The following is a 72,089-nucleotide window of genomic DNA, read 5'->3' on the forward strand; positions in this document are numbered from 1 at the left end:
GTGCAAACGGTGTACCCTAGCCAAGGATGTGTTTCCTCCCAACCGTGCCCCTTTGACCTGTACTAACGTAACTGCCCCAATGGAGGTCCTAGCGATGGACTACACACGGTTAGAAAGATCTTCAGAGGGGTACGAGAATGTACTGGTTCTCACGGACATGTTCACCCGATTCACTGTCGCAGTTCCAACTAGAAACCAGACAATGGCTGAAGCCCTCAAAAAACACTGGTTTGTGTACTATGGTTGTCCAGCACAGTTACACTCAGATCAGAGGAGGAATTTCGAATCGGAGGTGATATCTGAATTGTGTGAGCTGTATGGCATAGCCAAAAGCCGAACACCACCCTATCACCTGCAGGGAAACGCTCAGTGCGAGAAGTTTAACCAGACAATGCATGACATGCTAAGAACACTCCCACCTGAAAAGAAGCGAGCCTGGCAGGAACATCTCCCTGAGCTGGTGTTGGCTTGTAACAGCCATGTCCATTCGTCAACAGGTTATGCTCCTTTTTATCTCATGTTTGGGAGGGATCCCAGGTTGCTGTTGTATATTCTGTACAGCGAGGGCCCTGAGGAGGATGAGGTGACCAATATGGATGACTGGGTCAAAGGTCACCATGACAGGCTGCAAATAGCCTGTGAAGTTGCTCTCAATACAACTAAAGACACAGCCCAAAGTAGGAAAAGGACTTATGATCGCAAGTCCAGTGGGGCTCTCATCAGGCCTGGTGACCGTGTGCTAGTTTGTAACCATAGACACCGGGGGCGTAATAAAATACAGGACAAGTGGGAGTCAAATCCCCACATTGTAGTCGCTCACAACAATCCCGAGCTACCAGTTTACACCATCCGGCCTGAACGAGGAGGTCCTGAGAGAGTAGTACATAGGGAGCAGCTAAAACAATGCACTCTTAGTCCAGTCAGGGACCACAGGAGGCATAGAGCAGCATACCCTGAGGAGACAGAAACCAACTGGGGGATGGTTTTAGTCCCACAAACCAAATACAGAGAGGAACAGAGTGTGATAAACCCAAACCCTAATGGGAACAGCCAGATCCCTCAAACTCACCCAGTTTTACCTGCGAACAGGGAAGTAGAAAATAAGAGTAACGAACCACCAGTTTTAAGAAGGTCCCAACGGGCTAATAAGTCCTGTTAGACTTAGAGATAATTATGTTATTGGTTCTTTGTAGTGTTTTAATTAATATTGTTATGTATAGTATAAAGAAGTAGATGTGGAATGTTAAATATGTTAAATGTTCTTTTAATAATTGTTAATGGGTTTTTGATATGATACGATGTGGGTATACGTTGTTACTATGGGGCCCGGATGTACTGGTGTGAATATTGTGGCTGTGGCAGAATTTTAGCAAGGGGGAATGTAAGGGGACTGTTGCCCCGTTACTAACATTCAGTGGGGGTGTTTTAGTTGCTAGCTCCCAGTACTAAAAAGGGGGAAGGGTCGATGGGGAATCAGGACAATAGCACCCGCTATTGGATAAAAGGACAATTGACACCGAGCAGTAATTTTTTCTTTCTGCTTTCTTTTTTCCTTCTTTCCTCTCTTTTCTACCCCTTTCTTTTATGACAATACTCGCACTTATTTTTGTCTTTTCCTTTACATATACCAGCATGCACATCGGACTGACGTGTGCAGGTCCGATGCGAGTAAGACCTGTCAATTAGATAGTAGATAATGTGTTAAGCTTGAGACCAAGGGATGCAGCAACTGTTTATGTGCTTCAGTAATAGATTTTGAATAATCAGCAAGAGTAAAGACAACAAGTTTAGTACATTCCCATTAACAAAAGGTATAGGGATATGGTTTAAAGTTAGAACTATAGTATAAATAGGTATAAAATGAATAGTAATTAAGGTAGCAATATTGCTGCTCTTCAAGAAATGAGAAAATCTAAAGCAAATGGGAGGAGCTATTTCAGGAAGTTGAAACCACTGCCAAGGAACTTGCAATTGCTATTCCGGGTCAAGCAGTCACAACTGCTGAGGACAACGATACAAAAATGACAAAAAGACCGAACAAAAAATATCATCCAAGCTCACCTTGGTTTTTTGTGCCTAGTATGCTGGGTCAGTCAGCTACACATGATGTTCCAAAGAGCACTCAAGAATCTATAAAAATCTGATTTTTACTATCCTATTCTGGACAGAATTCTTGCTGCACGTGACAGATGATTCACCTTCAACTCCAGTTTGTTTTCTGCACTAACTGCTTGTGATCCAAAGAGTGAAAAATGTTTTGATTATGAGAAACTGAAAATAATTGCCAATTGTTTTGGATCAACATTCACCAATTTTGGCGATCTGGATGCAGATGTCGAAAATGCAAAGAAGTATATTGCACCAAAACAATTGACTTCAATTTCTGAATTAAAAATCAATTCAGGTGTACAAAATTTCTCCTGGAGACCGCCAGATTCAAAGGCGGCGGCCTGATAACATTGTGATGTGGAGCTCAATGCCAGCTATGTGTTATAATTTGATATTTCAGCAAAACATTTATAAAAAGGTATTTCAGTGGTTTTTTGGTTTGATTACCTTGGAGGAGGGGACAGCTGAAGCCATTTTCTCAAACCTTGCTCAAGTTTTGCTCAAAACAAAGAGGACAAGAATACTCTACTGTTCTGGATATAGGTGCACAAACACACTAATACAAGTGGTTAGAAGTGCTTTATGGCAGTTTTTCTCAACCTGTGGACTATGTCTAAGGGGTCAACAAAAGACTAAGATTGAATGGTTGAACAGAATTCAACTATATATATACACACAGATTTCCAAAGGGGTCTGCACCTCCATTCGAAAATTTCCAAAGGTATCTGCACCTCCATTCGAAATTTTTTAGGGGTCCATAAATTAAAAAAAAATGGTTGAGAACCACTGCTTTATGGCACTTGCACAGTTCACTCTTGGTTGTCAATGCCACTAAGCAATGCAAATATGGAGAGGATATTCTCTCAAATGAACATTAATATTTAAGCTTAGAAATCAACTTGGACAAAACACAGTGACTAGCATGTTGCACATCTACTATGGATAAAAAAGACTAGAAATCTGCTGCAAGGATTTCCAGGAGATGCTGGAGAACAGGAGATGCTATCGTGATTCAATGCATCAGTGTACAGTGACTCAGTGGAAGCAGCAGCAGGAGGACCAAGTTCAAGCACAGAAGACCAGGACGACAGGGAGTACAACTTTTTCTTAGAACAGGATTAATGCCTACAGATGATACTTGGTGAGGTGAATACATTTTTCTTTCTTTCTTGTTTAAAAATGTAAGCTTTACCTTTTGTCATAGGCAACTAAAGTAAAATTCAGGAGCAGCAGCACCAAAATTAACACATTTCTAAGTATTGTTCGTTTTCTGTATTTAACAGAGTTTAGTTCACAACAGACAAGAAGAATATAGGAGAACCAAAGACAACAAGGCTTGAAGATGGCAGATGGTGCAGACCTGAGGGCCACAGCACTGAACCCACAGAAAAGGCAACACTGACAGATTGCTGATGCTAGCCACTACCCTTGGACTTCTGAAGGCACGTAGCCAAACAACTGGAGGACTAAGCCGCTTACAACTAACATGCTTAAGGCACCCTGCCATCCAGGAGTCTGTCTGGGAGTTTTACTTCATTGATTTTGTTCCAAGGGGTTGCAGTAGAATGGGATACGTCGTGCTTACGTTTGTGTGCAGGGAGGTGGAATATGAATGTCTTTTTTGGTGCTTACAGTGGACTAAAATGAGGCATGTAACTGGCACGTGCTTGGTTTTCAGAGCTCTATGGAATGAGAAGATTAGATGTGCTCCAAGGATTTCCTACCAATGGTAGAGATTCTACACAGATTCAACACACTGCATACCAGCAGCAGAACTGGATAAAGTTCAAGCACAGAAGACTAGGAGAATGAGTTGGAGGATCTTTTCTTGGAGCACTCTATGAATAGTGCCTACAGGGACCTTATTGGTGAGTGAGCACATTTTTCTCTTTCTTTTTCTGATTTAAAACGTGAGCCTGTATCTATCAGCAATGCCACCAAAATGCCCACATTTGTAACTATTGCTTTGGTATTTTACAGAGTTTGGTACACGTGTATACAGCAGGAAACAGACAAGGCTTCAAGGTAGCAGATGGTGCAAGCTGAGCTGAGGGACTTGGGCTGAAACCACAGGAAGGACAACACTGACAGCCTGCCTAAGGGACTACACTGGTGGTGGTAGTAGTCTGCTGCTGGGCAGCATTCTTGAACTTCTGGAGGGAAGTAGCCTCAACTGTAAAGACTCAGATGCTGCATAGCTAGAGTACTCATCTCCATTCGTGCTTTCATTTCCACAGAAAATTAGTTCCTGCATGTACTAACCTCCAGAGGTGTTGCCAGACCGTGGGTCTGACATACTGACCTTTTTTCTCTGCTGACGACAAAAATGTGGGTGGCCAATATCCAAGCCGATGAATAAACTAGGTAACCTTGTATTTGCTTTCATCTCACATGTTCACAAGAGTGCTGAGGGTTCTGTTCTGTGTGTGTATACTGCATGCAGATGAAGACCATGTGCTCATATGCAAGACCCAGTCCTAATTGCTCTCTCAGCATGTTTTTCTTCATAATATCCTGGATCACTTGCCATGTTGGTGCAATTCCAGCAGACAGACATAGTTCCAGAGCAATCTCAATCAACCAGCCTTTCCCCCCAGTTATAACTAGATCTACTATCACCAGAGATGCATTCAGGGATCCATGAATCTACAGGGAGAAATGGAAAATATGTATAGGGCCCTCAACACTTTAGTTTAGTGAGACTACCTAATCTCTAGACAAAGAATATGCATGTGATGAGAGTCTTGGTCAAGTGTCTGTAACAACACAGGAACCCAGGGAGAGACAAGCACCACACTGTTTAAAGCTTGTAGGCATTGCATACAAGAATGGGTGCAGCATATAGCAAGGGTGTTGTGACACGAGGCATGACCTTGACCTGAGTCTAAAACAATACTGATTCTCTGCCAACATCTATGCCCTCAAGAGACAAGATGTGGCGCCACAAGTTGTTTATTGTGATTTATCAGAAGTTTAATAGCAATTGTTTTCCCCATGATTGCTGTATTCATAAGCTGATTTGTGTAATTATTTGTACATTACTAGTAACTATTGGTAATGCAGACCCAACATATATTAAACTAGGATATTTCACTTGTGCAAATGTTTTTTTTTTTGGTGAGGAGAGGGGGGTGCATCACGCATGATTTTGACTCTAAAGATGACTAACAAAAGGACTGGAAAAGTTTTCTATTGACCACATAATGTGTCATCTCTCAAACATGTTGGGCTATCAAAGGTGAAATTTATAGGGAATAGAATATGATACGGTTGATGTGAGAACATGTTCTGTTAAAAAGGTAGCCTTAGTTTTGGATAGCATACAAGAATAACCATCATCTGGATTCTTCTGCAGTGTTGGGTACACCAGTTTAGAAATGGCTCCTGTTTCAGAACTTATCCCAGTTCTGAACCCAGGAACTCCTTTCATCACCGACACATACTAATACACTACTTTGATATCTGGGAACAATAAGCCTCTGTGGGCAACACCAGCTACTTACAAACACTTCAAGCTAAATGTGATCAGGTATATAATCAGATTACAGGGCTGTGACAAAGTAACAGCATTTTATCTAACAGCGTTTAGAAGTATGTCTGTTGCCTCTAGTCACCAGTGATTGACTAGTGGCATTATCCTGTTACCAAAAAAATTGGCAGCACAGCACATATTGACCTCTTAAATGTAAAGGGCCTTCATATATTTCAAATGGTTTCCCCATTCAGAACACTTTGTATCCAATCCTGCTCCAAGTACAGTCAATGTGTTATTGAAAAAAATTACCTCAATGAGACAGACTGCTAACTAATCAACAGAACAAGGTCCCAGCCCAGTAACCAAAAAGAGAGAAGGCACAGGACAGGATAGTGGTTTGCCCTCATTAGAGAGCTTCGCATCTCTCATCAGGATCACATTTTACGAGAGAGAGAGAGAGAGAGAGAGAGAGGTTGGCTAAGGTGAAAAGTGACAAAAGCATCATGAACACAGCAGACCAACAGTCACACATTAACATTTTAAAAGGGACTGAATGAATTCTGCAGGCAGGATTAATATTTGCACTTTCAGCAACTAAGTTAAAAAGTTATAAGACCAAGAAAAAGAGTTGTGATGCAAGCTCTGCCCTATCAGCCACCCTTTCTTTAAGGCGTATTGCTTGGCAGATGAAATAGGGAAGGAATTTCTCCCTTACGCTATGGTCTAGAACCGCAAAACTGCTCAGAGGTTTGTGTGGTTTTTTTTTTTTCCCCCAAGACCATAAGATACAGGCCACTGATATAAACACAGAATGCCAGACTAGATGGATCAATGGTCTTTCAATATAACATCTAGTTCCTGAAGCCATGCTAATTTTTTTTCAATACTAAAATATTTCTTAATACTTGGAAGTTCTTGCTAATCACTGCATGATATTAAAATTTTTGGTATCATGACATTTTTTTTTATAACAGGGTGCAAGTATTGTAAACTGAATGAAATAAAGAGGCTCTTATGCAGCCTTTTTGTCCAGGGATCACAGACTAAATACTTAACCTCATGAGGTAGCTATTGTCCTCATTTTACAGATTGGGAAACTGAGGCACAGTTTGTGTGATCTGTCCAAAACAACAAGAGCAAGTCAGTGGCCCAGCTGGTAACAGAACCCAGGAGTCCTGACTGCTAGGTATCTCCCTTCCTGTACTTGATGTTCATAATCCCAATTTGACAGTTGTTACTGTAAGTTAGTGTTTTTTAATTGTAGAGGGGGAAAAATAGATACACAGCTTGTGTTGTATTCTTGGTCACAACTTTATAGCATGCTATGCATTCAGGTGGGTTCTTTGTTTGGGGGTAGTGTACTTAAACTATGGACTAAAATTATACTATGTTTTCACGGAATGTTGCCATATTTCTCAGGGGCAAGGTTACAAAAATTGCATGCCCACAACCGCTATAGATAGAGCTAGATACATGCTTCTGTTTTGAATAGAATTCCAGAGCAGTGCTGCCATATAAAAGGAAAAAGAGAAAATTAAATTTATCATCCTACATCAACCATGTTAGTCCTACATAAATCAGTGGATTGTGTGCGCACATACTAAGGCTGAATGGTAAAAACCCTAATACAACTTGTGGAAAAAATAGTGAACATGTGCAAAAGACTGCACAGCTAAGTGAAATATTTACCATTTATAACTGGTCAAATTTAGAGAACCCTACACTGATCCACTCTCTATTTTAAAACAGGATAAACAAAACATTGTAGCAGCTGAGGAGATATATAACTTAAGTGGAAGATTAGTGGCAAATTTTAAACAGGTCCATGTATTTCATCTATAAGAACGCCTGCAAAATACCTAATACAATCTCTTCCCTTTTATTTTGTAAATTGTTCTTAAAATCCAGTTTTTTTAAAATGTGAATTCTAATATTGTCCAAGTTCACAGTCCTAAATGTTTAAATGTGAAAATTTATCTGATGAAAGTTGTAACCATTGCTTTAGGTCAAGAAAACTTCCATTTAATACACTCAAATGGAAAAAACAAGGCCTCTTATAGTTCATTTTGAACCCACTCTAACAACACGGCTTTCAAAAGGTAAGTTCAGCTGTTTTAAGAAAAGAAGAACTTCCATCAAGGACAGAATGGGAGCAAGATATCTTGATCCTTAAGGGGAATATCAGAAAAGGACATGGAAGAGAGAAATTGCAGTAGCATTATTCTAATCCACCACTTTAATAAAACATTTATATCAAAGCCGAAAAACAGTTATAGTCCAACCCTCACCCAATGTAAGATTTCTCACCATTGTATATTTCTAACCATTTTATCTCATGTTTAATCTCTTAGGAAATAAGGCTTCCAACCTATTACAGTGGGAAAAAATTCCCCAGCACAAGTAAACCTCTCAGAAAATTCTCTGATATTAGATTTCAAAATTCCCTTTCTTCATTGCATCCAGCTACTCCTAATTACAAGCTTGTACAATCCTAAATAATTCTTTTTGTTTTATACCCTTCAGGTACTCTACCCCTAAAAGTATAACTTGCCAAAAGTTTTTTTACTTAGCCATTAGTCAGTCCCTAAATCCTCCATTAACTTTTGTTGCTTTTCTCTGAATTCATTCAAATTTGTCTACACCTTTCTGGAAAGGAGGTACCCTAACTGAATGCAGTATTCTATAGATCTGCTCTCAATAGAGAAGCTAGTATAGTGCCTCCCTGTCCAATTAAGTATGTTGCAAACTCACATGTAATTTGCTGTCCACACATAATCCTCCAGTCATGCATCCTCACTCAAATTGTTCAGAGCAGCAACAAAGGAGATTGTAGACACACTAATGCTATTAAATATTTGAAATAAATGTGAGTTGTGTTTGGACCATTACCCTTGTTAACATCTTGGAATCAGATTACAAGACACTTGGTGAGGGAATATCAGCTTTCTAGCCCTTTGTAGAATACCTTGTGAATGTGGTGCGCTCTATAATTCTGAAAAGTTTGGTAAGGGGGAAGTTAAAACAATCTGCAGATAGAGAGGATGAGGCCTAAGAGCTCTAAGCTCCCACAGCTGTTTTAGGTCACACTGAAGTTTGGGTTGAACAGCCGCAGATGAGTCATGTGCAGGTGGAGAAGCATAAACCCAGAACCCTCCTTTGTAGCATATGCCCCCTTCTCAGCTACTTATTTTCTGAAGTAAATGAAGTCACACCAGCTACGTATTTTACTTTGTACAGAAAGGTGTGCTCAGACTGGCGCCCGCATGAGTGCAAAGATAACAGAGGATATCCCCTCAACGAAAAAGGTTGCCATCTTAATGCTCTAACCTTTACTCCCTCCCCCACAGCCTTTGGGGCAGGGGGAGAGACTGAAAGCAGACACTTGACAATAGCAAGATTAAGCTGCAGACCAGAGCCGAAAATCAGAGCTAATCGGTGCAGACTGAGCCTCCCCCCCGCCCCACTCCCCCGGCTTTAGCTTCAGGCACCAGGGAAGCGCCCTGGTTTTTCCAGCGGCTTGTGGTTCCTCCCTCCCCTACGCGTGAGGAGCAAAGAGCGTGTTGGGTGCGTTTCAGAGTCACATGTATAGTAGCCCAGCTCCCTGCAAGCCTGGGCCTGCCCCCAGCGGCTCGAGCCTGAGGACGCAGCGTCCCGCCCGCTCCCGCAAGCCCCACGTGGCGCGCCCGCACGGGCCGCTCGCCCCCAGCTAGCGCCCGCCCTGCCCCCTTTATCGCCTCCCGCTCTGACCTACCCGCCAATCCCAACGCGAGACGTGGCCGCTCTGCGCAGACAGGCCACGCCCCTTTCCTCCTCCCCCCCCCACCTCTCCTTTGTCCTCACCCCTCGCCAGGCCCACCCCAGGACTGTTGCAGCTGAAACTAGTGGCAGCTGGTGATTGGTGATCCCCGAGGCAGCCAATCGGAGAGAGGCACCTCAGGCCAGGCGTGGAGGCTGGGCCCAGCCCCCTAAGAGGAAGAGAAAGAAGGGGAGGAAAGGAAAAGGAGAGGTGCAAAGCAAGTCAGGTGGGGGAAGGTGTAATTTTTAGGGTATTGCAAGTACATGCAAGGATGAATGTCAGTAAAGTCTGCCTGTTAGTGCTTCTCCTGGGGCTGGCTCAGCTTGCTATATTAGCAAGATGCCAAGAAGAAGAAGAAGAAGGTGGAGGTGAGTGTGTGATTAGTTCTGCTGTAGTCGATGAGTTTGACTCCGGTCTGAAACTGAAATGGGCTTGTGCTAGAAGGTTGTGGACTGTAAAATTTGAGGGAGGAGGAATTTGTAAAGGGATAACTACTAAATCTGCTGTACCCTGGGAGGGTACTGTTCCACAGATGCTTGAGGTCTCTTGTTGAATTAGGAGGAATAGATTAAAACTCGGGGAGGGGGAGGGAAGCAAGGGCTGGTTGGTAAGCAATTAAAAGAATTTGAGGATGTGTGAAAAGTAAAATGTTAAATAATGATTGAAAATGCAGGAAAAGATATGAGAAAATAAGGGCAGTTAGTGGATCACAGGGGTTAAAGTGTAAAAAAGCCAAAATCTCTGGAAGTTGTAATCCTAAATCCCTGAAGTTAAATAAGGAAAATGCTTGCTAGAGTATCTAAAGACTATTGATTTGCTAATTAGATAAAATTGCCACATCCCTTACAATATTTATGAAACTCATTGATTGCTTTTGACAGACTAGCTTGTGTCCTGTTCTTATTTGCATTGTAGAAACCCAAAGACTGACTGTTCTCTTTTTGTGCAAATATTTTATGCTTTGTTTTGCTTTCTTTATAGATAGGTATTCTGGAACTCATTGCCTTGGGTCTCACATTGACAGTGAAAATTCTATTATAAGGTTAGAAATTCCAAGGGAGAAATTAATCTCAATGCAGAGGGTCAGCATGAGGCCTATGCATTTACTAAAGAGCCAATCCCACAATTGAATGCACTGCACATTGATTTTAATAGCAGTACAAGGGGTGTGTCTGTGCACAGTCAGTTGTAGGCTCAGGGCCTGAGAGCTTTGAGGGATAACAGCTTAGGTGAATACTCTGTGACAGGGTGAATTTCATTTCTAAGACGTGTTCCAGCAAACATGTTTGTGAGTAAAACCTGTTTGCAGGATTGGGCCCTTTTGAGGGAGCGATGCAAAGTAAACATGGTTTTAAAATAAGCCTGAAGGTATAAAATAACTTCTATTTCTTTAGTCTTATTTTGCCAGAGGAAAAAATATATTTTTTAGTCTTTTTATGTTGCTGTAACTAGAACTAACTATTGCACTTGACCTTATGAAGCAAATAAATGGCCTGGAAAACAGCTCCAAATTGAAACGTTAACCTAACATTAACTGGATAATGCCGCGAAATAACTGTTTTTAAATGTGAAGAATTTCTTGCTTCTTAATACGTAACCACTACTTAAATTACTGTTGGTGGTGATTAAATTGTACTCTCCTAAACACACACATTTATTTTCCACTGGTGAACTTGAAATGAATCTAAACCTCTAATCAATAAGTAGTGATGGTGATTAGCCTAATGCAACTTATCTAAAAATTATTACCTTCCAAGTTAAGGAACTACCATCTTAAAAAGAGAGAGCTTTTATAGGAGGTAGAAAAGAATTAACTTCATGAAGTTGTGTGGAACAATCTCTAGGGGTCTTTTTCTCCCTAAACCTTCTCTTGGGCTATATAATGACAGACCTCAAAGCCTAGTTTGATTTAATAAAAATCCATCATAATTTGCTAACTCTGGTGGTTGCTTTCTTCAGTGTTTTACTATTCGTATGGGACTTCTACTTGTCCTAGGCTATGAAAATTATTACTTTGACTTGCAGCTCATTCTTCCTGTCTCCTCCTGCAACGTATAAAATGAAGAGCTAGCATCCTTTAGTATTCACTGTCTCCTTTCACATTAAACATAGCACTCCTTTCAGAATTAAAAGGAACACGGAATACTGAGGATATTTACAAGCTCTATATTCTGAGGTGGCTCTTATTTCAAAAAATAGTCTGTTGCATTTTTGTTTTGCTGAATCTTAAGTGTCTCTATCATCCATGCATGTTTCCTCACTTCCAAAATTAGATGAGACAAAGCTGCTTTGCATTAGAAATAATTTATAGTCTAGATTGGACTGAGGACATGATATAAAATGGTGGGGGTTCTGTTTTTTAGAAACCTTATTCAGACACAAATTAAAACAATAATCTTCTTGATTGTCTTCCAAAATGCTAGGCACTGTATGTAGTTTTGTTGGAGCAGAGATTCTGAGGTAATCATTTGGATCCCAATCTTGCAAATACTTGCTCAGGTGAATAGTCCCATTGAACTTAATGAAAGTACTTGTGTGAAAAATTACTCACCTGCAAAAACATCTACAGGATCAGGGCCTTGGGGGCAACACAATTATTAAGGTTCTCAAGCTTTGCTATATGAGGATCAGGAGAACTTTAATGTGGGAGGGTATATTCTACTCTCTCTGTTTTACTACTACTTTTGAATCAGCAATCAGGAGATACCTTTACTCTTCCTTAGGAAGCTTCTTTAGTATGACATTGTCCATGCTGCTTGGCTGCTCACCTGAACACTTGCTTTGGTCAGCTTTCAGAATACAGCTGTCTTAGAGTTTATTTCCCTGTTACCTGCAGAGGATTTGCTCACAAACATCTCAGGATGATATCCTGGTCCCACTGAAGTTAGTGGGAGCTTTGCCATTATCTTCAATGGGGCCAGAATTTTGCCCTCCATTCGCAGATGACTGGTGCACAGAGTACAGTACCACACTGCCAATATCAAAGACTTTTATATGTAAACTGGAGGTTTATTTTCCTCTGATATGCATTAGTTTAATAGTAATCCATTGCACACCCATAATACCCTTCATCTGTGGACCACAAAGTATTTTACAGTTCTTAATTCTCTCAAAACCCCTGTGAGATAAGTAAGGGATATATTTTCAAACCCTACTTTCACCACTGAAATGCAGACACCTGTCTAGGGATACAGCAGTTAAGTAATGTTACTCTGTATTAACTAAGTTTGTATAGGCAGTGAAGAAGAAGAATACTAAATATAGTTTAAGTTGCAAGGGACCAGAGGGGTGGTTTGGCTATGACCTTTCCTGACGTGAGCTTCTGCTTGGACACATGGGTTAATATTCTTACAGGTGGATTTATCAAGCTCGGTGTTGTGACCGAGTATCTGGGAGTCATAACCACCCTATCCTTCCTAAGCTGTTAAATGGGAGGGTGGTAGCAGGTGGATCCCAGTATGGAAGAGGGAGCACAGGTACAGAAAAGGTTGTGAATGACTTACTGGTTTTATTAAAAGTGCCATAGGCTCTGTAATGATTATAAGTTAGCAGGTCCTTGATTTTTGCATCACATTAGAAGAACATCTAGCACAGGGGTAGGCAAACTACGGGCCAGATCCAGCCCCTCAGGGCTTTGCATCCGGCTTGCGGGATTGCCACCCCCATGGCGCTGCGGGCCCCGCACCGCTCCTGGAAGCTCCCGGCACCATGTCCCTGCAGCCCCTGGAGGGGTGGGGGGGCAGAGAGCTCTGTGCACTGCCCTCGCCTGTGGGTTCCACACCAGAAGCTCCCATTGGTCGCAGATCCCCATTCCTGGCCAATGGGCGTTTCGGGTGTGGAACCCACAGGCAAGGGTAGTGCGCGAAGCCCTCTGCCCCTTCCCCCAGGGGCTGCAGCCACCTGGTACCGGCCGCTTCTGGGTGTGGTGCGGGGCCAGGGCAGGCAGGGAGCCTGCCTTTGGCATGGCGCCACTGCCATCCCAGAGCCGCTCCAGGTAAGCGGCACCAGGCCAGAGCCCACACCCTGAACCCCCCCCCCCTGCCCTGAGCCCCCTGCTGCACCCTGCACCCCTGCCCTGAGCACCCTCCTGCCCGCTGCGCCCCAGCCCCCTGCCCTGAGCCCCGTCGTGCGCCCCCGCACTCCTCCTCCGCCCCAACTCCAAGCTCCTTCCTGCACACCGCAACCCCTCCCACACCCTGCACTCCCCCGCCCCCCCCTCCACACACCAACCCCTGCCCCAGCCCTACAGTCATGGCCCTGCATGCAATTTCCCCACCCAGATGTGGCCCTCATGCCAAAGAGTTTGCTCACCCCTGTTCTAGCATGAGCATCTAAACTGGAAGAACTAGAACATACTACATTATAACTAAGGCTAAATTTTTATCACGGATATTTTTAGTAAAAGTCAGGGACAGGTCACAGGAAATAAACAAAAAAATCACAACAGCCTGTGACCTGTCCCTGACTTTCACTAAAAATATCCCTGACAAAAGGGTTGGTGGGCTCAGTACACAGTGCTGCTGGGGCTTCTGGGTCCCCCACCGATGTGGTGCATAGGAGCTCTGGGGTTGCACTGCCCCTGGGGCTGGGCTGCTGCGGGGTCCCCTCGCCCCAGGCAGCTGGTAGCTGCAGAGTCCCCCAGTGGCTGGGCAGAGGTGGGGGTCTGCTGGCCTCACGCCGCGGCTGGGCAGCTGCACAGGGTCCGCCTGCTGCAGTGGCAGAAAATGTCACAGAGGTCAGCTTCTGAGATCTTAGTTTTAATTAAGGCTGTGATTATGTCACAAAGAATCCTGCACAGGTGAATAAGTTTGTGAGAGATATTTTGTCTTTGATCTAACATTGAGTGTCCTTCCTTCATTTCCTATGCATATTTATTTTGAGGCTGGGCCCAAGCTCCAAAGTTCAGATTTGAATCCAAGACTGAACTGCCTCAGAGTTCAATGAAGTCTGGGTCAGATTCAGGATCTTAGCGATGGAGCCAGCTGTGAAATTTGCATCTAGATCCAAAAATCTTTAGTATTTGGATCCAGGGTTTTGTTGTGGGACCATATGTAACTTTTTAAAAAAACAAAACACTAAATCCTAAATAGGCCCTTCTTCTGATAACTGCCTAATAATGATAAATATGCAAACATTATCTATGTGATCCACCACAGTTATGCAAACTTCCAGCCAGAAATATGCATGAAGATCATCCAAGATGCACCCAGAGCTTGGGATGAATGTTCTGGTATGTTTCTTAAGACCTGTGGCAGGGTTGAAGCAACAAGTTTATTTGCTTGAAATTCCGTCCTCTGTGTGCTCGGTTCCCACTTAAGTGATCAGAAGTTACTCCTATTTATCAGAAGGTAGAGAGAGTTTAATCCTCAGTAATGACTTGTTGAATTTGCTGGTCACTTGGTGTGACTGTTTATGTGAGGTTTTATTTTGAAACAAAATTTGTTGTTTAACTGCCTCATCAATTTCTTTTTCAGGAAGCTTAAAGACAAACATAGACTTAAATTTGATTATAGCTATATCTCTTTTTCCTTCCGCACAGACCTCTGTCTTTATATGCAAATATTTATTTGCTACTTCTGCAATTTGAGCTGTAGTCTCTCAACAGGCTAGCCTCATTCTGTAACTGTCAGGGCACCTGACTCTTAAAAAATTTAAATCTCTAACTTAAAAGTTTCATTTGCTGGGTTGTGTGTGCAGGGGTTGTTTTTGCATCACATCTTTAGCAGGTCATATCCTTCTGAAACTGACAGCAGACTTGAAGGTGGACAGTCTAAGGAGCAATGACACTAGTGAAACTAGAGGCAAAAGTGGATAAACTCTACCACCAGCAAATTATAAGTCTGCGCTTGAAAGTGCAAGAGGTGGATTAATTTAAATCAGTGACTTCTTTTTAATCAGCTTTTCCTTTTGTACTTCAGTTATTTTATAAAGAAAGGTGCATTCTTATTGGTTGATATAACCATTAAAAATGTTGGTTACAACTAAATAGAGCCTTTACATTAGATTTAGTACATCTTTTTGCTACCTAGGAGGGTACACTGACTTAAGCAACTATATAGCTTAATATTTTCAGATTCTTAATTGTACATTTTAGTATGTTAGAAGAGGGTGAATGATGTATTGCTTATTTACTGGATAATTAACTTTATCTTGATTTATGTCCAGCTGCAGTAAGATGGTAACTAGAATTTAATTAAACACAAAAAACAGCATATACAATTTATTTTTATTAAAACATTAAACATTTTGAATACATAAACTTCTCTTATCAAAACATGTTTCACTTTTACAACTAAATGATTTATTAAACTGAGAAATTAACTGTAGTCAGTGAATTAAACTGACTATTTCAGGTCAGTCTGGGAAAAATTTCAAATATGCCCTTGCCTAAGTGAAAGTAACTGGAATATAAGTTCCTACTTGCCTAAGTCTCTTAAAAATGAGTCTCGTAAGTTTCATAGGCTGGCCTATTGTGCCATATTTATAAAGCCTGACCTCAAAAGTTAGATGTTTGTCCTTTTAGTCTTTCTTTATATAGAAAAGCAGCCTTGAACTCAACGTTTTTTATAGAAGCTCATGGGTTCAGCATATTTATTTTTATTTAAATATTTTAAGAGAGATAATAAGTTTAGACCTTAACATATTTTGTATTAAATTCAGATTTCATTTTAAACAGGTTTGTTTTCAAAAAGAAACTTATTATAATTTAAATAGCAAAATCAAAAGAAAATCTGTTGGGGGGAGGGTCATTTTTTATCCACCCTGGATATGATGCTTTTTTTGTTTCTGACAGTGAAGTAAAAGGGGCAAGGGAATGAAGTAGTGTAATATTACTGTCAGCAGTGTAGAATGATCTATGTGGCCTATCAAGGAGTTCTTCTGTAGAAAGCTATGAAGCGTTTTAAGGATACTGAGGTAATTACAGAAGCTGCAGTAAAATTAGACCTCCATTTAATAAACTAGTAGAACTAAGCCTGGACTCCTTATGTGCTTACTTATGCAAAACTTCCATGGTCTTGTGAGTTCATTTTGTGGAGGCTATATTAATTCTGACATTTAACTCTGAATGCTTGACTTTGCAACCTAAAGGGTGATGGGTGGTTGTAAGTAATGGTACACAGCGGGGTCCAGTGACTAGTGACAAGGCTAGGAGTCCTGAACTGACTTCCCATTTCTGCCGCAGAATTTCATTGTGACCTGAAAATCAAGTCTTGAGTGACTTGCTTCAGAAATGATGAGCACCCTCAATACCTGTGGAGACCTGATTTCATAAACTTGTTGCTCACTTGCAGCTCTGTTTACATGTTTACTGGAAACTCAGGGTGCTAAGCCGTTCTAAAAATCCAGTCCTTTGCGCCTCTCTCTCTGTTTCCCTATCTATAAAATGGATATAGTAATACTTTCGAACTCCCAGGAATGCTTTGAGATTTTTTTCATGTTTAAGTGCTTTGGGATCCGTGTGGGGAAATGCTTTGGAAATACGAAGCAATAACATACATTTTTCAAGTGCATTGACTAATTTTTAAATCCGTGTTTGCAGTTGCCGCTTGAGAGCAGGTAAAACAGGAGCAGTGTTGGTTAAAGAAACTTAATCTGCATCCAGATGTCTGCTACTCTATGATAGATAACCTCAGCAAGCCTTCTGGCTCCTTCAAGCACTCATTTCATCAGAAGCTGTGGTATCAGATACCCTTTAAAGCTGAATGTTAATTAAAAGTAACACACACCTACCTGAAATACAAATGGCTTTGGGGCTGAAGGGGAGTTAAAAACAGGAGAAACTTACTGAGCGATGCCACTCTCCCTGCAGTAAAACTTACCTCCTGTGGCCCTAGAAGCTACTGCTCTCTGGTCCAGTCATGCTTTCAGTTACACTGTTGAAAATCCAAGTAACTCCAGAGTACTTCAATGGACATCAGTGGACTTACACCAGCATAACTGAGAAAAGAATGTTGTCCATTATTATTCCCACTCCCTTGCCCGTTAGCCCTCATGTGTTCCTTTAATCCTGGATGCACAAACTCTAGATACAGCCAGAACATTTTCCCAGCTGGGAATCCTGCCCGGAACAGATAAGTTTGGCTAGGCACTTACATGGTTTCTTGTCTTACTACGTGCCAATCTGTTTGTTCACAAGATGACTGGACGTTCACCACGACATGGGTCAGGAAATTAATAATCGTTTTAATAGTGGGGCTCTGCAGTGGCAATACTTTCTCCTGCAGCTAATAAGAGCTTTGGCTTTGTTAGTGCTTGTTCTATTAAATGAACTCACCGAAAGTTCTTTAATAAGGCTTACTTTTTTTTGAATGATATCAGTGTTATCTGTTGCTGGTGTGGTTTGATCCCTCAAGTGGCTTCTTAACAAGAGAGGGAGCATCCTAATTCCAAACCAAGAATGAACATGGCAGTGGAAATAACATGCACAAACGAAAGCTAGGACAACCTTCACCCAGGATTGACTGGCTGCTTTCTTCTCTCTCTCCCTCTCCTCAATATCTGTAGATTTGAGGACTATTTAGTAAGTTCTACTGCCTCACGGTTGCCTCCTAAAACAAAACATTTAAACAAGGGGGAAATGCTTCAGATACATTCACTCTTAAAATAGCACTCTGAATAAACACTGAGTAGTAAAATGATGAAAGCTATAATGTTGTAGCTGGTATATTGCCCATTTATCCTAAAGCTGGCAACAGCATAATCAGCGGGTCAAATTCTACCTCGGTATAAATCCAAGCAAACACTTTAATTTCAATATATATCCAGAGTGGTGATCTGAGTTAGTCTCTTGCTGTCTTCCATCATTAAACGCTGTCAGGTAATTCAAGCTCTTTGTTTGTTCAGATTTGTCTACATTATCACACGGAATTTTACTGCATCTAGGACGTCTAAGGGGATTCCACATGGATGCAGGGGTTTGCACTAGAGCAGAGGTCGGCAACCTGTCAGAAGTGGTGTGCCGAGTCTTCATTTATTCACTCTAATTTAAGGGTTTCGCGTGCCAGTAATACATTTTAACGTTTTTAGAAGGTCTCTTTCTCTAAGTCTATAATAGATAACTCAACTATTGTTGTATGTAAAGTAAATAAGGTTTTTAAAATGTTTAAGAAACTTCATTTAAAATTAAATTAAAATGCAGCGCCTCCCCCCCCCGACCGGTGGCCAGAACCCAGGCAGTGTGAGGGCCACTGAAAATCCGCTCATGTGCCGCCTTTGGCACACATGCCATAGGTTGCCTACCCCTGCGCTAGAGGATCTCAATGCAGGTGCAAGGCCATAATGGGTGCAACACATAGAAAGTCTTTGAAACCATTGTATCTAGATAAAATTTGCAAGGTGGTGGGTTTGGGGTTGTTGGTTTGGTTTTTTTTTTTTTTTAATGTAATGAAAATCTTGTTGTGGATTGAACAATCTCCTGAACTGAGAACCAGAAAGTGAAACTGATTAGTATAATTTCAGTGAGCAAATGCAAGAATAAAATCAGTTTCCCATACTTTGGGAAAAAAATTAAATGAAAACAATTGCATACTCACCCACCACAACCTCGCCATGTGGTATTAAAGACTTAGATCCTAATTTATACATCTTCCATGCCTCACCCTACCTGGCTAGTTCTTTGTGTCCTCTCCCTCTCCGCCCTCCTGCCCCTCCCCAAGGAGGCATACCCCACAGTTTGGGAAATACTGATGTAAATATTCATAATGTCCTTTCTTTTCTCATGTTATATGCTTTGAACAGAAGATCAGTTGTGTTGATATTTAAAGTGTCATCTTCATTGGCATCTGAATTAGCATCTATTAAAATGCCTAGGACACCACACTTCAGAGCTATTTTTCAGGCTCTCTGCAAACGCTGGCAGTCATAGCTGCATCGGTTACATTCTGATCATAGTCTGCAAAGTGTTTCATTTTGTTTTTTACTTTTAAAAAAATATAATTTTTAAACTGACAGTGTTGCTTTATCACTAAACTTGAAACAACCTAACATGAACTGCCCCCCCTCACACTTTTCTAGAATCTGTTACAAAAGAGGAGGAGGAGGATGAAGATGATGACGATGAGGATGATGATGATTCTGAAGTTAAAGAAGAAAATGGTGTTTTAGTTCTGAACGATGCAAACTTCGATACCTTTATTGCAGACAAAGACACCGTGCTGTTGGAGTTCTATGCACCATGGTAGGTTCGAAACTTGCAGCATTTTTATATCCCAAATGGATATGTCCATGGGGTTCAAACCCTCCATTAAATACTTTCTTCAGGAGTCAGTCACATTTATTTTAGTATACAGATTTCAGCTGGGTTTGTGTGATCCACGTATGGCTTTCAGTGGACAGATTTGTCACTTGCAGCTTAATAGCATGCAGATCTACATAGCTAAAATCACAGTGGTCTGGATTGTGCCAGTTAGGCAGAACCTAGAATGAGGTGTGACGTAGAGCAGCATGATTGCAGGGGGAGCACTGGGAGGCATTCTACCCCTGGGAGGTAGAACTCTTCCCCAGCATACTCTAGGAATATGCCTGCAACTGCACCTATGTATGAACTGCAGCCTGTTTCTTCTGACTGCTGGTCACACTGTAAGTAGTCATGGCTCTAGCCGCTTGGGGGACTGTGTAGCCCTGGGGGAGTAGAGACAGAGCTGCTCTGACCACAGCCGTTGCAATTGTGCCTGCCTCTTATGCACATCATGTGGGAGAATAAGGAAGGAGAAGGCCCCTTGCATCCTCCCCACTGCACACACAGGTAAGGTCTGGGCAGAATTCAGCGCAGCGTCAGAAAATAGATAGGAATTCTCAGTTACCCCCTTAATGCATCTGAAGTTGGGACTGAATTGGGAGGCAAAGGGCGCTTCAGATTACCTTAGTATATAGTTGCCTATATTCCAAAGACATGCAGGGGTTCCCCACTGTGAGTAGGTGCAGCCTGGCTTTGCTTCCCTTGGTACTCCATGGCCCTGAGAAGCAGAAAGAAGCCTTAATACAGTGCACTCTGGCCAGCCTTTAATCATCTCCCTCCATTGGGGACTGGGAGCAGGGCTAAGACACTAGTGATTCTCTGGTTGGGGAGCTCCCTGTTCAAGGGTATTATCATGAGGCTATTTCTGCCCACTTTAAGGCGACTTGACATTGGTGGAACAATGTAATAGGGATATGGTATAACTAAAAATTGGCCCCCTTAAGGTTGGCATTTTTAACAGTGTTTTGCTGTACATCTCAGTAGTCTAATTCTGCAGATACTCAATTTACATTGGTGTAACTCCTCTGAGTTACCTTGGATTTATATTGATACAACTGAAAACAGAATTTAGGCCCGTATATTTAATCTAGTGCATTTTACACCACAGACAGAAATAGGCTAAAGGAAAACATGGAGGCAGAAACTGTTTGTTAGCACGATGCTGAGTTAGCACTGCTGCAGGAACCTTTTGCATTGCCTGACTGTTTTTATTTTTTAAACTGTAATTTAACAATGTATTAACATAAAAGCAGCCAAGAAAATTAAATGCAAAACCCTTTTTTTGAGTGAGAAAGATGATCTCTTCTTAGGGTTAAAGTTGAAAATTTGGTCCCAGTTATCATTTAGATGAACCTATCTAGCTTTTTATATTGGCTTCCATCATGTAATATCTGAATAGAATCAGGAAGAGATGAATTCCCACCTTTGTAGCTGGAATCTGCCTGCATTTTTTTTTTTTTTTTTTTTTGTAGGGCATAGTTATGTATGTTTTGATGGCCATATCTTTGTAATGGACAAAGATGGAAACGCTTTTTTCTTTTAACTTTTTTCACCTGGCCTTGATGCTAAACAAAACTGATTTAAGATTTTCCTATGGAAATAAGACTAGCTCTCTCTCTGTCATGCAGGCTGTCCCAGCAGCCCCAGCCCCTATATGGATTTCTAGGATGTCCAGACAGAGAGGGTGTGCAATGTTGTCATAGGTGGATGGCACTCTGTTAGGCACCTTTTATTTCTTCTTAGCTGCTGACTGAACATGCTCCATAGTGGTCCCCCACACACGCGTGCTCACACAGTTGTGTTTATTCCCCCCCCCCCCCATCATTACCAATGACTTTAGCAAAAGACTTCAGTGGGGTCAGGATTTCAACCAAAGTCTTTAATGATGGTTACATCTATGCCAGGATTCACAGTTCTGTTGTTTCTGCTGTAGCCTTATTCAAATAGTGGTTACAGTCTTTATAATGGAGTGGTTTGGAGGTCGATAGGGGGAGTTGGTTGCCCTTTAACTCAAAAATAGCTGAATGGATCTTGCTTAAACTTTCTGAAACTCCTCTTCAGGCATGGACAACTTCAAATCAAAGCATGAGTGTTTCTTGATATTAAAAACAGAGGGCATAATGAAGACTATGGCTGAAAGTCAGAGTCTCAAGAACTTCCATGTAGCCAGCACTTCTTAATAATCTTACCATTCAAAAGTGCTTAACAATATCAGTTAAATAATATTAATGTAGTTACTGGGTGGGCAAGTACAGCAATAATTTTGGACTCCAAGATAGGAGTATGAGACCTGTCATACTGGATCAGACCATTGATTCAACTAGTGCTCACCACCCTTTGTGCTCTTGCTTCATACAAGAGCCATCCACGGACAACCTGATCACCGAACTTGACTGTTGCAGTCTCTCTACTGGTGGGCCCACACATGCACAGCAGTTTAAGAACTATTTGCTGTTTTGACTGTGGTTTTTCTGTTTGTTTGTGTGTTGTGTGGGTTTTTTCCCTGTCTTTGCTGCAACATTCTAAAACCACTTTGTGTGCAATATAGTTCATTTTTTGTCTCCTTATCCTGCTTCACCTGAAAAAATGTCACCTTTTCTGCACAAGCAACGGCTTGGATTAGCAACTCATGGAGTGGCCTGATCCCTTCCCATCTTATCAAGAGGCAATTCTCACTTCTCTTCCTTACCTCATCTCAACCCATTCATAAGTGACCTTGCAGATCATAAGGATAAGCCTGCTCAAGATTCCTAGATTGTGACCAGGATAAAGAACTTGACATGAGTAAAATGCTGATGGGAAATTTTAGGGGTTTAGTCCTCTGGCTGGTATTAATGGAAATCCTGCCTCTATACTGTGCACTATTATAAATATATATGTAGAGCTTTCCTTTTTCCATAGTGAGGAGGGGCAGTGTTCTAAGTTTAACTATCTTATGGTAACCATTGTGACTGTAAGAACTGGAGAGATTATGTATAGAAGGGGCAAACGTTCCTAAAACAATACAGTTGGACACTCCTATCCTAGATTTGAAATCATAGCAGGAAAAATAACACACTAATTCTGAGGTCCTCTTGTGGAACGCTCTGTGGAAATGCAGAGTAGCAAAATATACCTTCAAGTTCACGTCTCTGATTTTACAGGTGTGGGCACTGCAAGCAGTTTGCTCCAGAATATGAAAAGATAGCCAAAACGCTGAAGGAAAATGACCCTCCCATTCCAGTTGCCAAAATAGATGCTACTGCAGCCACTGCTGTGGCAGGTCGTTTTGAAGTTAGCGGCTATCCAACCATCAAAATTCTGAAGAAGGGGCAGACAGTTGATTATGATGGATCCCGAACAGAAGATGGTAAGCCGTGTTCTCTCTGAGTTCAGTGTAATGAAGCAAATGGAAGGGGGAAGTAGCACCTTACTGCTTATAAGTGGAGCTTTTTAAACACGCTGATCCATTTGTACGATCTGTTCCTGAGTGCACAGAACCTTCCTTTCAGCTGAATTTTAAATGGAGGAATGTTAAGGCCAAGATAAGGGGGTGGGGGTGTGTGTGTGTGGTGTTTGTTTTTTTTTAAGGGTATTTTGAACAGCTTCATGTTACAGTATGACTTCACCAGGTATTGGGTGTCACTGATACCCAAAGGATTCTCTCTCCCCTCTCCTCCCCTCCCCCCGCTTTACTAATGTACAGCAGTTTGGCTGTTAAAGTGATACTCTTTCATGCTCTGAGAGAGGCCAGCTAACAGTAGTATCAGTATTGATATATTGGCAATGGCTGTGAAGCCGCTACTTATTTGACGCTTAAGGAGATTATACTGTACTTCTCTCCAGGCTGAGATAAAAGCTGGCTCTTCCAGAGCTGCCGTTCCAAAATGTTCAGTAAGAAAAGGAGACACTGAAATAACTTGTTACAATGTACTGTATTTGCGCTCTGTAAACCTGGAGGAGCATGAATTAAAATACTGACATTTTGTTTATTGTTTGAATTTCTGTGGGGTCCATTAACAAAGAAGTAGGGGACAAAAGGAGCTCAAACAAGTAAGGGTATACCTAGGATTAGAATTCAGGAGTTCCTTGGTCCTAGCCATCTGCTCAATCCAAGATAATACTCGGTCACTAATGTCTCAAATTCTTGGTGATCTCAAATCTTCCTCTTAGACTGACGCTATAGCACTAGGAAAGATACGGATGGCATGGATATGCAAAATTACAAACTTTTGTATTCAATTGTCTTTCAGCAATTGTGACTAAAGTTAGAGAGGTTTCGGATCCAAATTGGACCCCTCCACCAGAAGCTACACTGGTGTTGACCAAAGATAACTTTGATGAAGAAGTGAATGATGCTGACATAATGCTGGTGGAGTTCTATGCCCCATGGTAAGACAGAATGCGAATTTCTCTTCTTTCACAGATGTGGCATGGCTGTAAAACTGGAAGGGAGGGGCAGCTGGGGGCTCCCACCTGTCGAATTTCATTTTCCTATAAACCTATCCCTTCTTAAAATGGCTTGCTTGCTTACTTGACTGCATTCTTAGAATGGTATTCTGTTTTGAATGAGTTGTGTATTTAAATGGGAATACTCATAGATACTAAGGTCAGAAGGGACCATTATGATCATCTAGTCCAACCTCCTGCACAACGCAGGCCACAGAATCTCACCCACCCACTCCTGCGAAAAACCTCTCACCTATGTCTGAGCTATTGAAGTCCTCAAATCGTGGTTTAAAGACTTCAAGGAGCAGAGAATCCTCCAGCAAGTGACCTGTGCCCCATGCTACAGAGGAAGGCGAAAAACCTCCAGGGCCTCTTCCAATCTGCCCTGGAGGAAAATTCCTTCCCCACCCCAAATATGGCGATCGGCTAAACCCTGAGCATATGGGCAAGATTCACCAGCCAGATACCCAGGAAAGAATTTTCTGTAGTAACTCAGATCTCACCCCATCTAGCATCCCATCACAGGCCATTGGGCCTATTTACTATGAATATTTAAAGATCAATTAATTACCAAAATCATGTTATCCCATCATACCATCTCCTCCATAAACTTATCAAATTTAATCTTAAAGCCAGATAGGTCTTTTGCCCCCACTGCTTCCCTTGGAAGGCTATTCCAAAACTTCACTGCTCTGATGGTTAAAACCTTATACTGAACTCGATATTTTAAAGAGCTCTTCCTCATGAAAGTTGGGGGGAGCATAGTCACATAGACCTGGGTATATTGCATAGTGTTTGACTCCACTATAGCATGATTCATTTCTGACCTTTATCACCCCGTTATTCCAGTCCTGAGCTTCTGTTGAGGATAAAGTTAGCTGCTATTTGTTGGGGTTTGTGGCTTGTTTTGGGGGTTTTTTTCCCTCCCCACAAGCTCTGACAAAATCATCGGTCACTTTAAACTCAAAACTTAGTCCATTGCTGAGATTTAGTTCTCAGCAGGTGAAAAGCTAGAGGAGTAACTCTCTGTGCAACTTATCCTCCCTGAGATATACCATGTTTAATAGGCTGAGGGCATGTTGTGATATGGTTAAAGCCAGGTCAGTTACAGCCTTAATTAAGAAAGCACCTCTCTGAAGGAGAATTTTTTCACCAGGGGAAAAAATTAAGAATGTCTACATCCCTACTTATTTTCCATTCTGGAAATGTGAATTTACCCACTTCATATGCTTGGAAAGTAAGAAGCCACATACTAGATATTATTACCTATAAAATACACACACACACCCCCCGCTTGTTTTTTCTTTAGGTGTGGACATTGCAAAAGGCTCGCTCCAGAGTATGAGAAAGCTGCCCAGGAGCTCAGCAAACGCACACCCCCAATTCCTCTAGCTAAAGTGGATGCCATTGCTGAAACAGATCTCGCAAAGAAGTTTGACGTCTCTGGCTATCCAACTCTGAAAATCTTCCGCAAGGGCAAGCCTTTTGACTACAATGGCCCACGAGAAAAATATGGTAACAGGTCTTACTATTTTGAGTTAGAATTGGGGGGGTGGGGCGGAAGGATGAACCACAAACACTTCGAAAAAGTCTTGTGTACATTCAGCTGTTGGCGTAGCTGGAGAGAGAGAGGCATGGAAAACTGCATTCTCTCCTTTGCCTAGGCTAACAGGATTGACTGAATCTCTTAGAGCCCTAGGTCTTCTCTCTAGGGCCCTACCAAATTCACGGCCATGAAGAACGCGTCACGGACCATGAAATCTGGTCTCCCCCCATGACATCTGTTCTTTTCTGTGCTTTTACCCCATGCTGTACAGATGTCATGGTGGAGACCAGCGTTTCTCAAATTGGGGAGTCCTGACCCAAAAGGGAGTTGCGGGGGTGGGTGTCTCAAGGTTATTTTAAGAGGGTCGCAGTATTGCCACCCTGGCTTCTGGGCGGCCTGAGAGCGGCGGCTGTTGGCCGGGCACCTAGCTCTGAAGGCAGCACCCCACCACCAGCAGCGCAGAAGTAAAAGTAGCAGTACCACACACACACACACACACACCTACGATAACTTTGCGACCTCCCCACCACAACTCTTTTTTGGGTCAGGACCCCTCCAATTACAACACCCTGAAATTTCAGATTGAAATAGCTGAAATCATGAAATTTACGATTTTTTAAAATCCTCTGACTATGAAATTGACCAAAATGGAGCATGAATTTGGTAGGGCCCTGCTTATAGCCCCTTTTCACGTGGGAGACCAGTCAAACCAGTTTACAAAAACAAGAAGTTCTATATAGGTGACACAGCAGTGCCAGTACGGGCAACCATTCCACTGCACTGATATGTGTGTCACTTAAGTGCTGACAGGGTTAAGTGCTGTTCTTAACCAGATTAAAACCCAGGAGGAATTCAAGTCAGCATTTTCAGCATTGTGTTTTGGATGCTCAGTTTCAAATAAACGGGGCTTGGATTTTCAGAAGAGCCAAATAATCGCAACACCAATTGAATTTGGTGGAAGTAGCAGTTGCTCAGCTCTTCTGAGAAGCAGTCCTAAATTGAACACCTGAAACGAGAGAGCCTAAATCTTGATCAGTTAGCGTTTTTGTTGCTGTAGTGCATCTGTTCAGAAAGCTTGATCTCCAACTGAAATGCGGTTTTTACAAGATTGAAATTGCCACAGACGCACAATACCTGAATCTTGCTTTCAAGTAAATCTTCTGAATAACCCTTTTTTGTGTTTGTCCCAGGTATTGTTGATTACATGATTGATCAGGCTGGTCCTCCATCCAAACAGATTCAGGCTACCAAACAGGTACAAGAATTTCTGAAGGATGGTGATGATGTCATAATCATTGGCATCTTTAATGGAGAGATGGACAAAGCCTACCAGCTGTATCAAGATGCTGGTAAACTGTATTTTTCAAATACTAAGCTAAAAGCATTTCTGTGTTCTCCCATGGACTGCCTAGCCAGGAGTGTTCACCTATTTCTGCTGAGTTTAATTTTTATTTTAGCTTTTCAGTTTACCTTTAATCCTTAGGAAACTAGCTAACATCTCAGGTAGAGGTCTTCTGAGGACTAGCTATTTCATAATACTTTGGGACAACTCTGGCGTGCGTTGTGCCGGGAAGGAGGGAGGATTTCTGTCTGCTGGTAGCTGATGTACTCTAAGACTCTTGAGAGAGACCAATCCTGACCTCTCTGCTCCCCTGCCTGCCCTCCTGACATCTGCTGCCTCCCTCCTGACTGTTCCAGATGACATTTGCCTCACACTTCCTTGAGTAGGAAGTCAACAGGAAGAAGCCGGCTGTATGGCTGCAAAAGGAGGTCAGGCCAGGTGTGGGAGAAGAACTGACGCAGAACCAGCAGTACAAGTGTGTGGAGAGGCAAGGCTGGTAGCTGAGAGGCAGTTAATGAATTGGGGTGTATGAACACCGGGTGGGGGCAGTGGGGCGCAGAGGAAGCTCAAAGCCAGAGTGGTGGGAAGGATCTTCTTTTCCGTCCACTGAGGAAAATAAGCTTGGAGAAGAGGGGGCTCTATCTTGTTGTCTGGGAATGGGGAAGTATTGAGGATGGGTGTGCCTCTTTCCAGTCCCTCAGTGCAGATCATTGACAATCCAGTTACTCCTGCCCATTGCTCTGGGAAGAGTGCAGTGTTTAAATATACAAGAGGCCAAACATTACTGCCTCCCTCCCTTTGGGGGAGGAAGGCTGGACACAGATCATTTGAACCAGTCAGTGCCCCTCTTGGCATCCACCAAAGGGGGATAGAGAGCAGCAAGATATTCCCTCTTTCCTTTCCCAATGGCAAAGCATACTTGTTAGCTCTTACTGCTCTGATCACCTGCATGGCAGTACAGTTTCACAATTAATCTGGCCATTCCAACACAGCAAACTGTTGCACAGTCCCACATTTAGGAGAGAGCCAGAAACATTACTTTGAAAGGTGCATATTCCAAAATATATTAAAATAAATATTGTAAAGCAGCTGTTTGAAGTTGCTCAGGGTTTTGGAATACTAGAATAAATTTCAGGGGAGAGAGATTGGCGGGCAGAGTTCAAGTGAGGCGCAGTCCAAGGTGCATGCTAAATTTGTCTCCAGATTCTCACCTGTCGGTGGAAATACAGTAATACCTGAGGCGGTATAAAATTCTAAAAGTTTAGTCTCTAAGGTGCCACTACTTTCCAAATCATGGGGTAAGGGAAGAATTTCTTTAAACTAGAGTTAAAGGATTTTAATCTTTGGCTATGTCTACACTGCCCTGAAGCTTGGATTACCGAGGGGGGGTGGAGGGCGGGGTACCAAAATGCTGTGTTGTAACTCCTGTGTGGATGCTCATAGACTCTGAGGTCAGAAGGGACCATCATGATCATCTAGTCTGACCTCTGGCACATTGCAGGCCACCCACTCCTGTAATAGGTCCCTAATCTCTGGTTGAGCTACTGAAGTCCTCCAGTCATGGTTTAAAGACTTCAAGTTACAGAGAATTCACCATTTACACTAGTTTAGTTTAAACCTGCTCTGGGCATGAAGTAAAAGTGTCATAAATATAAAGGGAAGGGTAACCACCTTTCTGTATACAGTGCTATAAAATCCCTCCTGGCCAGAGGCAACATCCTGTTACCTGTAAAGGGTTAAGCTCAGCTAACCTGGCTGGCACCTGACCCAAAGGACCAATAAGGGGACAAGATACTTTCAAATCTTGTGGGGGGAAGGCTTTTGTTTGTGCTCTTCGTTTGCGTGTTTGTTCTCTCTTGGGATTGAGAGAGACAGACAGAAATCCATCTTCTTCAACCCATCCTAATCCAAGTCTCCAATATTGCAACCAGTATAGGTAAGCCAGGCAAGGCGGATTAGTTTCTTTTGTTTTATGTGAATTTTCCCTGTGTTAAGAGGGAGGTTTATTCCTGTTCTCTGTAACTTTAAGGTTTTGCCCAAAGCGGGATCCTCTGTTTTGAATCTGATTACCCTGTAAAGTATTTTCCATCCTGATTTTACAGAGGTGATTCTTTTACCTTTTCTTTAATTAAAATCCTTCTTTTAAGAATCTGGCTGATTTTTCCATTGTTCCAAGATCCAGGGGTTTGGGTCTTTGATGATTTTGTAACCAATTGGTTAGGATATTATGCTCAAGCCTCCCCAGGAAAGGGGGTGTGTAGGGTTTGGGGGGATATTTTGGGGGAAGACGTCTCCAAGTGGTCTCTTTCCCTGTTCTTTGTTTAAAACTCTTGGTGGTGGCAGCGTACTGTTCAAGGACAAGGCAAAGTTTGTACCTTGGGGAAGTTTTAACCTAAGCTGGTAAGAATAAGCTTAGGGGGGTCTTTCATGCGGGTCCCCACATCTGTACCCTAGAGTTCAGAGTGGGGAAGGAACCCTGACAACACTAGTTTAGTTTAAACCTGCTGTGGGCATGAAATAAAAGATTCCTAGTCTGCATTAATGTAATCCTGTTTGAAGAGGATTAAGTGAATGCAAACTAGGAACCTCTAAATTAGTGCCTGTAGCATCCACACGAGGGAGTTACAGTGCAGCACTTTGGTACACATCGTAGTCCAAACTGAAAGGCTGTGTCAACAAGCCCTTGGGTGCAGTGTCTTTTAGTTGCTAATTATTTCTCTTCCCCTCCCCCCCCCCTTTAATTTCTCAGCTAATGGTTTAAGAGAAGATTACAAGTTTCACCACACCTTCAGCAGTGAGATCGCAAAATTCTTGAAAGTGACTCCTGGAAAACTGGTGGTCATGCAACCTGAAAAATTTCAGTCAAAACACGAGCCCAAAATGAATATTTTGGATCTTAAAGTGAGTAGTTTTCCAGGCTATTAGGAAAAATGAAGTCTGCTTGCTTGATTACAAGTATGTATGAAGACTCTGCTCATTCATATACATGAGCAGTTCATATCCTCAAATTGGAGTTTAATAGTCCAGTAAATGTAGATATTTCCTTAAGATTATAAGGGCCTGATCCAAGCCCCACTGAAGCCAATGGAAATCTTTCCACGGACTTAAGTGGGCTTTGGATCAGACCCTAACTGTTTGGTTTGGTTTTGATTTTAGTTACAGTGGGCCTGATTTGTCCTTGCTCTGGTTTTATGCTGGTGTGACTCCACTGAGTTCAGTGGAGTTACTCCTTCTCTCACTTAAGCGAGTGAGAATGGAACCAGCTTTTTTTGCCTCCTAAAATGGCATGAAATCACTCTAATTGTGCCTTTTCCACCTCCAAAGGCTTCATGAGGCCACACCAAAGGCATAAGCTACTTCTCCTGTTCAAGGACCTCAGAGATTTATTGTGCATGTTTTATATACAAAATACATCTGTATGATAATAGTTTAAAAAAAAAACCCCAAAAAACAAGTTCATTTTACATTTCTAAGTGCAGCACTCTTTTATTTTAAACAGGATTCTACTGATGGGTCTGAAATAAAGGATCACGTGGCAAAACATGCTTTGCCACTCGTTGGTCATCGCAAGACCTCCAATGATGCTAAGAGATATGCTAAGCGTCCTCTAGTGGTTATCTACTATACTGTAGACTTTAGTTTTGATTATCGTGTTGGTGAGTTTAACTCTTGTGAGCGTCCCCCAAAATAATTGCCTTTGGGGAAGAGAGAAATTGCTAATCCTTTTGTGTTCTGATGATTTCAGCTACCCAGTACTGGAGAAGCAAAGTCTTAGAGGTGGCCAAAGACTTCCCTGAATATACTTTTGCCATTTCTGATGAGGAGGATTATTCTTCTGAAATAAAGGATCTGGGGCTGATTGACAGTGGGGAAGATATTAACGCTGCAATCCTGGATGAGGGTGGCAAGAAATATGCCATGGAACCAGAGGAGTTTGATTCTGATGTGCTCAAGGAATTCATTTTGGCATTCAAAAAAGGTAAAACCCCCAAAACACAGGGTTGGTGGTCTCTGGGGATGGTGAAGGGACTGCACACATGGGGGCAGGTTGTGTTTTTGTTTTGGTGGTGTTTGGGTATTTTTTTGTCCTGTTCTTCCCCACCACAACCCTCCTCCTGGATCTGTTTCTGAGATTGTGGCCACAATATAAAGTTATACACAGCCTCAAAACAAAACTCTGTGTTAGACAGGTGATAGCTGTCTCTTGCCCCCTTCTTGCATTTGTATCTTGGTTAACTTTCAGGTTTCAGAGTAGCAGCCGTGTTAGTCTGTATCCGCAAAAAAAGAAAAGGTGCCACAAGTATTCCTTTTCTTTTTTTGGTTAACTTTGTGTTGCTCAGACGACACAATGGCATCTAGACAATTCTAGCTATGTACTAACACACGGTCAGTCACTTGAAAGGGTTGGTAAGCCCCAAATTTTCTTATATTTGCTCATGAAATATGTATGTTCAAATGACAGCAGTCCTTTATTCATATTCATTGCTAGTATAATGAACCAGTATGTGTCTATTAATATGGTGATGAACACCAATATAAGAAAGGAGAAGATTTTATCAAGGAAATGGATTTCACTGTCCATATTCCACCAGCTTCTTATATTAAAAATTAACTAGCTAACCCAGGTTTCAAACAGAGAATAAATTTTATTCAGATGGTGAAGATCACATCTTCCCTTGTTTGAATGGTGCAACTACACTCCTTGCTGGCCACCAATGGTTGAAATCAGGATTTATCCTCAGAATATTAAAGCCTCTCTCTGGAGGAGATTTAATTCAGTCTAATGGTGGCCTCTTTTGTTGACTTCGCTTTTTGTTTCTTTTCTAGGAAAACTGAAACCTATTGTGAAATCCCAGCCAGTACCAAAAAATAACAAAGGGCCTGTGAAGACTGTGGTGGGTAAAACATTCGACACCATAGTAATGGATCCAAAGACTGATGTCCTAATAGAGTTCTATGCTCCCTGGTGTGGACACTGCAAGCAGCTGGAACCTGTGTACACTGAGCTGGGTAAAAAATACAAGAACCAGAAAAACCTAGTCATTGCCAAGATGGATGCTACTGCCAATGATATGACAGATGATCACTACAAAGTGGAAGGATTCCCCACCATCTATTTTGCTCCCAGCAACAACAAAAAGAACCCTATTAAATTTGAAGGCGGGAATAGAGACTTAGAGCATTTGAGTAAATTTGTAGAGGAACATGCAACCAAACTAACCAGGACAAAAGAAGAGCTTTAGATGAGATGAGGGTGGAGAAAGAATTGTTTGTACTTTATAGGTAAAGCAAGTTACTCACAAAATTTGTTGAGGGAACAATTCTGCAGTTTGAGCAAAGGGGATTCTTGGGCAGAAAAAACATTGCAGTATCTGATTTTTGTATTACAAAAAAATCATTCTGGACACTGAACTTCTGTCCGACATGAATGTCTTTAGGCTAGTTATAATTTTGATCTTTGGAGGAAAAATACAGTCTTTATTTTTTGTGACTGCCTTTGAGCTTGATTATTTTTTTGATTTACAGTGCAGTTTGGTTTTGGGTATTTTTTTATCTCTAAGATTTATCCAAAAAAAAAAAATCTGCCAAACAGGCTTGTATCTGCCTCTTCGTGTTTGTTGGGGTTTTTAAGTTCTTTCTCTATTTGAATTTGAACAGCTGTGTTTCATGTGGCTGTATCACTTTCTGTCTTCGAGGATGAGAAGGGAATTTTAAAATGGAGACCATTGTCTTATCAAGATCAGATGCAAACAACAAAGGTGCTAACTCAATGTGATTCTGCACCTGTCTGCTTTTGCTTTGTGTGTTGTTTTAGGATTACACTTCAAAAACATGAGGCTGTATCTGTTTATCAGTGGCTTCCTCCCCCACCCTTCACTCCTTTTCTCCTGTATTGAATATACTCTTAAAAAGTGAAGTGTAATGCTTGAAGTAGGAGTATATGATGATGTGTGTTGCTTACTATTGTAGTGCAGTCTAGAGAGAGGCTTTAATATTTTGAGACTAAACCCTGATTTCAACCTTTGGTGGGGCCAGCCAGAAGTGTAGTTGCACCAGTTCAAACAAGAGAAGATGTGATCTTTACCAGCTGAAAAAACTTACCTCTGTTTGAAACCTTGGCTAGCTAGCTAGTTAATTTTTAATACAACAAGCTAGTGGAATGTGGCCAGTGAAACCATTTCCTTGATAGAATCTTCTCCTTTCTTATATTGGTGTTCATCACCATATTAATAGACACATACTGGTGGGTTTCAGCATTATGGGCTTTTGTTCATAGTGGTCTTTTAAAGAAAATGGACAGATTCCCTTTATGTAACAATGCACTCTTATATGCCTATCTGCAGTGGGTTGCCACAGAACTAACTGCAGCTGCTGTGGACAGTTTTTCAGGTTCTCAGTCCTAAAATTCTTGAAAGTGCTCCTCAACTTTGCATGTGCAGGTTTAGATGTGTGTCCTGATTTATTTTTTAAAGTGCTCAGCATTCTTTGGAAAAAACAGGCTGCAGGTGTCTAATGTTAAACATCCAAAATTATTTTTAAAAAACAAAACTTAAAAATCTGGCCTGAGTAATTTTTAGAAGGTGGCTCTTCTGGGAATACCACAGAGCTAATTAACCCCCCCCCCCAAAAGGGGGGAGGGCAAGGGGGCAGGTGTGTTGAAGCTCAAGAAGTATATCTGTACTAGTGACCCTTCTCCTTATTTGTGGTTCAAATGTTTGGGTGCCATGTAGACTCTTAAAAATCCATATAATCCACCCAGAAAACAGACCAGAGTTTAGTGAATGATTGTTCAAAGGTTGGGCTGAAAAAGGGAAAGAATGGTGGGAAGAGGAGGCTGGCAATACAGAGTCTTGAGAGGCATAGGGGCTGGAGCACCCACAGGGAAAAATTGGTGGGTGCTCTGCACCCACCGGCAGCCAAGCTCCCCTCCCTGCCCCACCTCACCTCCACCTCCTCCCCTGAGCGTGCCATGTCCCTGCTTCTCCGCCTACCTCCCAGTGCTTGCCGCCGCAAAACAGCTGTTTCGTGGCAAGCTCCGGGAGGGAGGGTGAAGGAGCGAGAATGTGGTGTGCTCGGGGAGGGGGAGGGGCTGGGATTTGAGGAAGGGGTTGGAATGGGACAGGGAAGGGGCAGAGTTGGGGCAGGGATTTTGGGGAAGGGGTTGGAATGGGACGGGGCAGGGGCAGAGTGGGGGTCAAGCACCCACTGGCGCCAGCAGAAATCGGCGTCAATGTTGACAGGGACCTTTTGGCTTGCTTACTTTAAAGAAAGCTGCCCAAATCTCAGGTTTAATAGTTTTCCTAAATGATACTGATGAAAGCCAATTAAGGGGCAATTGCCCATTGTGATTTGGAACAAAGAAGCTTCTGTCATGCAATTTCTGACTCTCTCTTGTATCCTGTTTCCAATGCCAGACCCTGTGCTTGATTTTTGATTTTTCCCCCCCTTTGTTATATTGGAGGGAGGATTGTAAAAACCCCGGATTGTAATGTGCTTGAAACAAGTGCCCTTTATAGGAAGTAAGTTTTAAAAATAAAATCTCTAGGAGCACTGTATCTCCTCTCTTCTCAGAGGTTTAATATTGCAGCTTGCTCCATATAAGGTATTTCCCCACAGAAAACTCTCAGTATAACACTGTTTACAGGCAGATCTTCGATCCTAGCAATGTTGTTCTCTACCATTGGCTATAATGACCCTTATACCCCCCAACTTTTCCTTCATAACTCGTTTGTTAATTCTCCACAATGTCTGAAAGAAAACTAAGATCTGCTGTAACATGCAGATTCGTGCTCCTATCTTATTCCCTCTGTGCTCTCTTATTGGAGCAATATGACACTCCACTGCCTGTTTTGGGCTATTCATTATACTCATGTTATTCCTGAGCTGTCAGCATACCTAGGCAAAAATGAATATCTCATTGTTCGTGTAACAGGAGTTTTATATTCCACCTGACTTCCTTTTATTAAAGAACTGAATTGAAGCTAGTGAACACAGATTGTGCTGCTGGGATGTATTCAGATACTGCAGTGATGATCACAGGACAAGAACCTATATAGAATATTCTTGTTCAAATATTGTGGGCTGTTGAGTGGCCTTCAACTCCTATTTATCAGAACTAAAGGTGCTCGCCACCCCACACACAATCAGGTCTGAGTCACAGCTTTTAGGTACTATGATCACTTCCTAATAGGCCGCCGTGACTATTCCCTTTCTTATACTGTAAAGTGAAGGAGGTTGTCATAGGCGGAAAAGAGACCTGAGAGATTCATAATACAAGCGTGGAGATGGCTTTTGTAGAAGGCCGTGCTTGTAAAATGTGAAAGATACAACCCTTTGAACTCTAGTGTCACACCAGAAATCGTGTTAGTTGTGGGCCCTCCTAATGTCCCCTGATGCCACCCTGCCACTGTTGCAACTCTGGCAGGAACACGCTCTCTCCTGTGTGAAAAGGTAGGTCATTCTCTATTCCCACTGTGTGTTCCTGATTACTGCCAGTTGTGATGTGAGCACCTGGGTATTCGAAGCAGGACTGCAATCTTACACTTACTGTACAAGCTGATAATATTTGGTCAAGTAAGCCCTTCTGGGCTTCAGGATGTGTGATAGAAGAAAATTAAGTAGGGAACCCTCTATCTCTTCCCCACCCTCTTGAGTCGTTCAGTCTCTACATGCAAATGGACACAGATTTTTTTTCTTTGCTCGGTTCTTAAATATTTCAGCTTGTCTGAACTGACAAACTCTCTTATTCTTGCCGAACAAATAGTATTGGTCAGCTTATTGGGTTTTTTTTATGCCATCCAGCAAGATTTACTAGTTGAAAGCCCCTTCAGCTCTTATTCCAAAACAAATCCATTTTAATTATCTGTTAAGAGCCAGCAAGGAAAATAGGGACTAATCCCCTGTTTATAACTGGAAGGGTGAAACTGCAACACTTGTCATTCAGGCCTAAGGCTTCTTTCCTTTTGTGCCTTTACAGTCCCTCTGAACAGACAAAATAGGTTGAATTTTGTTCAAAAGTAAATAAGTAGTTTGTTAAAATTTAAAAAATTGGTGACCCAGGAAAGGTGGTTACGCTGAGCCACTTGGAGTCACTATAGGTTATATGCTTAAGTTAGCTATAAAAAATGAGGTAAAAGTAAATACCTCGGAGCAATCTGAGGGAGTTTTTCATAGCACAAGGAGCTGATGTTTAAACTCGCCATCAGCTGGACAGAAAGAGGGCTCCTAGAAGTCCAGCTGGTGATCACTTGAAATCATCTCGGACTATGGGTGACTATATTTGAAATGTCCTAAACTTAATTGCATGTGTGCATGCTTAATATCTAATAAATAGTAGTTTTAAATAAGAGAGCACACTTGCTTTTATCAATCAGATGGAATTGCTGAGTTCCCACTGATTTATTCCTGGCACTGCCTTCAGAGCATCAGGTAAGTTACTACTGCTTTGGGTTCTGAAAACCCCGGATAACAGATTTGGCAAGCCAGGAGTGGTGGAGAGGAAGGGGACGATTGATACAAATGGTTTGTGTGTTTGGCATAGGGGAGGAGGACACAGAGCAGGGTTGCAAACCTGTATTTTTCTGTGGTGTTGTCCCGACTTGATGTACAGGTACATTCCATTACTGATTCAGGGCTCAGGCTAATAAGCCTGGTTGATTGAGAAAATATGTCAGAAGGACAGATCATCTGGAAAGTTAGATAGTGTTGGAACACAGCTTGATTGATTTTTTTTTTTTTTTTGTACAGAAGCATGGTAATGGTTTTTGTCAGTCTGGAGCCTTTATCAGTCCCAGAACGTTCCATATAGCTCTGGAAGCAATGGGAAACCTAGGTTAGTGTGAGAATGTGGGGGGCGGCAACAGTTTTGGCTGAGTTGCCAAAGGAGTCCCAGGATAAGACCAAGGCAGGTCACAGCGAATGTAAGAGACAAAGCTGTGCTCTCAGAGCCATGTTGGGAGAGCTAAAGGGAATAGTGGCTAGGATCAGAGGGAGTTGTAGCCTAGGAGGGGGGAGGCAAGTCAGAGGATCTTGACTTGTACCCTCATTATGAGTATGAGAGGGATGGTCCCCGTGAGTTTCCTTTTCCTTTGGACTCTTCTGGGCAGTCCCTGTATGGTTCCTTGATTGAAACAGTGGAAGAGCTGCAGATACCCACACCTGCAGCCCCCTTGGTCAGAAAGATTGGCCATCAAGGGGGTAACCAGGGAGGGGAAGAATGGGTAGGGATTAGAGCCACAGGGAAATTGATTGGTCCATTAAAATGGAGCACGGCCTTGGAATGGATGGCAAGGATAGCTGGCACCCCCGTCTCACTTCAGTGGATGTGGCAGCAACTCCCATTCTCTGAGCCAGGATAGGGTCGAGGGGTACGGGTTCACTGATGCTTTGGCCCACGGAGCCCAACTTCTAGATTTGTTGTTGCTGTCTTTTGTTTGACTTAGGTTTTTGTTTCTTCCTAAATTATTATTCCCACACACACCATTTTCCCCTGTTCCTCTTGCCCCCTTTCTTCCCCCTTCTGCTGCTTCTCTTCTCTCTCTCCTCTTTTTCCCCCTTCTGCTTCTCTCTCCCCACTTAGCTGCCCACCCCCCCACCACCTCTGCTGTTTTTCTTCTTGTGTGTTTTTGTTTTGAAAGGGTTAATGCCACAGCTGAAAGTATTTTACTGTCCTTGAAGATAGGGTTGCCAAGCAATAAGACTGCTTGGAAGCAGTTTTGACAAAAGCAGTAATTAAAAGAAGAATTGGGCCCATTGCTGTTTATTTCACAGCCATAAGGATCTGTGGCTCTGCATGAACCAATCTCATTTAAAGCAAGAGCCCTCCCATTTAAGATTTTAAAGGAAGGCAAGGGTTAAAGAGAAAAGAAGAAGGGAGACAAGCCCTACAAAAGCTGGGGCAGAGTCCATATCCCTAGTATGTGGAAATTTGGAGAGAGGCTGTTGTAACTTAATTCTGGGATACAGCTTGAAACCAAACCTGCTAGAACAATTTAACCCCTGCACAATCAGACTGTGTAGAAGCTTGAGTCCAAGGCAATGTGACCCTGACTGGCTACTGGGAGATGTCTATCTGTTTTATTGGGAGTGGTGAGCATTAGATGCTTGGTGTGTGTATTCTGTTACTATATTGACATGTACGTTTTTCTGTTCACTGTGTGAAGGTTCTTCCACCGGGAATAGGCATGTGTCCTGAGCCCATGGAGGGCGGAGCCCGGAGCCCCAAATTACGACCATAAATTGCTTAGGCAATCTAGGTTATTTAGACTGAATTGACAGAACCAGACACATAGTTGGACTGAATACAAAGCAAAGGTTTGAAACCTAGTGGCAGACATCAAAAAAGAGGACCAGGAAGGGTGGGGGCTAGCTGAGGAGCTCACCCTCCTTACTAACCACGTATTAGAATGAGGTCCGTCCCCAGGGGGACAGGATGCCTTCCAGGGAAAGGAAGAACTTTAGTCCACTTATAAGGGGTTTAAAGAATACTGTAATGGCATGAAGCCGAAAGCAGAGAAAGATATGATAAAGGCAGCATTAGGGAAAGCTGTCAGTAATCTTTCAAGTTTAGTGTTCATCCAGAAAAAGTAGCCGTGTTGCAGGGATTGTACTTGGTGGCTAAGTCTTTACCAGCAAAATGCAACACTTAAGAAATGTAATGCAAAAAGCATAAGAATTAGCTCAGTGATGCTATAAAAACACAGCACTCTAAGAGAATGGAAGGTTTAAGATTACAAAACCATGTTGCCAGTGAAACTTTAAAAGCTATGGCAGCAAAGAATGGTATAAAGCTAAGATACGATAAAATTGATGCAGAAATCCAAGTTACGGCCCTGATCCTCAATCCCAGAAGCAGTATAGGTATCCAAAGGAGGCAGAAGCCAACCTGAAAGAAACAATTGATGGGCTTTTGAGCTAAAGGGTTTTTAGTAGAACAATCAAGCTGCCCTCTGGCCCATCCTTAAAATTGATGGCAGGACTTGGAGGCTGGGTAGGTGGAGGGTCCGCTGCAGCTCCGCACAGCTGGCTGGACTCCACACTAGCCTGACCAGGGGATGGGCCTCAGGAGAAAGGCGGTGGGGTCTGCCCTGGTGAAAAGTTGACAGGCCAGTCCATCCCCCCCGCCCCACCACCACCACCCTTTCAAAAAGTGGGAAGGCCCTGGTCTCCCCTGGTTCCAGCGCCACTGGCTGGACCTTATGTCTCCAAACTTTAGAGAGAGAATTTGCCCCCTGTGAAGAGGAGATTTTGGCACTAGTTTGGGCATTTACAGCATTGAAAATAAATGGTGCGATTGTCCCCTGTGTTGCTGAAAACTGCCCACTCCCTAGTGAAATATGCCCTAAGCAAATCAGGGCTAGTGAATTTGCTGAGCATAAATGGGCGATCAAAACACAGTTAAAAGTTAGAGGCCCCCCCCCACAGGGAAAAAGGGGGAGGGGGAAAAAAGGGACTTAGGCCCAGATGGGGTCCAAGTACAAGTTAATAAGTTTAGTTAAATGTTTAAATTTATGCTTAAATCTATACATCCCGCTATATAGGGAGGAAAGAAGTTTTGTTTTGCTCATTGTTTTAGGATTGTTAAGTGTGTGGATGCTGAAAGACCTTAGAGATGATGCATTCCTGTGGGCTGTTTTGACTGGCATTTGGATTGCTGGCCTACTCCTCTGATGGTGTGAATCCAGAATCTGTTGTGCCCACAGTGTGGGAAAACTTCCTGAGGATGACAGTGGTGTGCAAAGTGAATGACTTAGTGGAAACTGATGTTGACCCTGGTGACTTGGTGGCCTCCTGGAATTGGTTAAATATCAATGAGACACAAGTAACCCCACCCAAGACAGCCCTTCATTGTGGCATCTGCAGCTGTATCTGCTGCTGGAAGGAAAAAAGCAACACCGACATGGGACTTCGAGACTGCAAATTGGTGACAAACTCTAGTTTAAATTTGAGTTATTTTTCCACCTGTAAACCCTTTTGTGTTCATTTATGAACTGGCATCCCCAAGTGGACAGCACCAGGGGAATAGACAATTCATTTTAGGCTGAAAAATGTCCCTTTTGTACCCGAACATTGGGCAGGGAAGTCTGGGGGAGGCAAGACTACAGATAGTGACACCAGGAGGGGAATGGGAGGTTCTTTTGCCTTGCGCTTGGAAGGCCCTGGGTCCTCAGAAAAAAATATTTAAAAAATGTTTGAATAATAGGGTGGTTAAAGAGTGCTTAGGTAAAAGTTACTAATATATAGCCCACTATAACAGAAAAATGGCTCCTTCAAAAACCCCATAAAATAAAAAATGTAAATTCTGAAACCACCTGTAATTTAATCAAAGCATATGTGGTTCAAATGAATATTAAAAAAAAAATAGTCAAATTATGGTCAGTATGTAAATATACAATAAAAACAATAAAATGTATTTAAAAAAGGTATTGTGAACCTGACCTTAGCAGACATCTCGGCAATAGAACCCCATTGTGGAAAGTTTGTCCAACGATTATATAAGGACTGAAGGAATTAAATAAAGCTTTATAATATTCCCAAACCCCACAAAAACTGGGGGGGAGGGAATATTTTGGGAGCAATTGATACTGGGGTAAAAGTTCTTAATAGTATAAATTAAAAAATGGTTATAAATAAAATAAATGCCATGGAGCGATACCTAAAAAATTTAGCCATGCCTCTGAGGGTATCCTTAAATCAGCTAAGCTGCATACAGGTTATTTAGACTGAATTGACAGAACCAGACACATAGTTGGACAGAATACAAAGCAAAGGTTTGAAACCTAGTGGCAGACATCAAAAAAGAGGACCAGGAAGGGTGGGGGCTAGCTGAGGAGCTCACCCTCCTTACTAACCAGGTATTAGAATGAGGTCCGTCCCCAGGGGGACAGGATGCCTTCCAGGGAAAGGAAGAACTTTTAAAGGAATAAAAGCAATCCTAAATAAAGGATCACCTCTGCCTCTTGCAGGCTGTTGGTGCCCTCCAGAGTAATGTTTCTTGACACTGACATGCATGCAAATGTAAATTATTAAATAATAATTATTTGAAAGGGTATAAGCAGAATAGTCCCATTGAAAATTGGGAGCGTTATTTAAAAAAAAATCCACCAAGAGATTAAAAAAGCTGTGCAATCCTGGTTTTGAAAAAATGGTAAACTTTACCATAATACAGTGATTTCTTTAAATCCTATGTTTGTTTTACTAATGTCTGATGCAGAAATAATGGGTCTTCCCATTGTAGCCTTAAACCTCAACATTAGTCAAATAGTAATGAAGCCCATGGATTACAGGTTACCGGTAACCAAAAAAAAAAGGCCCTGGGATTAAAAAAAGCCTACTTAAAATAATGTAAAATTAAAAATAAATTTCCACAAATATCTTACAGCCATAAAAATGTATATTTAAAAATAATTGTAAAAAACGTTATGCTATTAACCCATTTGTTAATCAGTCTGGAATTGTGAACGTGGGTGTTTGTGTGAGTGTGGACGGTGCTCAGGTCAGTGGGAGAGCTTCTCCGCCGCCATAGCTACCGTTGCTCAGGGGGGCTGGAGTAATTAAGCTTAGAGTGCCACAGCTGCGTTGGTGCAGCTGCGCTGCTGTAAACTTTCTCGTGTAGCTGTAGCCTCAAGGTGTTTGGGGGGATTTATTTATTTATTTATTTAAAACCAATTTAGCTAAACTGCTGCAAAACTCTATGTGGATGCTCTTAAATCAGTTGTAAAATGGCTTATACTGAAATTTGCTTACGTCAATTCCTTACAAAAAATAACTTGAATGCACCTAACTTGGATCCCTGGGCTCCTCAAAGCCCCCCTCCCCCCAGCCCATGGAACGAACATCTTCCCCCAACCGTCAGTGGATGTCAGATGTGCACCCCTGCTCTTTCCCACGAACAAAGATGATCCCACGTGCCAATGCAGGGATGAATAAGAGAACACTCCTCACTCCCTTGCACAGCCACATCTTGCCCATAATTCTAAAATGCATTTTATACCTGTTTTAGGAATCCCATGGAGTTCCTAAGACCTGTAGAAACCAGCATGTAGACTTTTGAAGACTACACTACACAGTTGTCAGTTTCTTGAATTATTGTCATGCATACTTCCTTCATTAGCACTGGAGCTTCCATGCTAGGGCACCTTACTTTATACAAAAGTACCATGTTACATGGGCCTTTGCAGTATGCACTGTTTCAACGTGTTTAGTCATCTGAGCAACCTCTGGGTTAATGATAAAATTTAAATTACATTTTCACTGCATATGCTGGATAACACTGCTTAAGTTGAACCTCTTGAGAGATGAAGGTCCATTGCCATTCTCCAGTTTGCACTCTGCAAGATGAAATATGGGCAATGACTTTATTCTTTGAATTATTGAGGATACTTAGGATTGAAAGGTGGAGAAATTAGCTTTCAGAAATGTCGCTACAATATAGCGTGGTTGCAGAAAGGAAGTATGAGATAAAGTTGCATTTTACCCAGCAAGGCAAGGATGCAGGAAGCTTCATCACACTTTCGCTATTAGTGATCCAGTCCATTAGAAATAAAGTTTCAACTGAATTTTTACGTACTTTAGTTCTGAAGAGCCTCGTGCCTCTTCACCATTGCTGCTTACTATGCATTTCAACCTGATTTTGACTGATACATGCTCACTTTGTCAAAACTATATAAATCAATCTGAAATTCTGTGTCCTTATAGAATTATCTGAGATCCCATAAGATCAAAGCCCAAGGTGATATAGCTACACTGTCAAGGTTCCTCCCCCACTCTGAACTCTAGGGTACAGATGTGGGGACCTGCATGAAAACCTCCTAAGCTTACTTTTACCAGCTTAGGTTAAAACTTCCCCAAGGTACTAATTAATTTTATCCTTTGTCCTTGGAATATCCACTACCACCACCAAACTCTAACTGGGTTTACTGGGAAACATAGTTTGGACACGTCTTTCCCCCCCAAAATCCTCCGAACCCTTGCACCCCACTTCCTGGGAAAGGTTTGGTAAAAATCCTCACCAATTTGCATAGTGACCACAGACCCAAACCCTTGGATCTGAGAACAATGAAAAAGCATTGTTTTCTTACAAGAAGACTTTTAATAGAAATAGAAGTAAAGAAATCACCTCTGTAAAATCAGGATGGTAGATATTTTACAGGGTAATTAGATTCAAAACATAGAGAATCCCTCTAGGCAAAACCTTAAGTTACAAAAACAACACACAGACAGAAATAGTCATTCTATTCAGCACAGTTCCTTTTCTCAGCCATTTAAAGAAATCACAATCTAACACATACCTAGCTAGATTACTTACTAAAAGTTCTAAGACTCCATTCCTGGTCTATCCCCGCCAAAAGCAGCGTACCAACAGACACAGACCCTTTGTTTCTCTCCCTCCTCCCAGCTTTTGAAAGTATCTTGTCTCCTCATTGGTCATTTTGGTCAGGTGCCAGCAGGTTACCTTTAGCTTCTTAACCCTTTACAGGTGAGAGGATTTTTCCTCTGGCCAGGAGGGATTTTAAAGGGGTTTACCCTTCCCTTTATATTTATGACATACACATAGGGAAAACAGAGCAGCCGGGCATAGTAAAGGCAAATTATGATCTAAATGGTCTTACATTTATAAGTTTTAAGGCCAGAAGGGACCATTAGATCATCTCGTCTGATCACCTATGTATCACAGGCTACAGAAGTGAGCTATAGCTCACGAAAGCTTATGCTCAAATAAATTGGTTAGTCTCTAAGGTGCCACAAGTACTCCTTTTCTTTTTGAGAATTTCATCCAGTTACTCCTCTCTGAAGCCTAATAATTTGTGTTTGACTAAAGTACATCATCTAAAAAGGCACCCACTCGATATTTGCTACATGACCCTACCACTGCTGACACTGCAACAGTCTTTATGGACGTGTCCTTGTGTCTCTTTGATTTCAGTAAAGTTGACGATATCCCCGGTGGCATTAGTAACAGTATTTAGCAAATTTCTGTTTGGGGAACTCAGTTGTCTCATCTGTCACAGTAAATGTCTCATACACTTCCTATGGTTATTCCCAAGAACAGTGGTGAAGTGTGTTGCAATATAGGTTTTTGGGTTTTTTTTAATTGTTTGATTTTTTGCTGTGGCAAGAAGATATAACAACTAATGGTCACCTAGAACTACACTAAAATAACTAGGTTACAGCATAGCACGCCACCACCAGGCGAAACTCCATAGATACCTTAGTAATAGATTTGCTTCCATTTGTTTCCAGCCCCTTCCAAATGAACAGAAGGAAAAATCTCTGTTTGCACACAAGTGAGTACTTCAGATTCCAGTCCATAGAAGGCATTGGTTTGTACATTAGCCAGTTCATTACACTATATAAGCAGACTTGCTTAATCCAATCACCTTTTCCACTTTTCTGCCAGGTTGCCTTTAAAATTCAGTGACTGTGGTCGGTTAACTGATTGGATTCAGACTCTATATAACAGGCTATTTGCCTAACAGTTTAAATCAAGGAGACAATAGGTTCCGCTCAATCTCTTCTTTTAGTCACTGTGACAATCAGAGTCCAGACACCGTAGGGGGAGAACAGGTTTAAACAGCCAAAAATGAGCAGTTAAAACCAACTGTTTGCAGACTTTATTGTTGCACTATAAAAGTATATTGCCTAAGGTCTTTTATAAGCCTGTAATGTTCTGACCTGATGGTCATTATGAGATATGTACACAGACTGTGGATATAAATTTATATATTTGTGTATATAGAAGACTGAGCTCAATCTGTGCTACTTGAGCTCAGTCTTCTATATACACAAATATATAAATTTTATATAAAAACTTGAGCTACACCTTGCACGTGGGGCGGCACAATCTAAAGGGGAGGACATGTGATTGCCCCATAGGTCTCCTCTGCCCAGTGACACCCCCTTCCACCCTGCTCCCAGCCCAGGGCCGCCATGCTCTCCCTGCCCCACCAGAGCTACCTGCAGGGTCAGCGGGGTGGGGGCTCTGTCCTTCTCCCGCTGCTCCTGCCCCGGGGCCTGTTCGGCCGCTCTCCCTGTCAGCGCCTAGGCAGGGAGCAGTAGGGAGAAGCTGGCCGATCTGGGTCATTGCTCTGTGCTGCCTGAGAGAGAACCTGGCTGGGTAGGTGGCGGCAGCAGCTGCCCGCTCCCCACCTGGACCTGGCTGCTGAGGACAGTGGCTGAGTGAGCTGGAAATGTGCTGGGTGGGGGGAACCTCCAGCTTGCTCAGCCCCTGTCCCCAGCAGCTGGGCCCTGGCAGGGAGTGGGCTGTCTCCTCCCCAGCCGAGCTCTCACAGGCAGCTGCCACGCTGCAGCGACCCAGAGCGGCCAGCATGAGAAGTGACTGGTCCTGTCCCTTTAGGATGGCCACATTTCTATTTGCAGAGAAATAGAGGTGTGGGAGGGGGCTCCGGGCTGAGGCAGGGGGTTGGAGTGTGAGAGGGGGCTCTGGGCTGGGGGGTGTGGGCTCCTGGGTGGGGCCAGAAATGGGGGTTCAGGGTGCTGAAGGGGGATCTGGGATGGGGCAAAGGGTTGGGGTGAGGGCTCTGGGGTGGGGCTGGAGATGAGGGGTTTGGGGTGCAGGAGAGGGCTCCTGACTGGGGTGGGGGTTGGAGTGTGGGAGGGGGATCCAGGCTAGGGCAGACAGTTGGGGTGTGGGAGGGGGGAAGGGTTCTATCTGGGGGGGGTGGGCTCTGGGGTGGGGCTAGGGTTTAGGGTGCAGGAGGGGGTTCTGGGCTGGGGCAGGGGGTTGGGGGTGCGGGCTCTGGGCAGTGCTTACCTCAGGAGGGTCCCGGGAAGCTGCCAGCATCTTCCTCAGGCTCCTAAATGGAAGTGGAGCTACATGGCTCTGCACACTGAGCAGAGCTGCCAGCGTCCCTTTTCAACTCGGCGTTCCAGTCAGAAACCGGACACCTGGCAACCCTATGCCTCTTCCACTCCCTGCCCAGACCCAGCTGCCAGGGACAGGGGCCGAGCATGTGGCAGGTCGGGGGACAGCTGCAGCAGGACAGGGACAGAGCCTCCTTCATGGCAGGCCAAGCAGAAATCTGGGGGTCACTTGACCCTGACTGCTCCCCTTACGCATTACGGATGAGCAGTCTAGCAGGGAGGGGCACCTCCCACGTCAGGTGTTTACATGAAACCAGCTTCAAGTAACTATCCATTGTCCAGCCCAGGAAAAAAGACAATGATGGGGTATGGGAACGAAAGGAAAGTCACTGAGACAACTCGAAATTGAACAGAGCATCACAACGTCAAGCCAACAGGGAATTCCCCAATCTGAATAAACATGAGTCACGATGGACTGAGAGGAAAAATAAAAAGCCCTTTAAAAGTAGAGCTGAAGCTGATGGGGGGGGGAGGATATTCAGAACTTGGGGAACAATCTCAAGGCAGGAAGCTGTTTGTGAACACTAGATCCCTCTCATACGTAGGGGGGTATGCTCGAAAACTGTTTTAAGGCAATAGGCAACTTTTATTAGTAAAAGGATTTTATCTAATATGGATGTGTAAAGCCTGAGGTTGCATCTTGATTATTTTCTGTGCATCTTGTATAGCTTTGCTTTCCCTTCCTATTTCGTCTTTGATTCTGTGGTTTTTCTGTTAAATAAACATTTTGTGTATTTCCATCCCATGCACATTTCTAGTGTGCAAACTGTGTGGAATGTGCATCCCCCAGTAAGCTGGTATCTGGGGGGCTGGTTTCACGCCAACTGAGGTGAGAAATCAGAGGGGAACAGTCCAAGCGTCTGGTCATTAAGAACTTGATGAAGATGGATTTGGGGAGACCTGAGACTGAAAGGGCTGTTGGTATTACCCTGGAAAGAGTAATTGAGCTGGTAAGACCAGGGTGAAACTGTACGCTTGTGGGCAGGCTACTGGTCGCAGGGATCTGAACCACAGCTGCACAGCACAAAGGCCCCCATGGTTACAGGGCAGGGACAGAACCCCTTGGTGGTCTGCGTGGTCCCCAAAATGTCACATTCCCCTCCTTCCTCGCCTCACATATCACACTGCCATGCTATACCAATTGGTCTTCTCCCACATGTCATGTTCTTTCCATTCCAAACCATAGTGCAATGCAATGTGATGGGTACCTTAGACTCTTATCTGTTTTCAGGACTCTTGTAATGATATCATAGAGTAAATAATCCATGCACTACTAGAAGATAACCAAACAAAGAAAGCGGTGGTAAAGATCAAAAAGGCTTGTTTTCTTTGATCACAATAATGTGACAACAAATGTCAGTGGTGCATAACCCACAGTCATGTCAACATTTCTTTTATGTCTAACAATACATCTTGATTTTGCCAATGTTTAGGTCTCTCAAATAACAAGTATGGGCAACTTATTGAAACCTGCATCAATAAGTATTATTAAACATTTATATTGCAACAGTGCCAAGAAGCCTCTGCCTGAGGAGAATCCATTGGGCTATGCACTGTACAATTACAAAGTAAGTGATCATCTCTGCCCCAAAGACAAGATATAATTGGTGGATGAGACAAAGAATCAGGTGGAGAGGGCCAGGGAAACAAAAATAATGTCTTAGCCAGTCATTAAGAGACATCACAACTCATCATCTACATAACTATTATCAGATGTTGTAGCTAGATCTATAAAAGTGTGTGGTAGCACTAAAATGTACAAGACTTTAATCAAGGGATATGTTGAAGAGAGAAAAATCATTCAGTTTGAGGTTACAGACATAATTGTGTGGTTGTCCCAATAAATTTGAAAGCCCACTTCCTAATGTTAAGATTTTTCTCTTTTCAGACTATCCCTGACCAAATATATATGTACATTTGTGATCACACAGTGTTATAGATGTTGGCAAAACAAAAGTGCTTTTTTTTTTGAGGATTGCAAAAAAATAGGCAGTTTTATGTAAGTTTAAAGGTGCCATTAAACATGGAAACAAGGTGGGTTTTTATGTTTTGCAATGCACATGCTCATAAAACAGATTAAGTTTATCATGTGCAACACTTATAATTTCTTCACACTTTACAAAACAGGTTTGAAGCATAATCATATAAAATTATTGTACATGACATTTACATTAGAAACATGTATTACAATAGCTATGGCTTCCATAAGCCTGTTCCTGTTCATCCCTTAACCAAAAGCTGCCCCATAGTTGGGACATCTTCCTTGCCTCACAGCAAGACAGAGCAGAATTCCCAAAGTGCATTGCTAAACACAAGACAAGTGCGTCTACAACAGGCAAACACAGCCGCATTAAGCTGAGGTGCTTCACAAACTGTACTCAGGTTACCTCAAAGAGTTAGCCACTTTGGGACAGATGCACTCACAAATATAAAATATAATTGTGCTGTGGGCGCATTTGTGGTTTAACAAACAAACAAAAGAGGAGTTACTCACTTCTGTTCCCTTCTATTTAAAAACAATCGCTGTCTTCTGAGACTATCTTTTTAGTTTTTAAATTCAATGTGATATGAACAGCCCTGGAGAATAGGGCCCTGTCTACAATAGAAACACAATCATGTCATGGTTAGGATGCAATTGTCCCCGATCCAAATACAACAGAACATTTCCATATGCCATCAGGCTATTCAGAAATATTTAGCAGATTATATTCCTTTTTTCACAGCCAGCAGGCAGGGTTGAGTAAACTGAACTATTTTGCTTTGGCTGGAAGTCTTATTGTAATTTATTGATCTACTTAATAAAAATAAAATACAGGGCAAATTGAGATTATAGGTACTATTTTAAGGTTTTGATAATAAAACTGAAAGCTCAATTTTTAAATCACATCACATTTTCTGTTTCTGTTTTGACTGAATGAAATGTAAATAGCATTAAGAAAGCAAATATTTAACAACCCTAGATACAAAAGACTAGTCAAGTGCAGTAGTGGGAAGGGGGGAAAGAGAGAACAAGGAGATCAATCTGTAACTGACTGTGAACAATCAATTGAGATAACCCACTACCTTCGGACCAGCCAAGACAAAATACTGCCTAAGCAGGTATTTAAAGCTCGTGTATGCCAATTTCTTTCTTATTATAGTTAACTCAAAGTTATATTAGTGTAATGCTATGCTTACAACAGCGCTCATATATTTCTTATTGTCATAGGTGAGAAGGACATGAGAGCAAAGAAAAGGAAAACTGCAGGAAGAAAACAACATCGGTTGGGAAATCAGATCTTCACAGCTGCATGCTGGGAAACCGGTATGCAAACTACAAGTAACCCGTTCAAACGGCTCTGCCGACAAGCCTGCCTGGGCTTTGTGCGTGCTGCCCAATCAGATCTCTTACTGCGTGCATTTCTAGCCCAGGGCGTGCACAAGAATAAATGAACTGCCGCTGTGCGTGGGAAGCCGAGCGCGGAGTTTATATGTCATACTATCTTTAGCCAACAGGTGGCGCTGCTCTCCCAGGAGAGCGATTGCCCCGAGCCACAGGCTGGCTCCCCGCTCGGAAACAGCGGGTTTTGCATAAAGCTTCAAGCTGTTGCCATATCCCCTTTCACAAAGCAGCCAACAAGGGGTGGTGGGGGGGGATCCAATTCTTCAAATAAGCTGGAGGGGCATCAGAGGGACATTTGTCCATCTGGGTGAATTTGGGGGCATTTTAATGAGAATTAATGAGAATTAATGAGAATTTAATTTTAATCTCTATTATCGGGAGCTCAATAGGGTTAGGATTTGGATAGTGACCCATGACCAAAGCTATTGGTGGGTCTATGGCTCAACTCCCTGGTTCAGCATTTGGCTCAGCCTAGCTGCAGGGTTTACTGGATAAGGACAACATGAGACCCATTGCCTACTACCCCTTCCTGGACTTCAGGTAAGTCTGTGTACTCAGGGGACATCTCCCCCCTTTCTTTTTCTAGGGCATATGGCCAGGGGCCCCTGGCTTCTCTCTCTCTCCATTAGGCAGCTTGTGACTTTTCCACTTTGTCCTTGCTTTGGGGGTGGTGGAAGGTTGGAGGCTTCCCCTTTCAGCCTGTGTTCCCCAACCACTACCTCCTTGCAGTCATTGACAGCTATCACAATTTTATCAAGAGTCTCCTGACATTTGGCATTTTCCCCTAAAGCCTCAGCTCCCGGAGTCATGTGAATATATGCAGGCTTGGCAGAACTGATTTATATATATATATATAAATGTCAATGGATAACATCCACATTTCTTTTTAAGCATTTTTTAAATTTTTATTTATTTAAATAAATAGTTACAGGATTTTTTCTGGGGGGTGTGTGTCGGACAATAAAGTATTTAATGACAATATAACTTGAGATTCGAAAAGTTAAAGCTTTGTAACCACTAAAACTCAAATTATCAACATTACATGTCAAAATATACAAAGTAAATATCCTTAAATCGAACGAAGTTTGTAAGCCACGTTTTTCTTACTTTGCCTATTTGTAAATTTCCATTCTTATCAACAGAATATTTTTCATTGTTTTTGTGCATATGGTGAAATTGATGTTTACAACATTTACCAATAAAAATCTAATCCTTCCAAAGCCTAAATACATAAGAATCGCTGCCTAAAAACAAAAAAAAGTCTTTAGCTGTCATAGTTGCAGAGAAAAACTTGAAAATGTGATTTGAGTGAATGCTAAAGAGTCAAAAAAATGGAAAGTAAACAAGAACTCAAAATTAAAACATAAAAAACTAATGATATTTAAGACAATCTTACTGTTTTTGGAGGGGATGATTTATGAATATTTGGAGTTGGCCACACTGCATCTGTAGCTCACGAAAGCTCATGCTCAAATAAATTGGTTAGTCTCTAAGGTGCCACAAGTCCTCCTTTTCTTTTTTCACACTGCATCTCGTAATCCAACATGCCAATGTACCTCATCCCCTCCACCCTCTCCCCCCAGTAACCCCTTCAAATACCAACAGGACATCCTTGCTGGAGAGAGGTGTTTGTTTATTCTGACATTAAAAAAAATTACACACATTAAAAAAGCCCACTTAAACCAATGAGCTGGTGCTTCATATACTGTATATAATCGGGGTAGGGACTAGTAAAGAGTAAACTTAAAAATACATCAGTAGTAGAAGCATCAAAGACATCTCAGTGTGATATAAAAAGGACGCAAGCAGTAACATTACTCTAGTGAGCAATTATAAGAGATACAACTCTAAACTTAAAGATGACAACACAAGATAGGAGCTTGAAGTTAGGAATAAAGGGAGAAGAAAAAAGTTACCCTAAAAATATGAGATGTAATGTAATCAGTCCAAGTCTTTAGTGGGTTTTAGGCAGCTGCTGTATAATGAGATAATATTGCTTTGTAAGTATTTTTGCTATATGTGCACTTCACATGATTGGCAAGAATACCATTATTTGCAGGTATTTTAATTGCCAGGAAATCTAATAGCGTACTCATGGTCTGTGGTCCACTAGCAGAAAATTAAATTTGCAATAGTCTGTCCAACACTGAAAGATTGCAAAATATGTAAGAGTCATCCATTTTTATGCTTTCTAAAAAAACCCATAGTTAGTCTGAGTAACTCTGAATGCAAATTATCCATATCAGTCACAGATTTTTAAAAGTGGATTTTTGACACAACCAGAGATACACAATAGTGTTTTTTTAATCAAGAGTTATCCTCCAGATGGATAGTAACAGCTCCTGTAGGCACCATAGTCTTTTGTGCCAATTCAGCTGCTTGTGTACACAAATGAAGACCTATTCTGAAACCAACTTCCAAATAAGTCTTCTTTCCACCTAATGAAAATGAAGCAGGTCCCATTTCAGGCTCAATATCTCAAATTGAGAGAGTCACACCAGGCTTTTGGGTTTCAAACAAAAATATCCTTTTGCAGGAATGATTTTTTTTATTTAATTACTTTCCAGCAGCCTCATTTGTTAATCTCTAAGGTGCCCAAGTACTCCTTTTCTTTTAGCAAAAACAAAGTCTGAGCACATCTCCTGAGTCCTGTCTCCAGCCACTTCAACTCAGAATCAACATACAAAACAGAATACACACCCGAGCCTCAGATTCATTCAGCCAACTGAATGTCCCTACCGAGTAGGGTGACCATCTGTCCTGTTTTTAAAGGGACTGTCCCATTTTTGGGGACTTTTTCTTATATTGGCACCTATTACCACCCACCCCGGTCCCGTTTTTTCTCAGTTGCTATCTGATAACCCTACTACAGAGGGACAGCTAGGCTCAGGTGTGGAGGGTAAAATAGGGCCCAGCTGGGGCCACCCCTCCTGCAGCATTCCCTAGGCCCAAAACAGTGCAGGAAAGACCCCACACATCAAACGCTGTCGGGCCATTAGGACCCAGGTGGTACTTCCTTCAGTTCCTCCATCACATAGCCTTAGGGGAAAGTGCAGAGAAGAGCCAGCCAGAGTCTCCAGTTGGTAGGCACAGAAGCATACAAAGTAGGGACTTCTGGACATTCAGAGACCTTGCCACAGTTTCATCTAGATTTTTTCTGCCCCACGCTGATTGCTCCAACCCTCCCCCTTGCTCACAGTCTCTGTCACGTCATCTTAACACCTCACCTACCCCTCTTACTCTCTTCTCCCCTGCTCTTCCCTTTTCTTTCTGTTTAGCTGATCGCTTTCTGAGTAAACCCACCAAAACCAACAACAAACAATTGGGGCACTAACATGCTGTTTGCTACTGTCCGATTGTTCACTCTCCTTGTGTACTTGTGGCACCTTAGAGACTAACCAATTTATTTGAGCATAAGCTTTCGTGAGCTACAGCTCACTTCATCAGATGCATACTGTGGAAAGTATAGAAGATCTTTTTATACACACATGCTTTTCTTTTTGCGAATACAGACTAACACGGCTGTTACTCTGAAACCTCTCCTTGTGTGTTCTACCCATTCCCTGACCTGGTGTCTGTCTTCTCTACTCAGACTGTCAACTCTTCCAGCCAGGGACCATCTGCTCCTCTGTTTCTACAGTGCCAAGAACAATGGGGGTCCCTTTTTTGGCTGGTCCTTAGGCAATACCATAAAAAGCATGGTTAACAATAAGAAGATCCCTGCTAAGGAGAGCCTCATTTATTAGAAGACTAGGCCCCATCTGTTTTCCACCCCAGTCCTGATCTGATCACAACTGCCTTCCCTGCTCCCATAATCAGTGTAATGAGAGGAAAGCAGTTGTGCTAAATTGACCCCAGCTAGTAGCTACCTTTATTTCCATTGGGACTGTGATTAATAAAGGAAGGTTTTTTTCTGGACTTAGGGAGTTTTTCCTCAGATTTTCTACAGGCCTGTATATGCTCATTTCTACTGAGGATTTAGTTTTTACAAAATAAGAGGTTGCTTTTTAAAGTCAAGAACATCAACCCTATTGAATGCCTCCTGTTTGGTTGGGCTTCTCTATAAAGCTGTTTGAAGCTTTTCAAAATGCCTTGTTGCAGCATAGATCCTAGAGAAAACATGACATGGCAAAAGGCTCTGTAATGGCTTTTGTGAACTCAGTTTTAGGGGCCCATTCCAGTTCCTACAGGTCGAGTCCCAGTGTTAAAAACCACAATTATCAACTGACCAGTTGTGAGCAAACTTAGAATAAACACCAGAAAGTGAAAGAGCACAGAACTATTCTCTCTCAAACCTAGAAGTGGCCCCTCTAGGTCAGGAGGAGTAAGGCACAATTATGCATAGGTAGAGAGGAGCCAGGAACCTTGCAGGCAGTGATTAAAGTTGATTGTAACAAGAAGGGGAACTCACCACACTGCCCAAAGGGGAGGGGGAACTGTGGAAAAGCACTGTTTACCCAAGATAGGGAGAGTGGAGGAAGACCTGAATTCATCCCACTGCTTGTCCTGCCACGATCCATGCTATACCTGTTCCATGAATATAAGACTTCAGTATCCAGGGCTGTTAATTCAGTACATATCAACAGGGCTCTGCCCAGAACATGGGGATCAAATAAAGCAGCACATTTCCACAGCACTAAAACTTTGCTTAAAACTTGGAGCGAAAATTAAGGTAAACCTATGAATTCTTCAAGAGCGACCTCTAGTATATTTGTTTCAAAGTCCTGGTTAGGAATGTTGAGGGGGAATATTCCCTGGAAAAATGCCTCTTCTACTTTGGTGTTTTATGTATCTATTTTTTTAAGTTTTTCTCAGGTTGAAGAAACCCTTAAGTAAATTAATTGCTAGGAACTATAATAAATTGGTAAGGCTTAAAGATCAGTGCTAAATTGTTTGGGCAGGTTACCGCCAGTGGTGTTTTGACTTCATTTGGGAGAAGGAACTGCAGTGCCCTTATACCTCCAAAATTTAAATATTCATGATAGATCTTTATCATGATTTCCAGAGATTAGTCTGCAATAAAAGACTTGATCCCAGGAATCAGGGTGCTGATCTCCTAAACTGGTTTTGGTATCAGTTATTCTCCCTTTGTCCCATGGACGGTATTGATGTATTTCAGGAAAGTCATTGTTTTTTAATCTTTGTTTTTCATCACTACATATTGAATAAGCTTTAAGTTGTGGGTTTGTTTGTTAGTTTTTAACTTGTTTATGAGAGGGTCATGGTTGTTTTCTTCCTGGAATCAATTAAAGGAAACCAAATATGGTCAGAGTTTGTAGCTTGCCCTCTAGCTATACAATAGCCCTTTCCCCATGGTAGAATTTATTGACTACTTAGAGTCTAGTGTTCTGTTGCTGGTGACTGTGGAAAGTTTTGCAAGTGAATTGAGTTCATCCTTTTTAAATTCTATTTGACTTTTTCATAAGGATGAGGTTTGCATTTCTGTGAGTATGTTTTACTATACTGTTTCAGTAGCAGTTAAGTTTCAGTCAGCATGTGCAGTAGGTCTCCATTTTGGTTTTTATAGTTTTGGACAGCTGGGTCTAGATCTTCAGCTAGTGTAAACTGCATAGCTCCATTAACTTCAATTATTACCTATTATTTGCATTAAAAAAGTACCTGAAGGCCTCCGTCAAGATCAGGACCCCACTGCTAGGTACAGAACAAACTTATGGTAAGTGACAGTCCCAGGGCCTGAAGAGTTTACAGTCAATGAAGCTATGCTCATTTACATCGGAGGATGTCCTTAGGTAATACACCAGGTTGGAATGTGGATTTTCTGCATGGAGTGATATATTACTGGTCCCAGCCCTGGCTTCTGTATACACGAGACATAATCCTCTCAGTTGTCTAGAGAATAAAAATCCATATGAAAAATATTCTCTCCCCACATCTTTTTTTAAAAAGAAAGTGCATACCCTCCTCTCTCAGCCCCCCTGCCAAAATAGATACATTTTTAAAATGATCTTTATATCTTTCTTTTTAAAAAAAGATGTGGGGAGAGAATATTTTTCATATGGATTTTTATTCTCTAGACAACTGAGAGGATTATGTCTCATGTATACAGAAGCCAAGGCTGTGATCAGTAATATATGAGATATAATGATCAGGGCATAACTTTTTCCTGTACAAGGTTTGAGTGTCAGTTTTAAGAGAGGTAACTTTTGGTACCTGTTTTCATATTGTTATTACAATCTGATTTTCTGGAGGAGAAAGAAGTGTGAGTCCATTTACTGTGACTAATCTCAGAGCAGCAGCCGTGTTAGTCCCTCAGGTGCCACAAGTACTCCTGTTCTTTTTGCGGATACAGACTAACAAATTTATTTGAGCACAAGCTTTTGTGAGCTACATGCATCTGATGAAGTGAGCTGTGCTGTGCTCAAATAAATTTGTTAGTCTCTATGGTGCCACAAGTCCTCCTTTTTTTGTTACTACTCTGTTTTTCTTTTGCCTGTTGTGCTGAAACCACTTTCCAGAGGATTAGTTTCATTTTTTTTCCTTTTGGGAATGAATTAAAATGACTTTATTTTTTGTGGATTAGTTCTATAGTTGAACAATTCTAACTTTTCTCTTTAGGCAGCTCATCCTGAAGAAATGCCTCAGGTCTTTGAAGTGGACTTGACGATACTTTGTAGTTACCATTATTATTTGTAACAATGAACAGTCAAGCAAATAATTTATTATTAAATTATTTTTTAAAACAAACACTAGTGAAAGGATAAAACTTTCAGATAGTTTACTATATATAAATGTTTCTTCTTCTCTTAGCAAAAGGTTTCCCATTTGTTTCAATATTTGTTCATTTTTTTGGCTCAAGTATGTATACATTTCTTTCCAAACTACTGTGTGCATCATGGAATATGCACCAATAATGATGCAGTAAGAGGAAAAGGAGTACTTGTGGCACCTTAGAGACTAACAAATGTATTAGAGCGTAAACTTTCGTGGGCTACAGCCCACTTCATCGGACGCATAGAATGGAACATATAGTAAGAAGATTATAGACACACATACAGAGAAGGTGGAAGTTGCCATACAAACTGTAAGAGGCTAATTAATTAAGCTGAGCTATTCTCAGCAGGAGAAAAAAACTTTTGTAGTGATAATCAAGATCGCCCATTTAGACGGTTGACAAGAAGGTGTGAGGATACTTAACATAGGGAAATAGAGTCAATATGTGTAATGACCCAACCACTCCCAATCTCTATTCAAACCCATCAGAGCACAGTGAATGCTATTCCTATCTAGGAGCCCTAATGCTGCCCCACCTGGGGAAAGAAGCAAAGCGTCAGCATAATCACAGAACTTCAGTCTCCAGGCCCCAAACCCCTTCCCTTGGCTTTTCCCTGCCCCCATTACACAGCTGAGCCGCACTGATACCCAAGCTGAAACGTATGCATGCTGGTTGTGGCCTCCCCAACCTGTATACCCTAGTGCCATGGAACCACAGACATTCCTCTGCCAGAAGGTCTTTTACATCGGTGGAATAAGAGACAGGATTGGGCCCATAATAAGGCTCAGACAGAATATTGGCTCCTTTTCTACCTCCACATGATTCGTGCACTCACTGCCCCCTGCCATGTACATTGGCCAAACCGGACAGGCATTAAAACATATAAGCAAGATTCACAGTTTTGATAGGTTATGACCAGTAAAACCCTATCTACCTACTTACCTCTCTACGTTTTTTTAATACCTCCTCCATCTCTGTAGTACCTGATGACCTTCCATAATGTATATGACTACATTCACTGACATTCTCATAGCCTATTCATAGTCGTCATAGTCATTCCTTCTACACTTAGTCGATCTGCAGTTTAAGCTTGAGGATCAGAGCTTCATTCAAACTTGTTGGGATATATCTGGCACTGATGTAAATAAAAGTTTTGGCTAATGAGGGTTCAGACCATTGAGATTTTGCCATATTATCTTGGGGTGAAATACACCCTGGTGCCAACGGCCCAAACAAGACCCGCTGTACCTCCCAAGTCCCAGGGTGGGATTATGTGAGGATAGCCTCTGGCTAAGTGGCTGTGTAGTGGTTCTCTGTACCTCTTGCACTCCACAGGGAGTGCTTATGTCAGCCCCACGCAGGTCAGAGCATAAGGCAGCAATAGAGCAGGCCAGGGGTCCTGTGCTTACTTCGTGCATCCAGTGACGCTAACACCCCATGCAAGCAGTACAGGCTGTTATTCTAGCCCATAAGTAGGAACCGTGTCAGCAAGGTTGGGTTTTTGCAGTCCCCTGTCTTGACCTCAGGATGTGGATTTTGCTACTACCAATCCCTTACATATTTTACTTGGATAAAGCTCAGTTATCATGGCTTTATGAACATATAGTGAATTTCACCCTGTGCAATCCCTAGGATCTCAGTGTCACCAGTTATTCAGTTTCCTCTTGAGATATGCTAAAAACCTTGTTTAGAAGAACTATAAAGAAGAGCTGGCCATCAATCTCCTACTAATCTGGCTGAGAAACAGTAACGTCAGACACCCAAGCATCTTTGAATTCTGCTGTGAACACTTGATCTTGCTGGTAAAGAATTGCAGAGAGCTACTGCATATAATCACTGTCTCATGATTTGAGACTGAAGTAGCATATAATAGTCTCTGTCAGTTGCCATGACACAGAAATGAATATGGATGTCACCTCAGGGGAGAAACTAAGTGCATTATTTCCACTCCAATCATAGTGCTAAATATTCATTTCCTCATAGGGAAAAAGAATAGAATTGATGCTGTCATAGTTTCTTTTGCTGTGATGTAAATATGTTGACTCTCCAAAGAAGAATACCTGGCAGAACAGCTCCTGCATTGTTAAACTCTGGATGGGGACATAATTTCACAAAACAAGGCAGAGCCATCCTGAAAGGGTAGCTGGTCCTTTACATTACCTTCACAATAGCTTGGCTGCCTGTTAGTAGGGGGCACTTTCACACTGTTCCCAGGGGCATGCACAAGGTGCAGCAAGCAGGGGCACGGGCCCCCGCAATAATCCGTGAGGGCACAGAACTCCTCCAGGGCCACAGAAAGGAGAGTGGGCTTCTTCGGCCCTGGGGCTGCGGTGCGGGCACAGAACATGCCCCTCCAAAAGCGGTCAAATTTAAATTCCTGCGCATGCCCCTGGTTGTTCCAAAACAGTCAACATACACTTCATACGTTCAGTAACTCATTCCCTTCCCAGACACTGGCTTTATTAACACAAAATAAGCAACATCAGCAGCAGATTTGGGTGGCTATGATGTAGCCATGGTGGTGTGTAGAAGGGACTTCTATCCTGAACAGTCTATCCTAGATGGTCTTCCTTTGACAGAGACCGTATGAAAGAATTTAGGCTTCTTAAATCTCTCAAAATTGCATCTTCCAACCTCATTTGTGATCTGCCTTGTGCTCTACTTCCTTCAACCTCAGCTCTATAAACCTTCAGTAAAAGCGTACCTTCTGCTCTAAACATTGGACGTGACCCCATGTTAGGATATAGATATTCAGGCCTGTCTCTAAAGGCTTATACTCTAAAAATTTAGGTGTATTCTTATCACTTGGCTAGCTATAGAGGTATAAAAGAAAGAATCAAAATCACTGTCTGCCAGTGTAAGGTCCTTCTCTTACTGTGACAGTTTGAGGCCCTGTTCTTAGGCTAAGGCCTTTGGCTAAGCAACAGAGGCAGCCATAAGCTGGGAAGCAAACGGTCACATCCTCACATTCCAAACTAGTCACACTGAAATAAGGTGCTATTCGGCTGTTAGGAATACAATCCTGTCCTGATAGTGCCTATCGCCTCCAGAGAAAGGGAAGTGCCTAGAAAATGTAAAAGGAAACTTAGTTTGATAGCATCCTGTCTGGCAAGAACTCACTTATCAATAGCTGGGATGTGAAATCCTCACTTACGTATTGTTTTGTTGTTATAGTTCCCACTTTGCTATTGTTTGTCTGTATAATCTCTGTCCGGTTCTGTGATTGTTCCTGTCTGCTGTATAATTAATTTTGCTGGGTGTAAACTAATTAAGGTGGTGGGATATAATTGGTTACATAATCCTGTTACAATATGTTAGGATTGGTTAGTTAAATTTCAGGAAAATGATTGGTTAAGGTATAGCTAAGCAGAACTCAAGTTTTACTATATAGTCTGCCGTCAATCAGGAAGTGAGTGAGTGAGTGAGTGGGTGTGTGTGGGGGGGGGATGGGAACAGGGAATGGGGGTGGGGAAATTGGAATCATGTTTTGCTAAGGGCAGGAATGGGAACAGGGACACAGGTGTGAGGCTCTGTGGTGTCAGAGCTAGGAAGGGGGACACTAAGGAAGGAAACTGGAATCGTGCTCGCTGGAAGTTCACCCCAATAAACATCAAATTGTTTGCACCTTTGGACTTCGGGTATTGTTGCTCTCTGTTCATGCGAGAAGGACCAGGGAAGTAAGTGGGTGAAGGAATAAGCCCCCTAACACACCACCCTTGCAGTCATCTTGTTCACAGTTGCCAGGATTGTCTATGTATCTCCTTATGTGAAGCAAAAAAAAACCCAACCTGTATTTTGAGAATATGCTATTACTTTTGACACTGAAAACTGTTTAGTTTCCTATCCTCAGCTGTTTTTAATGGCCATGTGTCTGCTCCATAGAAAAGGGTTGTCATCACTACTGCATTGAACACTCATATCTTACTTAAACGTAGTGACATTTCAGCCAAAGCCATCTCCGCAGGGTTGTCTCTTTCCTAGGGTTTCTCCTTCTACTAGATTCCAGTAACCAGAAGGGAAACGCCTTCCTCCTTTATGTCCATGGTGAGTTGAAGAGCTGCACCTTCCCTAGTGAGACAGAAGGAGTCAGTATCTCCCTGCAGGTTTCCAACTCTTGATAACAGGATACTTCAGCAGAAGAACAAAACAAACCAGCAGCCTAGGGAGCCCAGCAGTGCCAACATGATGATTATTCTTATGCTCCAGTCGCATGTGGTTACCCATTGCTCCGTGGTGGTGACCCCTTGCTCCATGGTGGTGACAGCTCCCCTGTATTAGAGCCCTGGCTGGGGACAAGGCAGATTCCCCTCTCCTCTACTTAGCAGAAAACCTCTACCCACTCTTTCTCTAATTCCCTGCACAAATACACACACCAGCTCTGGGATATGTTACCTATCTAGTATCCTCACACAGATCACAGTGGTATTGAACACGTCCTCCCCAGAGCTAACATGACATCAGAGGTTGGAGGATATGGGGAGAGAAAAGGTTACATACTGTACTTTTTCCCCCACCCACAAAAAACAAAGCTGATACTCTCCCAATCTGGCTGTGGGGGTAGGGAAACTGTATCAGAAGCAGGGCTTCTGGACAATGGCAGAATCAGGACTCCTGGGTTTGAACCAAATTGGGTATATTTGCTGCTGGTGGATTTTACCGATTACAGTTCAGTACTAGAGAGGTATTTGGGCACTACAGCAAAGACAACTACATAATACTTAGATCAGTTAATACCAGCTCCATTACTTACTGTACATACGGGCTTAGTGATTAGAGATCTTAAACAACGTGTTATTTTTACTTCTTTATTTTACAATAGAGCATTTCAGTTCCCCTTTAAGCAAATATTAGACAATGGATTTTACCAGCCCTCCTTTTGTACACGTCTGGCCAGATGTATGTTTGTGTGAGTCTGCATGGAATGCAGATAACTAATTTTTCAGGGTCCTCCAGATTAGCTTTGACAAGAGCAGATAAATACAGGTGTGTAACAATACAAATGGAGAGGACGAATGAGGTCAAAAGAAAGTATTTTTGATTGGCATATGCATGCATTTGTGTATCCCAATCCAGATGGAGAACGGGATGAGCGTATATCATCACATGGAATTCACTGAGAGAGACTCTGTCACAGTCACAGGGCTAGCTGCACTTCTGTCCCCTTCCTGGCATCTCCCACACCCCTTCACCTTTTGTGCCTTTTCCCCTCCTGGGGTGGAATTCCACAATTCTCCCACTCTTAGGCTGGGCCTGGGGCTACAGTACTTTGTGCTTACTCAGCAGGTGTGATTGTCTTTTAGCACAGCACAAGCGCTGACTTTTCAGCTTTCCACGGGAGTGCTCCGCCCCCACTCCACCTCTTCTCCCAAGGCCCAGCCTTGCTCTGCCTCTTTCCTCCCCAAGGCCCCACCCTCACTCCACCTCTTCCTGCCCTCGCTCCTCCCCTTCCCCCCCCCCAGTGCCTCCTGCAGAAAAGCTAATTAGCGGCGAGCAGGAGATGCTGTATGGGGGGAGAGGAGCTGACTGGCAGGGGCCACCAAACAGCTGATCAGGTGGTGGGTGCTGACCCACTGTTTTTTTTCCGTGGGTGCTCCAGCCCCCGAGCAACCACAGAGTCAGCGCCTATGGTGTTTGGTACCTGCAGTTCTTTTCTTCAGGCATCTGTGACGAGTAGCAAATAGAGTGACCAAACAGCCTTCTTAAACCCAAGTATTGTTTGTTTTGCAGTAGGAACACAGCAGTTAGAGAGATGATTTTAGAACAACATGCAGACTGTATGCATAGCTAGCTTATCTAAAGGCTTACCATAACCTACCTGATGGTAACCTAGGCAGGCCTAACTTCTTCAGACAATCCATCCATTGCTTTAGTCTGGTTCCCCCAAACTCTAACAGATACAGCGACTTCTTGCAATACCCTTGGGAGATCTTATTGAATTAGGTTTAAGTATCTTTGCAGCCTATTGTATTAAGTTAATGGTTTATGTATAACTGTGGGCCTGGATTGTATGTAACTTAGTAAAAGGACTATTTTGAACAATGTGTCAGACAAGAATGGACTTTTGAAACAAAAAGTGCTAAATGGTTTTCCTGGGGACTATCTCAGAGGTGAATGCAAATACCCAGCCTTTTGAAACTATGCCTTGAGGAATGAGTTACTGTCTGCTTATCACCTGTAACATGAGGTCAAGATAAAAGGTCCAAGCTGCATAAAAGAAAGATGAACAATTTGTGATAACTTTGGTTCTGAATCTGAGACAGTTACAAACTTGCAACCACAGGGAAAACCTAGCTGTGGGTTTTGAAGGACTAACACCTACCAGAGCCCAAAGTTGGAGCTGGTGTGACCGCTAGTAATAGTTTTAGCATGTGTGTAGGTTCTTTCATTGTTTTAAATATGTCTTCTCGATAATACTTTCACCTTAACAATAAATATTTTTGGTTATAAAGAGCTGTGTAGCACAGCCTCTGGAGAGAAAGCAAAGCACAGATACTGGCCTTTTAAACAGTCTGGCTTGCTGGGAATATCACAGTGTAGACAGGGAACTTTGGAAATATCCTGGTCAGGAGGGAGAGAGCTATGGGTCTCTGTCCAAAAGAGGTAATGGCTGGGAGCTGGAAGTCTAAAAGGGGGTGCCCTTGGTGACCTGTGGACAGGGAATATAGGTGCAGTTGCCCTGAATTGTGACAAATGCCCCAAACAACCTCTCTACCCCCCTTGAGAGAGACCCTTTCTAAACTGCCAGCATTCCTTTGTTCTTCTGTGTTCCCAGGCTTTGGAACTGTCCAGACAAAACTAGCTTTGCAGGTTTTCTAGGGGAGGAGGTAAAATCTTCAAATTAACTGTCCGGGCATTATCCCTTAACAACCCTCACGTGTTTGCTGAAAGGTGGTTTATCTTGAGCCATTCTTTCACTTCCTGCCTGTTTTTCCTTACAGCCCCCTATTAAACGAAACCAATATATTCAGACCGGGCACATCCCGGCGATCAGGTCAACATACAGTATTCATAAATTATTGCAGAGCTTCTCCAGTTACCTCACCATCTCAGCTAGAACATTCGTGTGTACCTGGCATGTTTTTAGTCAAACAAATATGGAATGGCATCTCCAAAAGGAAAGAATTAGAAAGGAAGTGAAAGCAGCTCATGGAAATTGAGTATCGAAGTACTGAAAACTGAAAGAGTGAGGGCTAGAGCCTGAGTTTAGTTGTACTCACTGAAGTAAGTGGGGTTACTCTGGCTTAATACAGTTATACCAGAGAACAGAATCTCAACTACACATTGCTTTTAATAGGATCTTCCATTAATTAAAGAATAAAGTTTTATTCATAACACTTTCTTACATGAAGGCTTCTGAGTATTAAAGAGAGTCCTGAATTGAAAAATTTGGATCCAGAGTTGAACTCCCAAAATTTAGGGTAGTTTATAATCCTGGGGTTTATTTTAGCACCTTTCAGAAATAGGGGAGCTACAAAATTCAGATCAGGAGCTGGCTCTAAATATTAAAATCTGGTGATATTTAGGACTGGGTTTTAGGTCAGGCCCATTACTAATGAACAAACAAGTGTAATGAATAACAAAAGCATACTGAATATCATGTCAGAAAAGTAGCACAAGGCCCAATAACCAAACAGATCCTAGAACTGCTGCAACAAATCACCATCACTTGAAACTCCTGTTGTGTTGGTTGTTACCTTTGTCATCCAGTATTGCTGATTCTTATGATTTTTATGATCCCTTGGATGAAATTTTGTGTTTTTCTTACAGACCCAAATCCTGGAGGCAAGCAATTATGAGAATCTCCGGGTACTTTTATTTTTTTTAAATAATGAAAGTTTTCAGCTTTTATGATTATAGAAAAAAGCTTAAAACATGACTTAAGTGCACTCTAAAGGTGCAGATGCCAAAACAAACCAAAAGAATACCAAATGTATTATTTTTAAGCCAATATCATTGTTTTTTGGCATCCCGTCTCGTGATTTTTGAACAATTGGTGTTAGCAATAAGAAGTGAATACATTTAAGAAGGTAATACAAATAATACCATATGGTTTATCTAACCAATGTAGAAGTAACTGTGAATTTTACAATCAAATAGTTAAAAAAAAATTTAGTGAATGTTTGAATATCCGTGGTAAAATATGCTTATGCAAGTATTTGTGATACAACATTTGGAGTGCTGAAACGTTCACAGAATGCAAATGATATGGTTTTGTCTACATTCAAACGTAGATGATGCCTAGGGGCAAAATACCTAAGGTTGCTGATTGACAACAATGCATAACACAAAACCACAGGGAGAAAGAAAGAAAAAAAGTATCCCACCCCACTCCACCCCCAAAAAGTGTAAAGCTATATACACCACCTTCTCATACAGGTTTCAGAGTAGCAGCTGTGTTAGTCTGTATCTGCAAAAAGGAAAGGAGTACTTGTGGCATCTTAGAGACTAACAAATTTATTTGAGCATAAGCTTTTGTGAGCTACAGCTCACTTCTCATACAGACTCTCAAATACACTGTCCATGACCCTTGCAATTCAACCTACCTCAAGTATAATAATCAAGGTCATACCCAAACAACCGTATTTTAACACAATTTTTAACTATCAAGCCAGTAACCATGATGTTGACCACAACTGTGTGATAGTAGAGATGGTTGAAATGTTTTGAATATGACAAAAAAATAAAAAAATCAGTTTTCAAACTATGCAATGGTTTCTTCTATGGAAGAAAGCCTTCATAAAATTATTTTTTTTGACCAATTCTAGTATTCAGGATAGTGCAGCCTTTTCAGCTTACTGTGATCATTTCCTCTACCCCATCAAACTAAGCTGGTACCCAACCCCTGTATGGAATCAATCAGGTAAGCTCGACATAACAGACTTAGGTGGGGCATATGCAAGGCATATCGGGTGACCAGACAGCAAGTGTGAAAAATCGGGACGGGGGTTGGGGGTAATAGGAGCCTATATAAGAAAAAGACCCCAAAATCGTGATTGTCCCTATAAAATCAGGACATCTGGTCACCCTAAGTGCACAGGACCTTGGTGCAGATCTACTTTGGGATGAACTTCACCCCAGGTGTCGGTTTTAAAGAAGGGTTGGTTTGTTTGTTTGTTTGAGTCCATGTTTAAATTTTCAGATGGCTTTAGTGATTTACTAAACTCAGTCACAGAAATGTGAGTTCTTCACAGGATTAGCAGAACATTAAACTGAGATACCTCCAGGGATGAATGGTAAATAAAGGTCTCCATGATGGTGAAGGAGGCAAAGAGTAAAATTAGAAAATACAAGCCGGCCAGACAGTTCTAAAGCTGCCTGAACCTTGGAAGCAAATCAATTAAAAACTTGTATTAATCTGATAATAAATGCATATAATCAACAACAACAATGAAAATAGTTTAGTGTCATGTTACCAGCACGAGCCTGAAAATTGTGCATCAGCAAACTTCAAGGGCTGGAAGAAAAACTACTGGAGATTAGAGTAAGAAAATCAATGATAAACTATTTATGCCTAGAGATCCCTATTCAACAATGGTAGCCAGTATGGATATATAAAGATGACACTGCTCAACAGAAGAGTGAATTTGACAAGGATATATAACACACACAAACAAATATGGAACAGATAGATGCTGAATATATATCCTGGTAGAGTCCTAAAAAGGATTCTCTTAAAGTCTTTTTAAAGAGACTTACTTTAAAAATGTGTGTTCAAAGGATTACTTGGAGAATGCAGCAAACAGTAGGGAAAGTGGCTGGAATAGAGGAACATAAAAGATTAGCTTCTAAAGGAATAAAGGAGGAGAAAATTAAAGGGACACCCTAGATGAAAGGGATGAAATACAACATACGCTGTAAAATAACTGAAACAATTAACTCCTCTGAATAGGATGATGAATAATGCAATACAGAGGTGCTGGCTTTCTAATGTGCCGGTGGGTGCTCGACCCCCACTCCGCTCCAGGCCCCGCCCTCACTCCACTCCTTCCCCAAGGCCCACCTTCACCCTGCCTCATTCTGCCCCCTCCCCTGAGCACACACCACCTTCACTCTTCTCCCTCAGTGCCTCCTACACGCTGGGAGACGCTGGTGGGGACGGAGCAGAACAGAGGGGCTGCACCCACCTTTTCTTTTTAACACGGGCATTCTAGCCCTGGAGCACGCACGGAGTTGGTGCCTATGATGCAATAAGATTCCCTCATTAGAAATTGTATAGATTATTATTAAACATATATATATCTAGTACTATACATTTAGACAGCACAAAAGTCTTGTTACGGATAAGAGATGGTCCCTTCCCCAAAGAATTTTTCCATTATGTTGCACCAGCTAAACTGTGCAAGGCACTGTACAAAACATAAAATACACTGCCCCTGCCCTGAAGAGTTTCCAGTCTAACCTTAGACGCAAAATTTCCCTGAAGACTTAATTCAAGACATAACATTAAACGCAGCACTTAGACATACTGTTATAACAAGCTGGGAAGAGTAAGAAACAAAGGAGGAGAAGTTGGGTGTTGGGAAGGGGAGGGTTAGGGGCCATAAAAAGGGTAAGGATTGGAAGAGGGTGATGGGAAGTAGAAGTGGATAAGGACGATGATGCAAAGTCAAAGTGAGGAGTTAATCAGTGAAATCATGCACAGAAATCACTTGATGCAAGAAAATGGGAAGAATACGATAACTAAGGGTAGGATCACCCCACCATTATAAAACACAAGGTGCAAGGGGGCAGAGAGGAAAGAAAACTCCATGCAGATCCGTTCACAGAGTATTTCCCAAACTCCTCCAGCAGCAGAGGCGGGCACACATTACAGCCCACTGTCCCGGTGATTAAAGTAGATTGAAACAGGAGCAGAAGCTGTCACACACCTGCATAGGAGGCAGGGGAGTGCTGCTTACCCAAGTAGGGATGGAGCAGGGGGAGATTCCCCCTGCTTTGCCTTATTGATGCCTTGCACATCCCCCAAAACCATCAGATCACCCAGGATTTGCCCAGATTTCAGAGAATCCACTTGCTCACAAAGGTGCTGTGCCTTTGGTTCTGGGATGCTCTGACCTCCTTCTGCCTCGCTGGCAGCATGTATCCAATGGAGCTGTGCTGCCCAGGTTTCTTCTGACAGCTTGTGCCACCCAGTCCAGGCCTAACTTTTGACCATCCTCTGGATACCCAGTCCGCTCTTCTTTCCTTTTCCTCAATGGAGAGAAGAGACCTCTGTGCAAAGACAGACAGACACACACAGACACTGTAGTACATGAAAAATCTGGACCTATGTGAGGTAGGTAAAATAAATGATCAAATCCAGGGTTGGGAGTGAGGTGATTTCACAGTTATAAAAAAAGTGATGGAAATGTTGCTAGGTTATTGAATTCATAATGGATCAAGACCCTTGTAACATTCTGACAATTTTTTTTCACCTGTTACCCAGGATTCTAGTGGAGAGAGGTCCCTGGGAGTGTTCCCACATAGATGAACATGATTTGTTGGGGAAGAGTCAACATGGCTTTCGTAAAGGGAAATCATGCCTCACCAGTGTACTAGAATTCTTTGAGGGGGGTCAACAAGCATGTGGACAAGGGGGATCCAGTGGACATAGTTCACTTAGATTTTCAGAAAGCCTTGGATAAGGTCCCTCGCCAAAGGCTCATAACCAAAGTAAGCTGTTGTCATAAATATAAAGGGAAGGGTAAACCCCTTTGAAATCCCTCCTGGCCAGGGGAAAGCTCCTCTCACCTGTAAAGGGTTAAGAAGCTAAAGGTAACCTCACTGGCACCTGACCAAAATGACCAATGAGGAGACAAGATACTTTCAAAAGCTGGGAGGAGGGAGAGAAACAAAGGGTCTGTGTGTCTGTCTATATGCTGTTTTCTGCCGGGGATAGACCAGGAATGGAGTCTTAGAACTTTTAGTAAGTAATCTAGCTAGGCATGTGTTAGATTATGATTTCTTTAAATGGCTGAGAAAAGAATTGTGCTGAATAGAATAACTAATTCTGTCTGTGTATCTTTTTTGTAACTTAAGGTTTTGCCTAGAGGGGTTCTCTATGTTTTTGAATCTAATTACCCTGTAAGATATCTACCATCCTGATTTTACAGGGGGGATTTCTTTATTTCTATTTACTTCTATTTTTATTAAAAGTCTTCTTGTAAGAAAACTGAATGCTTTTTCATTGTTCTCAGATCCAAGGGTTTGGGTCTGTGGTCACCTATGCAAATTGGTGAGGTTTTCTATCCAACATTTCCCAGGAAAGGGGGGATGCAAGTGTTGGGAGGATTGTTCATTGTTCTTAAGATCCAAGGGTCTGGGTCTGTAGTCACCTGTGCAGATTGGTGAGGCTTTTTACCAAACCTTGTCCAGGAAGTGGGGTGCAAGGTTTTGGGAAGTATTTTGGGGGGAAAGATGCGTCCAAACAGCTCTTCCCCAGTAACCAGTATTAGTTTGGTGGTGGTAGCGGCCAATCCAAGGACAACGGGTGGAATATTTTGTACCTTGGGGAAGTTTTGACCTAAGCTGGTAAAGATAAGCTTAGGAGGTTTTTCATGGAGGTCCCCACATCTGTACCCTAGAGTTTAGAGTGGGGGAGGAACCTTGACAGCTGTTATGGGATATGAGGGAAGGTCCTCTCATGGATCAGTAACTGGTTTAAAAAATAGGAAACAAAGGGTAGCAATAGGTCCGTTTTCAGATTGTGAGAGGTAAATAGTGGTGCCCACCAAGGGTCTGGATTGGGACCAGTATTATTCAACATATTCATAAATGATCTGGAAAAAGGAATAAACTGTGAGGTGACAAAATTTGCAGATGATACTAAACTACTCAAGATTGTAACTCTTCGCAGTCTGGTTTGGACTGAACTAAGAGATCTTACTAACCTGGGTGACTGGGCAACAAAATGGCAAATGTAATTCAATGTTGATAAATGAAAAGTAATGCACATTGGAAAACATAATCCCAAGTATACATACAAAATGATGGGGTCTAAATTAGCTGTTACCACTCAAGAAAGAAATCCTGGAGTCATTGTGGATAGTTCTCTGAAAACATCTACTCAATATGCAGCGACAGTCAAAAAATGTAACAGAATGTTGGGAATCATTAAGAAAGGGATAGATAATAAGACAGAAAATGTAATATTGCCTTTATAGAAATCCATGGTACACCCACATCTTGAATACTGTGTACGGATCTGGTCACCCCATCTCAAAAGAAGATATACTGGAATAGAAAAAGGTACAGAAAGAGGCAACAAAAATAATTAGGGGTATGGAACAGCTTCTTGTGGCCTACATCAGAGGCATCAGGCCAGGGTGTATTTAAAATAATAATAAAAATAAGTAAAATCAAGATTAAAAAGTAAGTTAATTGACTTTTAAAAATGTTAGTTCTATGTTGCTATTTTTTTTTATTCCTGTTTGAGAGTCTTAATTTTTTTAAATGGATGTTTTGTGCTTGTTTCTTTAATACGTTTCCTAATTGTTAGTAGAATTTCAGATTTCATAGATTCATCAATTATAAATCCAGAAGGAACCATTCTGATCTAGTCTGACCTCCTGTATAACACACACTCTAGCACTTCCCCAAAATAATTCCTAGAGCATATTTTATAGAAAAACATCCACTCTTGGTTTAAAAATTGCTGGTGATGGAAAATCCACCAGAACCCTTAATAAGTTGTTCCCGTGGTTAATTATCCTGATGTCTTCTGGAATTTCCCCAGTATTCCAAGATTTATTAAAAATTAATATCAGCGAGCCAGGGACTTCCTCAGCCAGTTCTTCCAGGATTCTGGATTGAAGTTATCTGGGCCTGCTGATTTAAAAAAGTTTTATCCCTAATAGATGCTGTTTAACATCCTCTTTGGTTACTAATGGACTGGAAAGTATTTCATCAGCCTCATGTGATACAAGTCTATTATCCTGTTGTTTTCCAAATACAGAACAAAACTATTCATTGAACACTTCTGCCATTTCTGCATTAAAATTTTTACCATCTAGCAACTGGCCAGAGAGTGCCTCGGCCAGGGCAAAGGTGTAGGGCTGATGTAATAGAAAAAACATCTCTACGAAGTTTCACACTTAGAATTGCACGTCTATGCTGAAATAGAAAAGTCCAAGGCCTTATTAAAATCTGTATCATGAGAACAACACAAACTCAAACACTAAATTGATAGCAAATAGCCCGGGCTATATTTGCAACCTACACCGCCTTCCCCAGGCATTGAGTCAAGAATGTTGAAGTGCTCCAACCAGGCTATACTGGTCCATCAGGATTTGAAGTCAGTGGGACTTGTGCCCATAAGTCATGTAGATGCCTAAATTTAGTCTTACTTTAGGTTCCTGTTTTTGAAAATGTTGACCTGTGTGTATTAAAACATGTTCACAATAACTTTGTCACTTCAAAACAAAACTGTTTCAGTGTAAACAATGAAAAGTTATTTAGACTTTTACCACATAAACAAATATTTTATATGACTAAGAGAATGGTTTTTAGTGAATAACTACTTTAGCCCCATATGCTATAAACACTTATGCTGCAAAAACATGCTTAACTTTAAGCACCAGGAGGCCCATTGGAGTCAATGCATACAAGTAAAGTTACATATCTGCTTAAATGTTTGTAGGATTGGGGCCTTAATTTTCAATATTTTGTGTTCTTGCTGATAGCAGTTTTGTATCATTTAAAATATGAAACCGTACCAGTAGTGTGCAGTGTTGTTGTAGCCGTGTTGGTGACAGGCTACTAGAAAGACAAGGAGGGTGAAGATAAAATATCTTTTATTGGACCAACTTCTATTGATGAGAGAGAAGTTTTTGAGCTTACACAGAGCTCTTCTTCAGGTCTGGGGAAACTAACCCAAAGTGTCACTGCTGAATACAAGATTTGAACAGACTGTTTAGCATAAGGTAGTTAACGCGTATTTCAAGGGATCATTCATGATGACTGGTTAACACCCCACCAGTCATAGGGAGGAAAGGAAGGGTGGGAGAAGCAGCTAGTGGGATTGTTAGTGGAGACACTGTATTTATAGCTTATTGCAACAGTCTGTAACCCATGTATGCATCCGATGAAGTGAGCTGTAGCTCATGAAAGCTCACGCTCAAATAAATTGGTTAGTCTCTAAGGTGCCACAAGTCCTCCTTTTCTTTTTGGGGATACAGACTAACAGGGCTGTTACTCTGTAACCCACTAACAACGCCCCCCTCCTCTTCCCCTCTAAGACTTGAACAGTGTTAATGGGCCACTTCACCTTGAATGGTCCCTTGAAATATGTGTTAACTGTTTATGCTAAACTCTCTGTTCAAATCTTGTATTTAGCAATGACACTTTGAGGGAATGTCTAAAGCTGGGGCTAGCTCATGCCAGCTGACTTGGGCTCATGGGGCTTGGGCTGTGGGGCAGGGTCCTAGAACCTTGGCTCCAGCCCAAGCCTGGAAGTCGACACTGCAGTGGAAGCCCCGCAGCCCAGGCCCTGGGAGTCCAAGTCAACTGGCATGGACTAGCCGCAGGTGCCTAGTTTCAGTGTAGACATACCCTGAGTTAGGGCATGGCTACACTTGCAGATGTAGAGGGCTTTGAGTTAAACCCACCTTCGGAGATTGCAGTAGGGAAAGCGCTGCAGTCTGTGCACACTGACAGCTGCAAGCGCACTGGCATGGCCACGTTTGCGGCACTTGCAGTGGCATTGGGAGTGGTGCATTATGGGCAGCTATCCCACAGAGCACCTTTTCCCATTCTGGTGCTGTGGCTTGTGGGAAGGGTGCGGGGGGTGCGGGGCATTCTGGGTCCTGTCCCAATGCTCTGTGATGCATCGGTTTGCATCCCAGCAATCCCTATGCTTCCATCCACATTTGGCGCCATCTTTCAACGTTTTTTGTACTGCGCGCTCTGTCTTCCCTTTCGGTCTGCGGGAATGGAGCCCGAACTGCTGACGAGTATACTGACGAGTCTCGCCAGCACATCATGTTTGGCAGTCGAGTTACTCCTTATGATCCAAAGTGACAGTGAGGGCTCCAACGATGATATCGACTCGAGTAACGCATATGACACGAGTTTGCTTGTGGCATTCACGGACATGCTCACCACCGTGGAATGGCGCTTTGGGGCTCAGGAAACAAACACTAAATGGTGGGATCACATCGTCGTGCAAGTCTGGATAATGAGC

The 72,089-nt window shown here is 42.2% G+C and overlaps 1 protein-coding gene across 1 annotated transcript; it reads left to right on the top strand.

Annotated features, from left to right (window-relative positions):
- Nucleotides 1–9,429: 9,429 nt before the first annotated feature.
- On the top strand, nt 9,430–33,728 carry PDIA4 (protein disulfide isomerase family A member 4). Its single transcript, XM_073332767.2, has 10 exons — nt 9,430–9,748; nt 19,395–19,557; nt 22,761–22,966; nt 23,850–23,988; nt 25,355–25,560; nt 26,782–26,940; nt 29,683–29,834; nt 30,433–30,589; nt 30,679–30,912; nt 31,761–33,728. Exons 1-10 carry the CDS (start codon nt 9,652–9,654, stop codon nt 32,174–32,176), a joined length of 1,929 nt encoding a protein of 642 aa, XP_073188868.2. The 5' UTR covers nt 9,430–9,651; the 3' UTR covers nt 32,177–33,728.
- The last annotated feature ends 38,361 nt before the right edge of the window (nt 33,729–72,089 follow it).

The sequence above is a fragment of the Lepidochelys kempii genome, chromosome 2, assembly GCF_965140285.1.
Source record: "Lepidochelys kempii isolate rLepKem1 chromosome 2, rLepKem1.hap1, whole genome shotgun sequence".
Lineage (NCBI taxonomy): Eukaryota > Metazoa > Chordata > Testudines > Cheloniidae > Lepidochelys > Lepidochelys kempii.

What these genes read in the sequence shown, in the direction of transcription:
- PDIA4 (XM_073332767.2), top strand. Translation starts at nt 9,652, where the DNA reads ATGAATGTCAGTAAAGTCTGCCTGTTAGTGCTTCTCCTGGGGCTGGCT. An exon ending in TGGATCCCGAACAGAAGATG is followed by an intron (nt 22,967 to 23,849) that starts GTAAGCCGTGTT and finishes ATTGTCTTTCAG; the next exon opens with CAATTGTGACTAAAGTTAGA. An exon ending in GTGGAGTTCTATGCCCCATG is followed by an intron (nt 23,989 to 25,354) that starts GTAAGACAGAAT and finishes TTTTTTCTTTAG; the next exon opens with GTGTGGACATTGCAAAAGGC.